This window comes from Rana temporaria, chromosome 1 (assembly GCF_905171775.1).
Source record: "Rana temporaria chromosome 1, aRanTem1.1, whole genome shotgun sequence".
Classification (NCBI taxonomy): Eukaryota; Metazoa; Chordata; class Amphibia; order Anura; family Ranidae; genus Rana; species Rana temporaria.
In genome coordinates, this window is record NC_053489.1 from 233,558,697 (window position 1) to 233,630,785 (window position 72,089).

Sequence of the window (72,089 nt, forward strand, 5' to 3'; positions counted from 1 at the left end):
TCACAGGGCTGGCAGCCGGAGCCCCACTTAAGGATCACTGGGAGGAACAGGTCTCTGCCACAGGCTTGACAATTTGAGATTTGTGAAATTAGAACGAGCGAATCCTCCCAGTCAGTTCAGGTAGTGTCATCCACTGACAGCTTGAGCATACCTGTCATGCAGTGTGGTGACTGGATCCCTGATGGTTCGTCTAGGCCTCCTGGACAACCTCTGATTCTAGGTTCTCCCGAGCCAATCCCCCATCGCACAGCTCCCGGCTTAGGATCCTCTCAGCAGAAGGTTTGGGACCCAGCCAGTCGCTCGGGCCCCTCTCTAGGTTGGGATGAGGCTCCGCATGGTGCATGACCTCAGTAAAGCAGGCCACGGCGGCGGGGCCCATTGATGCGCGCACCCTGAAGTTGGATGCCGCACCTGGAACTCGGGCCCCGCACAGAACAGCTCGGCCCAAAGGCGGTTGCCCAGATATATCCCCCTCCCAGCATGCCCGACGAGGGAAGAACTCCTCTGATTGGCTGCTGGGAGAAGGTGGGTCTGTCAGAACCCCTCTAGCGCCAGCTGCCGCCTGGGGGTGATAACGCACCCCCAGAGCGCAGACTGACCCACAGGACAAATTCTGAAATTGGCAACAGCCTAAATTTCCATAAACTGTGAATGGGAGTAAACTAATCCTCCCATTCCCCACTAACTTTAACGTAGCGCCCGTACTGAAAAGGGGCGCTACATATATATATCTATACACACACACACTCATGTGTTTGAGCTTTGGGGTGCACACTCTAATAGACTGCCGGCCTTTTGTGGTCGGTGCAAGGAGATGGGCACTCAATTTATCTCTATTGTTAGAGCCCGTGCATACTCAGTAGTGGACAGGACACTTGTCTTTAAAGCCTGCAAACATTATATGACTATCAGTAGGCTGTTTTCGAATGACACAGAACAAGATGTAAACTAAGATTTTTTGATACATTTTATCTTTTATCAATGGGGCAAGAAAGTCAAATAGCCTTTCAAATGAACACTGATCCTTTAATGCATATTTTGAGATACGTACAATGTACATACGAACATTTGGTCAGATGATGTAAAACCTGTTAAAGATCTGGGTGAATTGGCAGACTTGGAAAACATTTTTTCCTATTTCAGCCTCTGCAAACACTAGGGCCCAGATTCTCAAAGAGGCGCCTATTTTTAGGCGGGCGTAGCGTATCTCAGATACACTACACAGCCGTAACTTAGAGCGGCAGGTCCCGTATTCAGAAACAACTTGCGCTCTAAGTTACGGCGGCGTAGTGTATCTGACACGGCGTAAGCCCGCCTAATTCAAACTAGGCTGGTAGGGGGCATGTTGTATGTAAATGTTTCGTGACCCCACGTAAATGACGCTCTTATCAAATGGCGCATGCGCGCGCATGCTCATTATCACGTCGAATTTTCAAAGTAAATTATGCCCGCTTAATCCTTAGGCGACATGAACGTAACCTACGCCCAGCCCCATTCACGGACGACTTACGCAAACGACGTAAAATACGACGCTGTTCGGACGTTTCCAACATCCATACCTAACATTACTTACACCTGCTTTATGAGGGGTAACTTTACGCCGGTCCGACCCCTTACGTAAACGATGTATCTTGATACGCCGGGCGCACGTACGTTCGTGAAACGGCATATATAGCTAATTTGCATATTCTACGCGGAAATATACGGAAGCGCCCCTAGCGGCCAGCGGAAATATGCACCCTAAGATACGACGGCGTAAGAGACTTACGCCGCTCGTATCTAGGCAACTGTGAGGCATATCTGATTCTATGAATCAGGCGCGGAGATGCGACGCCTCACACTCAGAGTTACGATGGCGTATCTGGAGATACGCCGTCGTAACTCCTTTGTGAATCCGGGCCTAGATCTTTTTTTTTTACTTTTTTTTTTATGCAGAGCAAAATTATTCATGTTTTGATGCTGGAAACAGCAAATCTATCGAGGTATTTATTTATTCTGACTGGTTTCTTTGGACACCACTATCTTTTTTTTTTTTCTGTTCTCAATTTTCTTTTGTTCGTCTATGTTTTTCAGTAACGTTGCCTCTTTCTAATTTATTGTCATTTCCTGCTGAGGGAGAATATAAATGGCAAGAAATGCTCAGCATATTGCTAAGCTTGATTTCTATTGATTGTCCCAAACAATTTACGGGAAAAATAGAGTTGAAAAACTAAAAGAAAATTATTAAAAACACAAACAGAATATCTAAAAATAACAGTTAAAACTTAAATAAGAAAAATACATTATTTTACTGTTGCTTCTAGAAAGACTTGCCTGAAGGCATATTTTAATGTTTTCAATAGATATGCATAACAAGGAGCATCAAAGCATTTAATGTAACACAAATCAAACACAATTTACTAAAGAAATACATTGTAATATTCAATTATATTTGATTTTAAACAGCATCAAAATAATTATAGTTTTTGTCGAAGCTTCTTCTATTTGTGTGTAATGAACTGAGTAGATGTAATTATATAAATGTAGTAGCCATCTGTAACTTACATATTATTTTTTGACATGCATGAATATACGCTGGGACTAAAACTGGGCTTTTACATCTGTACTGAATGATTGCATTTTACTTTATTATACTGTAATATACACATTATTTTTAATGACCATGGATAACCTCCGACCCTCCCTCAATCAACATACAGATCTTTGTTGGTTTTCTACCCTACCTACATGGGGATATATAAAGGAACTTCAAACCTCAGGATATAATTAACATAAAACTCTGCTTATCAACATTTCAGCGCTTCAAAGCAATATACTTGTGTGTAGGATTAATAGAGCTTTGTAGACTCTGTTGGAAACATAAACACTTCAGGAATGCAGTGTTTCAGCAAACTCAATACTGTAGTTTTCGAAACAAAATAAAAGCAGCTAATGCACTTTTAGAAAGCCTGATCTTTTGGCTACTGGAATTAACCACCCACTGTGCATACTCATTGTTTAAAGCCTTGCATATCTATGAAAAATTATTTGTCCCTACTAAATGTACCATGTTAAAGGGAGTGTGTGGTCTTTTCTGCACTGTTTTAGATAAACATGTAATATCCGCTTCAAGGGAGGCCCGGAGTGGAGAAAAAACAAAGAGAAAGATAATGGAGGGCTGGGCATTACTAAAAAGTAAGCCATTAAAGGGTTAAGATAGAGGAGATGTGAAAGGGAGGTGACAGGATGAGAAAGTTGGTGGAAAGGGAGGAGCGATATATAATGAGGAGGAGGGGACTGCAGGGAACAGTTCAGGTGGAGTGAGACAGAAGGAGGCAGTTTTTCCTTGGTCTTTGATGGTGGCAGATGACATATGTGATCGAAGTGGTGTGGGGCTCATCTGTGGTATGGGCCCCTCTGGGGTATTCCAGTGGAACGGTGTCTGCTGGAATACGGTTATGGTTGCACTGCGGGAAAAGGGGGTTGTCTCCAAGCTGGTGATACGGCTGGAGGCCTTGTATGGTAAAAAGGTTGTCCCGCGTAGTGTAGTGGTGGAAAAGGTTACGTTCGGGGTGCCGTTAAAGACCAACAGGCTGTGTGTGTGTTTAAAACAGTTGTCGTTACAAAAGTTATTTAGAAATGAATTAATTATTTAATTAATTGGTTAATAAAAAGGCTGCTATGGCCATTTATAACTACAAACTCTTGTGTGGTCATTTTCATTTTAGTGGGGTAAGATAAACGGGATGTGGGGGAGTATTTTGGGTAAATTAAGGTGGTATGGGTAAAATGGGTGATATCTTTACTACATTGGTCATGTACTTTTTTGTAGTAAATATAGGTTATTGTTTAAAAACCCTGTTCCTGTGAGTGATTTGTAATCTTATGTGTACATGCAGACAATTATATTTACCTATAACACATGTAAGTTCTGCGTTGTAGTGCTGCACCATAGCTGTACTTCTAAAGTCCTGTACACACGATCGGATATCTGATGGAATCTAATTTGATGGATTTTTTTGTCGGATATCCGATGAAGCTGATTTTCATCAGTCTTGCCTACACACCATCAGTCAAAAATCTGACTGTGTCCAACGCGGTGTTGTAAAACACTACGACATGCTGAGAAAAATTAAGTTCAATGCTTCCAAGCATGCTTTGACTTGATTCTGAGCATGCGTGGATTTTTCTCCGATGGAGTTCCACACAGAGGATCGTTTTTTTTCTATCGTTTTTTTATCCATAGGAAAATTTTAAAACATATTCAAATTTTTTTTCACCGATGGAAAACAAACCGATGGGACCCACACATGATCGGTTTGTCCGATAAAAATGGTCCATCGGTCCACTTTCATTAGACAAATCGATCGTGTGTACAGGGCTTAACAATAAGAGTATGCAAGTCAGCCAACCCACTGATATCAATGCACGTTCTCGACAGCTTAGCTCAGCTATTCTTAAGCAGACATGTTTACCATGTTTGAGTCAAATACAGAGCACCCTCTAGTTGCCAATCTGGAAATCTCGATGTTTAATTAAATTCAAAAGAATACACAAAGTAGAGAAGAGGACTCTCTCCAGTTCCAGCACATCCCTCCTGAGGACTGGTGCCCAGAACTGAGTGGTATACTCAAGATGTGGCCGGACCAGAGTCGGGAGAATTATTGTTTTATCTCTGGAGTACGACGGCGTAGGCAAGTTACGTCGGTCGTAGGAAGCCTATTTTTAGGCGTATCTCAGATTGTGGGCACGGCGCACAGATACGACGGCGCATAGATAGACTTATGCAGCGTATCTCAAAATACGTCAGCGTAAGTGCTTTGTGAATCCGGGCCAATGTTATTAGTAGAACAGGGCCATCAAGAATTATCCCAAGTACCACATCCAAAAACTATCAAATGGAAAAATGATCTGCGAGGAACAAGGATTTTTTTGGCACCCCATAGACAATATTTAAACACATACTTTAAAAACATTCAAATTTTATTACAAATAGTAATTAAAAAAAATATATTGCATTGGTACACAGATATCCTAAAACAGTGCTCCCAGTAGGCTGAAACACAGTTCCTATCAGTAATGATCACCATATGCCTATATGTAGAACTTAAGGACCTCTAAAGTTAACAATAAGGAGGAACATACGTACAGCGACTATCTCAATACGTTTCACGGTAGATACTGCTTCTTTGGGAGGTTAGGGAGTGCAACATATCTACAATAAAATGACAAACATGCTAATAATCAACAGTAGTAAAGAATACAGAAATACACAAGAAGTATAAGGCTGTTTAAGAGGGGCCCTGGTGTTGGTCGCAGGGAACAGTAAGGCGGTGGTTTGATCACAACTCCATAGACAAAGGAGCTGTCGGTCCCCACAATCAATTTGCTGAACACCTAGTGCAAATGCACTGGGCAGAGTGACACAGCAGGTGGAGGTCCGATGCATAGTTACGAGGAGGGTCTTAGAACCAAAGTGGGCAGGGGAGTGTTATAAGAAAGCAAGAGATTGTTGGCGCAGCTTGGAGCACCCTAAGCTCGATCGATCCGTTGTTGTATGACAGTCGGGTCCAACGCCTCTGGTAAGCGCATATGTATTTCATCATTCATTTGAAGATTTCCGTTGGGATGTGTTTTTCCATCTAATGACATCTTTTTGATTATATTTATTTATGATGGACACTATATTTCACGTTTTTGTTCACTTTGCTGGGTATTTATTGCGTAGCATTTTTATAACATACTATATGGTCACACCTTAATGGGTACACATAGTGTTACCATGACTCATATTTAGCGCTACATTATCATCCTCACTCCCTTTGAATTTGTCACATTCCTGTGTAGCTGCTTCATACCCCTCACTGGGGTTCTGTTTTTACATTTTTTGGGTAGCGTAGCGCATTCATTTTCTCACTCAGTGAAGTAGGAAGGTGGCTGGAGTTAGCTTAACATGAACAGTGGAGATTGTTTTAGTGCAATCAAAGTGAGCAGGGGAGGAGGAGGTAGTAGCGCAATCAAGTTCAGTGTCAAAATGAGAATGGGATTAATTGGGGAGCATGATCAAGGCGAGTGGTAGAGAAAGAGGTATAGCCCAATAAAGTTGAGCAACAGAGATTGGGTGAAAGCATGTTCAAGATGAATTGTGGGGTTAGTTTTGTGTAATGGCTGCATAAGGAGGATATGAAGCATTTTAATATGGAGAGTTTTAGTTTATGACAGATTTTGGCTTTTGGGGTTGGTGCAGTGCCGGTCCTGAACTCCCTGGGGCCCTAAGCAAAATGACATATCACGTTAAAGTTGAGAAGAAGCGGGGGGGGGGGGGGGGGGGGGGCGGTGTTCTGCTGTTGGAAATGTCATCTTACATTAAAGTGAGAAGCGGGGGGTGCTGATTTACCTCTTCTCCCATGCAGCCAGCGAGTTGAGAAGCAAGGTGAGAGGCCAAAAATTACTTCTCACTAGGCGGGGCCTCTAGTAATTTGAGGGGCCTTCCGCAGCTTTGCGGGGCCCTAAGCGGCTTGCATAGTGAGCCTATAGGGCGGATCGGCCCTGGGTTGGCGTGTGATGTAAACTGGACGTCTGCCTGCTGTAGACAGGGGTGAGGTGTGCAAGAGTCTAGTATGCTTGTTCTTATGTGCTCCACACCTTTGCACTCTACATTGTGTTGTTTAATAAATGTAAGTTATATACTCCAGGCCACTGCACTGTATGCTACATTCTCTGATCCTCCCTAATTCATACTTGTTGTTTTACATTCTATGTTTTGGGTTCCATATAATGTGCAATATTTTTCATGCTTGGAAGTGCTGTGTCAATGTATGATACAAGCTTGCTGTGTATCAAGCTTGTATCATACAATGTCCCGGCTTTATGACAAAGTCCATCGACAATTTTGGATTTAATTTTTATTTTTTTAGTTCACTAACTTAGCATAGACACACACTCCGCAACCTTTTCTATTTAAAATGTGAAAGATAAAGATAATGTAGTTTGGACTTTTCATTTTCAGAATGGTTGTTCGGTTTTCTAATACCATGTACACACGAATTTCCGTCGAAAAAAAGTTGGATGTTTTTTCCGACGGAATTCCTCTCAATCTTGACTTGCATACACGCAGTCACACAAAAGTTCTCTGAACTTTTGAGCGTTAAGAACGCGGTGACCTACAACACTACGACGAGGCGAGAAAAAGAAGTTCAATGCTTCCGAGCATGCCTCAAATCGTTTCTGAGCATGCATGTTTTTTTTCCCATCGGAATTCCATACAGACGAACGGAGTGAGCACATATACTGCATATTTCGAAAAAATTCCAGTCCATGTGATGGTTGCATTTTTTTTCAGGCTCTTTTATTTTATTCTTACCTGGTGATTCTGCCTATAATATACTTATTGTCCTAGGGTGACAATGCTTACTTACTGTACCATATCTATGGAGGAGCAGAATTTTAACCCTAGTACAGAAGGTGTGTTAGGGTTACAGAATACTGCCTCTCTCCTCATCTCTATAGCATAGGGTGAGATGTTCTGTAGTTCAGAGAGAGAAATAAGAACAAGGGGCCAGATCCTCAAAAGAGATACTCCGACTTAACTGCTGTTCAGTCTGTGTGTAACTTTGGAAACGATCCTCAAAAGGCTTTTTCCAAAGTTAGAAAGAAGATCCGGCATGTGTAATTGAATTACACTGCCGAATCTTAGGATGCAGTACCGCATCCGCCGCTGGGGGCATTTCGAGTCGAAATGCCGTTGCTAGTATGCAAATTAGCACTTAAGGCGATCCACAAAGCTTTCTAGCTTCCTTTTTGCGCCGTAAGTGTTATTTTGCAAGTGTAAAATTAGGGCTGGTTCTACAAAGTGTAAACTAGTCACACCTTGTAAAAGCCCATTCCAGCGACGGCATTTGGTATGCTTTCCCGAGGGAGAACTCCACGGCAATTTGTAAAAACAAAACCGGCATGGGTTCCCCCCCAGGAGCATACCAGGCCCTTAGGTCTGGTATGGGTTGTAAGGGGACCCCCCCTACGCCGAAAAATCGACGTAGGGGTCCCCCTACAATCCATACCAGACCCGTATCCAAAGCACGCTACCCGGCCGGCCAGGAATGGGAGTGGGGACGAGCGAGCGCCCCCCCCCTCCTGAGCCGTGCCAGGCCGCATGCCCTCAACATGGGGGGGTTGGGTGCTCTGCGGCAGGGGGGCGCACTGCGGGCCCCCCCACCCCAGAGCATCCTGTCCCCATGTTGATGAGGACAGGACCTCTTCCCGACAACCCTTGCCATTGGTTGTCGGGGTCTGCGGGCGGAGGCTTATCGGAATCTGGGAGTCCCCTTTAATAAGGGGGCCCCCAGATACCGGCCCCCCACCCTAAGTGAATGGATATGGGGTACATCGTACCCCTATCCATTCACCTGGAGGCAAAAAGTAAAAGTTAATAAACACACAACACAAGGCTTTTTAAAATATTTTATTTTTCTGCTCCGGATGCCCCCCCTGTCTTCGTTATTAGCTCAATTAGCAGGGGGGGCTTCTTCTTCCACTCTCCGGGGGTCTTCTCCGCTCTCCGGGGGTCTTCTCCGCTCTCCGGGGGGGCTTCTCCGGACTCCGGGGGGCTTCTTCCATCTTCTCCCCTCTTCCGCTCTTGACTCGGCGAACCCCGGTTCTTCTGCAGCTCTCCGGTGCCTTCTTCTTCAGCGCTGGCTGCCTGCTATGTTTGTGTGTTAGCTCGATTTCAAACAGGCAGCCGGCGCGGTCTTCTGTGGCGTCAGGGTCTTCTGGTCTTCTCCCCTCTTCCGATGTTGCCTCGTCGCCTGTTGTCGCTGTAATGATGGAAGCGCGCCTTGCATCACATTTATATAGGCATCACCGTCCCATCATGCTCCGGTAGGTACCCACGTGGTGGGTGCCTACCCACGTGCACCCACCACGTGGGTACCTGCCGAAGCATGATGGGACGGTGATGCCTATATAAATGGGATGCAAGGCGCGCTTCCATCATTACAGCGACAACAGGCGACGAGGCAACATCGGAAGAAAGGAAGAGAAGACCCTGACGCCACAGAAGACCGCGCTGGCTGCCTGTTTGAAATCGAGCTAACACACAAACATAGCAGGCAGCCAGCGCTGAAGAAGAAGGCACCGGAGAGCTGCAGAAGAACCGGGGTTCGCCGAGTCAAGAGCGGAAGAGGGGAGAAGATGGAAGAAGCCCCCCGGAGTCCGGAGAAGCCCCCCCGGAGAGCGGAGAAGACCCCCGGAGAGCGGAGAAGACCCCCGGAGAGTGGAAGAAGAAGCCCCCCCTGCTAATTGAGCTAATAACGAAGACAGGGGGGGCATCCGGAGCAGAAAAATAAAATATTTTAAAAAGCCTTGTGTTGTGTGTTTATTAACTTTTACTTTTTGCCTCCAGGTGAATGGATAGGGGTACGATGTACCCCATATCCATTCACTTAGGGTGGGGGGCCGGTATCTGGGGGCCCCCTTATTAAAGGGGACTCCCAGATTCCGATAAGCCTCCGCCCGCAGACCCCGACAACCAATGGCAAGGGTTGTCGGGAAGAGGTCCTGTCCTCATCAACATGGGGACAGGATGCTCTGGGGTGGGGGGGCCCGCAGTGCGCCCCCCTGCCCCAGAGCACCCAACCCCCCCATGTTGAGGGCATGCGGCCTGGCACGGCTCAGGAGGGGGGGGGCGCTCGCTCGTCCCCACTCCCATTCCTGGCCGGCCGGGTAGCGTGCTTTGGATACGGGTCTGGTATGGATTGTAGGGGGACCCCTACGTCGATTTTTCGGCGTAGGGGGGTCTCCTTACAACCCATAACAGACCTAAGGGCCTGGTATGCTCCTGGGGGGTGAACCCATGCCGGTTTTTTCTTTGAAAATTGGCATGGAGTTCTCCCTCAGGAATGCATGCCGAGCGACGCTTTTTTTTTTTCCCCGACGCAACTTTTTTAAGCCGTCGCGATCCTCAAAACTCGGCGTAACGTAACCTCGCGCATGCGCAGTACGGCCGGCGCGGGAGCGCGCCTCATTTAAATGGGACTCGCCCCATTTGAATAGGAACGCCTTGCGCCGGCGGAATTTTAGTTACACAGCCTGAAATTTCTAGATAAGTGCTTTGTGGATCAGGCACTTAGGTAGAAACTTTAAGGCAGTGTAACTTAAATTGGATTTTTTAAGTTACGTCAGGTTTTTGTGGATCTGGCCCACGGCTAACTGAAAACAGTGCAGCAAAAGTAGAGTGCACAGGACAGCAATAGATTTCTTTCAGGATCACTAGGTATTTTTCACTCACCAAACAGATAAAGAAAAACACTTTTAATTACATACTATATATAACAGACCCAAAAGGCCCTCACACATTTCAGGAAGAATGAACTGTATGAAAGGGTTTTGCTCAGCCATAGTACATTAATCTGATATTAGTTAGCCAATATGTAAAGCTCTCTAATAACAATGTCATATACATATGCATGTATATAAATTAAAGCTGTACAAAGCCTTTTGCTTTCTAAAGCATATTGTCCAGCCTACACAATCCACTCTGCTTGAATTGCAGATGTCATCAGCAACAGTCTACAAAGAGACAACACAATAGTTCAAGTGGATCCATCTGCTGGCCTTTCAAATTAACTGAAAATGGAGGTTCTGGGTGCATTAAATTAGCAAAAGATGCTTATTTGGAGAAATTAAGAAAAACACTGAGGCCCGGATTCAGATACAAGATACGCCGTCGTATCTCTGAGTGCGGGCCGTCGTATCTATGCGCCTGATTCAGAGAATCAGTTACGCATAGATTTCCCTAAGATCCGACCGGCGTAAGTGTCTTACACCGCCGTATCTTAGGCTGCATATTTACGCTGGCCGCTAGGTGGTGCTTCCGTATAGTTACGCGAGAAATATGCTAATTAAGTGTTTACGCCGATTCAGAAATGTATGTCCCGCCGGCACATTTTTTTACATCGTTTACGTTAGGCTTTTTTTTGGCGTATAGTTACCCCTGCTATATGAGGCGTAACTAATGTTAAGTATGGACGTCGTTCCCGTGCCGAGTTTTGAAAATTTTACGTCATTTGCGTAAGTCGTTCGCAAATAGGGCTGGACGTCATTTACGTTCACGTCGAATCCAATACGTCCTTGCGGCGTACTTTGGAGCAATGCACACTGGGATATTTCACGGACGGCGCATGCGCCGTTCACAAAAAACGTAAAATACGCAGGGTCACCTTAAATTTAAATACAACACACCCACAACATCCCTATTTGAATTAGGCAGTCTTACGCCGCCACACATACGTTACGCCGCCGTACCTAAGGGCGCAAGTTCTTTCTGCATACGGAACTTGCGCCCAAAGTTACAGCGGCGTAACGTATCTGAGATACGTTACGCCCGCAGATACTGTAGATAGACGAATCTATCTGAATCCGGGCCTGAGATTTTGTAAGCATCAATTGCATTTGGCTATGGTGAAAACATATTTATAATTCAGTATGTAAGATTTACTTAAGTATTCAGAAAAATTAGGAATTCAACTAAAGTAAGCTAGTGACAAAAAAAAAAAAGAATATTAAAAATAACTCATGCAAAAAAGGCATTCCATACCTACTGTACTTGTCTGGGCTCCCCTTTGTAAAATCTTTGCTTCATTTTCCTTTGCAAGGATTTTTACATCCAATACACTTTTTGGTGTATTAGTTGCCCATGTCCCCTGCTGAGTTCTGGGGTTCCTCTTGACTGTCCCTAATTTACTACAAGACATAGTAGCACATGCCAGATTCACTTTTTAAATACACATTTACACGTAAGGAGTCTCTGGGTCAACTCATGTCATCAAAACAAAAACAATTAAGACCAAATGTCCCTCGACCCATCAGGTAACCAGGTGGGATAAGGGTATACAAAAGTAGGACCAATAGTACCTCATAGAGATAACACAGTTTATTACAAAAACGTAACTGTGCATTTCACACGTGTGGGGTGTGGCCATCTATACATGTTCACTGAATTCCTACATGTAGCAAAGTCCTGGGGCCCCTGAGGCCCAATGATGACCTCCAGAGTTAGGGACAGCTGACATCCTTCAGTATAGAGTGGGTTACAAGGCATGGTGGGTGTAATGCAAGATGAAATGGTGGGCGCCAGACACTATTTGAATGCAAAGAGATTTATTGTCTCTTAAACAGAACTGTGGGAGAGAGGGTTAGGGCCAGGACTCCTATGGCAACAATCTTGTAGCTGTTACTAACAGTAAAGGTATTCAACTGTCTGCAACACGAACAGTTCTCTTTACCCCACACTCACTCACTGTCCTCAGCTGATGAGAAGTATGCTCTGGTACTGGCCTCAGCTTACTCACAATGGTCTCTGGTAGCAAGGTGGTTGGTCCCTTTGTGGCAGCAGCTTCCCCTGTACCTCCCATTACTGCGGAACTGTTATCTCTGGTTGGACTACAAGCCCGCAGCCCCAACCCTGCACTACTTCTGGATAGGCTTTCAGATAGCCTAGCAGCCAGAGGTCCCCAGGATAGGCCTTAGGTTTCTGGCCTAGCAGCCCAGGGCAATACGACACACGTCCACCTACCCAGACAGCCAACCAGGTGGCACAGAACCCCCATTACCTGAGTCCACCCAAATAAATAGGTTCTCCCAGCAGGCCAAGGGACCCAGCAGAATCCCTGCCCATTGGCTGAGACACCCATTCATTCCTAATCTGTCCTTGCAATGCCCTTGTCATATATAATGTCACCAGATACCCGGCCATCTACCGACAGAAGAGAAAAGTGCTGCAATTCCAGAATTAGGGTGAAATCAATTAACCTCCTAACAATTGGCCAAGGCAACTATCGCTTGGCAAATACATTTATTAGCAACCTTGCCTAAACACCAGGGTAATACATCCATAAGTCATGTCATATATGGTGTCTTAGATCATTTTGTTTCATGATTTATTTGCTTCTTCAGGATTCATTTTAAGACATATATTCACAATGGTCCACTAAATCTAAAAATAATACATACATAATGCATAAATACACCAAAAAACACAGGTGTTAAATACAAGTACCGTATTTATCGGCGTATACCGCGCACTATTTTGCCCTGAAAATCAGGGCAAAATCGTGGGTGCGCAGTATACGCCGATACCCGCTTTCCCGCCATGAGTTTGAATACTGCGCCCGCATATAGCGAGCGCAGTACACTCGTGAATCTTCGGCCAGTCTCGGCGCCTCTCGTACTGACGTCCTGAGCGTACAGGACGTCAGTGCGAGAGGCGCCCGAGCCTGCCCGAAGATTCACGAGTGTACTGCGCTCGCTATATGCGGGCGCAGTATTCAAAGTCGTGGCGGGAAACGAGCGGGAGGACGCCGCCGAAGGCCCCTGGACCCGCCGAAGATGGACACCGGACCCGCCGAAGATGGACACCGGACCCGCCGAAGATGGACGCCCGACCCGCCGAAGATGGACGCCCGACCCGCCGAAGATGGACGCCCGACCCGCCGAAGATGGACGCCCGACCCGCCGAAGATGGACGCCCAACCCGCCGAAGACGGACGCCGGACCCGCCGAAGAGGACACCCGACGAGGCCGCAGAAGGACGCCGGACCCGACGAGGCCGCAGATGGACGCCGCGCAAGACATCAAAACTGTAAGTACAAAACAACAAAAAATCTTTTTTTCCCACAGGATTGGGGGCTATATGTAATGTGCTGGGATGTGATCTAAGTGCTGGGATGTGATCTATATGTAATGTGCTGGGATGTGATCTAAGTGCTGGGATGTGATCTATATGTAATGTGCTGGGATGTGATCTAAGTTCTGGGATGTGATCTATATGTAATGTGCTGGGATGTGATCTAAGTGCTGGGATGTGATCTATATGTAATGTGCTGGGATGTGATCTATATGTAATGTGCTGGGATGTGATCTAAGTGCTGGGATGTGATCTATATGTAATGTGCTGGGATGTGATCTAAGTTCTGGGATGTGATCTATATGTAATGTGCTGGGATGTGATCTAAGTTCTGGGATGTGATCTATATGTAATGTGCTGGGATGTGATCTAAGTGCTGGGATGTGATCTATATGTAATGTGCTGGGATGTGATCTATGTGTAATGTGCTGGGATCTGTATGTAATGTGCAGGGGGCTTTGGAATATAAAAGGGGCTGTTGAAAGTTTTTTTCCTAAAACTTCCCTCCTAAAATTAGGGTGCGCGTTATACGGTACATCAGTCCCCAACATCAAAAAACATGGTAGAAAAAAAAAAGCAGAAAAGAGAAGAGAACCTCCCCTCTTTTCTCTTCATCACTTACCACCCCCCCCCCCCCCCCAGAACTGGGTAGAGGCCTGGTCTGGAGGGGCATACAAGACACAAACAAAACACATAACTGAAATACCTGAGAAGTCATTGTCTCTCATGCAGAATTTAAGAATTACCACCAAAGATTTACAGGCAAAAGAAGGTGGGAGTACTTGTTATACTGAGGATCGGAAAGGAAACCAGCAACTGAACCTTGAAAAACATATATGTGTAACTCCAAATATATATATATATATATATATATATATATATATATATATATATATATATATATTTTTTTTTTTTTTTTTTTTTAACATAAAAATAATAATTTATTTTCCTTACCCCATATAATAGTATATCTAAGATCCTGCATAGGCAACCAACCACTCTGCACGCAACTTATTAGGCCAAGTGGGCAAATCAAATAAAATCCCTATGGAAGAAAAACAGTGAAATCCCATGAGATCGCCAAACAAAAAACTGATATATAATTAAGAAAATAGGTGTGTATACATACTAGGGCTTACAAAATTAAAAGTTCCCCCGAGAAATAGTAAACAGTACGCACTTCCTTAATATAAGTCAGTAGTGGAACAATGCTAAAATAGAAATCCCCTCTAGATATACAACTCAAAGTACAAAACTTTAAGCTTTAAACAACAATACAAAAAAACAGATGTACTGCAGTTTACAGGAATGTAGATATATATCATTTGTACAAAAAAAATGACACCTTGGTGTGTCCGGGATGCACATGCTGTGCAATATATGTGCCAGTAGAGTGTCCTCCGCCCCTGCTCAGACCTGGATCAAGGCCAGTCTCCCTTGTGTACTGACACCACCTCTGGTAGTGGCGACTGGATGTGACATCACTAGTGCACTTCTGCATTACCAAAAACATCAAACCCACTTCCTGTCAAAGGTGGAAAGAGACTGGCACACCAAATCTTAAACAAAAACACTACATTAGTGCCACAGCACCCCTACCCCAACCACACAAATAACCCATAGAACCCCATTAAACCTCTGGGGCCACAAGAGAGATGCAGACTAAGACAAAAAATGCCCACATCAAGTGGGTCTCCCATGAAGGAAAGAGAGGGAAGGAGAAAGATGACGGAAGAAAAGAAAATATGTAACAAAAACCTCTGCTTCTAATCTAAATCTTAGATACAGATTATACTTAGGTTCACTGTTCTGAGCACCTGGATTTCATTTTTCATATCAGTATTCAGAGCATACCTAGACTTACATCTTTCTGGGCATCCTGTGACATTTCGCGATCTGGTTTTCGCCTTCAACCTTTCATTTCTCACGTAACATTTCCACTATAAAATGACAAAGCAAAGTGTAGATGTCACGTAGGGTTTCTGCTACTGGTTCAGCTAGGGGGAAGCTTTCAGGTATGCCAAAGCATTTATTATTTGAGTTTACCAGGGTTCTTACTATTTTAGTTCATCATTTGACATACTGATTATATGTAATACAAGTATTGTAATGCATTTGGAAAGAGCTATAACCATTGTGATTAAATACAAACATTTCTGTGGTCCCAAAAATGTATGTAGCACCCTCTAGTGTACAGTCTAGTTGTGGGGAAAATCCACGGCTCTCTAGGGGGTAGTGCTACATGTATCATGTACAATTTTATTTAATATGGGAATAAAAATGTGGAAAGTGCAGTACCCCATAGCAACGTTTCAAAAATATGCTCCCCCTACTCTTAAATGATTTGGAGTGAAATTGATTTTCGATCATGCTACTTCCTCTGAAAAAAATGCTAATGTACCATGATTTACTGTAACAGAATAGAAAATCACATGACAATACGCAATATGTAGGCTCAGCATACACTGGTGCTTGATTACCTAGTCAGCGCTGGCCCTTTCAGCTCACTCGTGTGGTTTGTATTGAACCATTGAAGTGCAGAAATAAAGTAGGTAGAGCTGTCGTTTGCCAGCAATTTAAATGGCATTTTTTCCTTTGTAAACTTCGATTTACTGTATAGATGCATAACTTCTGCACCCTTCAGGTGGGTTAAGGGCACCCCAGACATGTTATTTAAAGGATTTTGTGCATTTTCAATGTTGCCTTTAAAACATTATTAAAATGACTGCTTCCCTTCAAAAATTACGTTTTTTTACTTTTTTGTTTGGCTTTGATACATGTTCCCCAGGGTATTGGCCACCCCATGCAATTTGTTTGACAATTCCTTGCCTATTAACCTAAAAAATGGCCACTAGTGTTTTTTAACATTCAGCTCCTGTTGACTTTAATGGTGGTCAGATTGAGCATCTGAACTTTAAGAAGGTTTTTCAAACTCACCTGAAACTATACCTTAATACATTCATCTCTTCCCAGAATGCCTTTTTTGACAGTAATTTGTCTATTAGCCCTAAATGGCCCAAATTCAGCAACACGATTTGCTGCTTATATACTTCAAAGGGATTCCCATCTAAGATTGGGATAGCAAACTCTGAACAAGATTTGTGAAACCCTTGACAATTCAAACCCATGTACATCAGTAAGCCTGTTTGATTTCCAAATATACAGTACAACCCTTTAAAATTGCAGGATAAGTACCCCAGAGCACAAAGTCTGGCAAATAAAAACTTGGAAGTGATAGCTGTCTTAAGCCTTGTACACACAATAATAATAATAATGGACGATTGATCGTTTTTTTTTTTTTTGCATGCTAGTCTCATATTGAAAATTAAATGGTTCCTAAAGTTATGAAAATTCTCATACAACAGATACAACTTCGGAAGTGATGTAATGTGTTGTATTGTATTGTAATGTAATTCTTTCATTTCCAGGCATGTGTGGTCTTATGATTTTTTGGGATGAATACTGTACTGTATTTATTAAACTAAAATTGTTCATTCTTGTATTGTACGAGAAAAAAATAGTGTTTATCCCTTCTGATAATTTTGCATAAACTGCCGTGATCGGCTCTAGAAAGTTGTGTACTAATGATCAGATTATCGTACAGTCACTTCGAAAACTGTAATTTTCATCCGATTTTCTAAACGTGTGTACATTTGCATTAGCCCGAGAGTATCACAACTGGTTGACCAATAGCTGCTCAACACCAGGTATTACTTAACAATAACACTATATAGGAAAGTATTATTTTACAGAAAGAGTAGTAGATGGTAGGTAGAGACTCAGTCAACAGCAAGCAAATTTAAATATGCTTAAAACAACCATAGATCTATATACATATAAGAATATACAGCAAAAAAAATACAACAGAAGTTCCTCATTATGACAACCAAAACCTAAACTTACTGGTGTGTATTTTTTGGTCGTCAATGTTTCCTCTCCTGAAACCTGTAGCAAATTCTGTAAAAAGGTTAAATAGGCCAATAACTGACCGACTGGCTGAACAAGCGCTGCACTTATTAACGTAGGGGTAGATTCAGTAAGAGTTAGGCCGGCATATCAGTAGATACGCCGACCTAACTCGGAATTTGCGCTGTCCTAAGTTTAAGTGTATTCTCAAACAGAGATACACTTAAACCTATCTAAGATACGACGGCTTGCGCCGTCCTATCTTAGGGTGCAATATTTAGGCTGACCGCTAGGTGGCGCTTCCATTGCAGTCGGCGTAGAATATGTAAATCACTAGATACGCCTATTCACGAACGTACATCCGCCCGTCGCAGTAAAGATACGCCGTTTCCGTAAGAGATAGGCTGCCTAAAGATAAACATGCCCCCTAGGTGGCGTAGCCAATGTTAAGTATGGCCGTCGTTCCCGCGTCAAAATTTTAAAATTTTACGTCGTTTAAGTAAGTCGTCCGTGAATAGGGATTTACGTCATTTACGTCCACGTCGAAACCAATAGGCCCGTGCGGCGTACTTTGCCGCAATGCACACTGGGATATGTAGGGGGACGGCGCATGCGTCGTTCCAAAAAAACTTCAATCACGTCAGGTCAAGCCCAATTAACATAAAACACGCCCCCTCAGTCTATTTTGAATTAGGCGCCCTTACGCCCGCTCGCTTTAGGCTACGCCGCCGTAACTTAGCAGGCAAGTACTTTTGTGAATCATGTACTTGCCTCGCTAACTTACGGCGGCGTAGTGTAAACACGATACACTACGCCGCCGCAAAGTTAGGGCGGGCTATGTGAATCTAGCCCATAGATACTAAACAGCTCTGAAAAAGTCCTTTCAATTATATCCAGCATTTTTAAAAGGTAGAGCAGAGAGTAATTTGCTGACCCAGTAGTCAGCAGATACCCACTTATCTATCAACAGCTAAGCTCAACCACCTTCTAAATGGTGGTTGAGCTCAAATATAAAACAATTTAAAAAAAGAAAGCTAATGCCCTGTACACACGATCGGTCCATCCGATGAAAACGTACTGATGGATTTTTTCATCAGTTATCCGATGAAGCTGACTGATGATCAGTCGTGCCTACACACCATCGGTTAAAAAAATTATCGTGTCAGAACGCGGTCACGTAAACCACATACCACAGCACTATAAAGGGGAAGTTCAAATCCAATGGCGCCACCTTTGGGGCTGCTTTAGCTGATTTCGTGTTAGTAAACAACGATTTGCGCTTTTCTGTCTGTTACAGCGTGATGAATGTGCTATATCCATAACGAACGCTAGTTTTACCAGAACGAGCGCTCCCGTCCCCTAATTTAGTCTGAGCATGCGTAGATTTTTAACCGATGGGCGTGCCTACAGACGATCGTTTTTTTCCTATTGGTTAGTTAACCATCAGATCATTTTAAAACAAGTTCCTAGTTTTTTAACCGATGAATAAAAAAACGATGGGGTCCACACACGATCGGTTAGTCTGATGAAAACGGTCCATCAGACAAACCGATCGTGTGTATGCGGCATAACCCTTATCTTGTTAGAGTAAATATCTATTTTTAAACACGATTGAAATATTTTTATAGGGTGCTACTAAAACGAAATGTGACAAAAGGTGAGATTTGCCTGTGAAAAGTCACATAAATTGTGAATAATTTAAAATAAAGCCCAAAGGTGTTCATTGATATAATTATAGCTATAAGACTGCAAGGTGCCTGTGAAATTAACTAATTTGCAGTCAACTTTTTAAAAAAAATTCACAGGTGGGAAAGTGGTAGATTTTGTGGAAAAAATAAACATCTGTCATTTGGATCCATCTTTCTGTGCTGTAGTTATCAGTAAGGCACAAAAGACCTCATCTATGAAATTATTTTTAAAGACGCAAGCTTGATGTCCAATGCAGTGTGCAAGCTTCCAATTGTCCCTTTCTTTATAAAATGTGATAAAAGAGGCAAGAACCAGAGTGGCAATACATTTCAATGCAATGCATTTCAGGTAAAGAAATATACTATATATAAATTGGTGGCATGCTAGAATATCTGTACCATTTTTTTTTATAGGTTACATATGGACAAGCCATTTTCTGTACGTTTACAGGGAATGAAACTGCTACTGGAAAATATACACCTGCCAAACTACAATAAGCCTAACAAAATATAGCTGAAAAAGTTAAAAGCTGTATTACAAGTATTTACACTTGTCATTATCATAGTGATATAGTAATCATACATTTATTTTATTTTTTTTTTTAAAATGTATGCCTCTTTATAACTGTCACATATTTCAATACAACACAGCAAAAATTGCTGGAGAATGTAGCAAATGGTGAACAAAGGCTCTTGGTGAAGAAAACTATTAAACATAACAAAAGGCAAAACTTTTTTTTAGTTTTGAATAGAGTGGAGAGGGATTAGAACACCTGTCAGGTTTATATTGCTGGCTGTGCCCCTGTTAGGGAGATTTATGGTAGCTGCAAACCCAAACCTCTTCACTAATGAAAAACTGGATATTTTTTAACCACCTCCCGCCCGCCGTATGCAGAATGACGGCTGGGAAGTGGTTCTGTTATCCTCACTGGGCGTCATTATGTCCAGCAGGATAACATGCCAGAGCACGCCCATGGGATCACGAGTGCGGCGTGTCAGTCTGACACCCTGCATCTCAGATCGTGATAAGAAGCCTCTATCAGAGGCTTCGTCCAAGTGATCAGCTGTGACCAATCACAGCTGATCATCGCGTCAACCAGGAAGTGCCGGTAAACGGTATTCCTTGGTTCACACTGACAGGAAGAGCCGATCGGCGGCTCTCCCTGTCAGGGGGTGGTCTGTGCTGATACTCAGCACATTGATTATCAGCACAGCCCTTATCAAATGTGCCAATCACCTGCCAACCAGTGCCCAGCAATGTCCCAACATTAAATTATGCCAGCCCCCACCACAGTGCCAATCATTCCCCACCACAGTGCCAATAACTGCCCAGCAGTAACACCTGTCAGTATTTATCAGTGCCTCATCATCAGTGCTGCCCATTAGTGCCATCTGTCAGTGCCACTCAGTACCGCCTATCAGTGCCAATCAGTGCTGCCTGTCAGTCCCCATCACAGCTGCCTGACAGTGACCATCACATCCGCCTGTCAGTGCCCTTCAGTGCTGCCTATCAGTGCCCATCTGTGCCACCTATCAGTGCCTATCAGTGCTGCATATCAGTGCCACCTATCAGTGCCCACCAATTCTACATATCAGTGCCTCCTCATCAGTGCCCATCAGTGCCAACTCATCAGTGCCCATCAGTGCCAACTCATCAGTGCCCGTCAGTGAAGGGGAAAACAAAATTTTATGAAAGAAACTAAGAAAAACAAATTTGTTTTAAAACATTTGGGTCTTTTTTAGTTTGTTTAGCAAAAAATAAAAACCCCAGAGGTGATCAAATACCACCAAAAGAAAGCTCTATTTGTGGGAAGAAAATTATAAAAAATTAGTTTGGTTACAGTGTTGTATGACCGTGCAATTGTCATTCAAAGTGTGACAGCACTGGTATTGTTTGACTGTAATTGTTTATATTTTTAAATATTTCTTTGTTTATAAATTCAAGATTTTGGTGGAAGTAATTGTTAGCTTTACCACCAGAGATGTTAAAAAAATCATAGTACAATCTTTTCTAGTGCATCACTCAGCAAGACACCCAAGGTTGCTCTTGCTGTATTAAATACAACGGCAGTAATGTTTTCATTGTGCTTCACCTATTGCTGTATTGTTATCTGGTATTGTAAAAGCTCTTAATAAAAGTCTTTAAAATGTCACTAAACCCCCATCATAAAAAATATCAATAAATGCTGTACTGCATGCTGTTCGTTTTCTGTATTCTGCAAAAAAAAAAAAAAAACAGTTGATCCTGCTGTTTTCTATTTCCCCCTTCTGTTCATATTTCCAATTCAGCTAGGGATTTTGCAGCTGTAGTGGCAACTCTGCACATGCTCAGTTTTCGGTGAGTGTCTATGCTGAACATTTCTCCCCCCCCGCCCCCCCCATCACTTCTGGGCAGCCCATGTGACTATATAGTCACACATGTGGGCGTATACACAGGGCTAAATGACAGCCTACTCCCTCCCTCCTCCTTCATGCCCACTAGCAAGCTAAACACAATGGGGATGGGATATTACACCTTTGTCTTATAGACACAGGCTGGAGGGGTGTGACTGGCAGAAATCCACCAAAACCATGTTATGCCAAATATATATTTGTATGACAATTTAACCACTTCCCGACGGCCATACGACTTTGTACGGCCGCAGGGTGGCTCTACATCTCTGACTGGCCGTGTTTTTACAGCCTGCGCGCGCAGCCAGCGGCGCGCGCACGCGTCCTCGCCGCATCGCTGAGATGCCGATGCGAGTGCCTGGCGGCCGCGATGTCCGCCAGGGACTCGCGATCGGCGGCTACAGGGACAAGACGTGGAGCTCTGTGTGTAAACACAGAGCTCCACGTCCTGTCAGGGGAGAGAGGAGACCGATCTGTGTCCCTTGTACATAGGGACACAGCATCGGTCACCTCCCCCAGTCACCCCCCTTCCCCCACAGTTAGTAACACAATTCAGGGTACACATTAACCCCTTCCTCACCCCCTAGTGTTAACCCCTTCAATGCCAGTCACATTTATACAGTAATTAGTGCATATTTTTTGCACTGATCGCTGTATAAATGTGAATAGAGCCAAAAATGTGTCAAAAGTGTCCGATGTCTCCGCTATAATGTCGCAGTCACGAAAAAAAATGCTGATCGCCGCCATTAGTAGTAAAAAAAAAAATAATAAAAAATAATAATTCTGTCCCCTATTTTGTAAGCGCAATAACTTTTGCGCAAACCAGACGCTTCTTGCGATTTTTTTTTTTTTTTAACAAAAATATGTAGAATAATACGTATCGCCTAGACTGAGAAAAAAAATGTTTTTTTTAAAAAAAATTGGGCAATTTATTATAGTAACAAGTAAAAAATATTGTTTTTTTTTCAAAATTGTCGCTCTATTTTTGTTTATAGCGCAAAAAATAAAAACCGCAGAGGTGATCAAATACCACCAAAAGAAAGCTCTATTTGTGGGGAAAAAAGGACGTCAATTTTGTTTGGGAGCCACGTCGCATGACCGCGCAATTGTCAGTTAAAGCGACGCAGTGCCGGAAGCTGAAATTTCACCTGGTCAGGAAGGGGTATATGTGCCCAGTAAGGAAGTGGTTAAAACAGTTTATTGATTTTATTTATTTATACTTTGTATTCCAAAGGCTTTTTTCGAACATGCGACCAGTAGCAGAGGTCTAGAAGCTCCTTCTGCTTTAGTTTCCCTGCAGACAGGCTGGGAAAGAGCTGGGTCATGTGACAGCTGTATATTGATTAGGAAAAGAGTACTTAGATGTTGTTTTTTTTATTATTAAAACAATTACAGTGCCATCATCGGCATACAGAAATAGAAGGGACATTGTAAATTAAATTAAACAGTGTGGGCCGGATTCAGAAAAGAGATACGACGGCGTATCTCCTGATACGCCGGCGTATCTCTGAGTCTGGCCGTCGTATCTATGCGCCTGATTCATAGAATCAGGTTACGCATAGATATCCCTAAGATCCGACAGGTGTAAGTGTCTTACACCGTCGTATCTTAGGCTGCAATTTCACGCTGGCCGCTAGGTGGCACTGGGATTCAGTCACGGCCGGCGCATGCGCAGTTCGTTCGGCGCGGGGACGCGCATCATTTAAATGATACACGCCCCCTACCTGCCGAATTTGAATTCCGCCGGGTGATTTACGCTACGCCGCCGCAACTTTACAGACAAGTGTGAATAAAGCACTTGCCTGAAAAACTTGCCTGAAAGATCCGCTGATCTTTCTGAATCTGGCCCTGTGTGTTTAGTATCACTTTAATAAAAAAAAAATGTATAAAAACAAGAACCCTTCTGTTGGTGTTAGAAAGATTTCAATATATGTTTAATTACAGCCCTGAGCAAAGTATCAATAAAGCTGGAATGTCATAAATATCTTGCCTGAGATACACATGTAACCCACTGCTGAGCAGTTTGATCCAGCTACCATGATTCAAAGCAAGCTTTCAGCCCATGGATTTCAGTATACAGAGCTGTCAGTATTCTGTAGAGAGAGAGGTGGGCGCACTGAATGTTTTCCGCAGTCTTGTTTTGTGAACTTTGCCAAGACAGTCCTCTTCTACTTTCTACTGATGAACAGTAAGAGGCAACGCTGATATTATTATGCCTGCCCACAGATTTAAATAATAGATATTAAATTACTACTAAACAAAAATGAATTGTAGGAAGATATTATTATCAAAGTAGTTGGATGTTCATGATACAACATCCCGATTCCATATAAATTAGTCAGAGAGTGTCCAATTTGAGTTTAATATAATTTCCTCCTTTTACCCTGTTACCCTTTTTTAATTCGTTCTTTTGTCAGTATCAGAACACCATTACAATGTTCCATAACCACTTCAGCTCCAGAAGATTTTACCCCCTTCATGACTAGGCCATTTTTTGCCATTGGATACTGCTCTATTTTAACTGGCGATTGCTTGGCCATGCAACGTTGTACCCAAACTAAATTGATATCATTTTTTCACCATATAGAGCTTTCTTTTGGTGATATTTGATTACCACTGGGTTTGAAAAACATTTTTGCGATATAAACAAAAAAAAACACTTTTGAGAAAAAAAAATAAGATATGTTTTACTTTCTGCTATAAAACGTATCCAATAATAAAAAAAAAATCAAATTTCTTTATACATTTTGGCCAAAATATATTCTGCTACATGTTTTAGATAAAAAAAAAAAAATCCCAATGAGTGTTTGTTGATTGGTTTACATGAAAGTTACACAAACTATGGTGTATATACTGTAATTTTTTTTATACTACTAATAGCGGCGATCAGCGACTTTTAACAGTGCTGCGATACTGCAGCGGGAAATCTGGCACTAACTGATGCTGGGGGGAACTGACATCACCAGTGACATTAATACAGTGATCAGTAAATATATACTATACACTGTCACTGTACTAATGACACTGGCTGGGAAGGGGTTAACATCTAGGGCGATCAAAGGGGTTAACTGTGTGTAATGTGTGAACAGTGTGCTGCTTTTACTAACTGAGTTTCTCATCTCCGCAAAGCAAAGCAGAAACTGACAGATTTTTCCCTTCCTCCAGAGCCCTGTGTTGTTTATCTACACAAAATCTCTGAGCTGTGATTGCACACATGAATCATTGGCTAGGACTTGCTGACAGACTCCTGCTGTGTACAATCATCATCGCATCGCATTCGCGCACCCTAAACCCGTAAGTAGGCTGCGACCTATGGGTTCGTCACTTTGCCTACATTGGCCGCTCGCCCTCAGTACATTGCAGGCAGGCGGACGGCAAGCCGTTAATCATATTCACTCTCCTTATCATCCTGCAATTTAACCACTTGCCGACCAGCCGCAATCATTATACTGCGGCAGGTCAGCACGATCGTAGCTGTACACCGGCTCCTTTAAGTGGGATAGCAGGCGTGCGAACCCCCTGCACAGCACAAGTCCCCTCCCCCCACAGTTAGAACACACACTAGGGAACCCAGTTAACCCTTTGATCGCCCCTAGTGTTAACCCCTTCCCTGCCAGTGACATTTACACAGTAATCAGTGCATATTTATAGCACTAATCACTGTATGATTGTCAATGGTCCCAAAAATGTGTCATAAGTAATATGCCAAATATAATATGTAATATGTAAAAAATTTGCTTTTTTTTTTTAAAAAAAATGGGGCAATTTATTATAGCAAATAGTACAAAGTATTGTGTTTTTTTCCAAAATTGTCACTCTATTTTTGTTTATAGCACAAAAAATAAAAACCACAGAGATGATTAAATACCACCAATAGAAAGCTCTATTTGTGGGAAAAAAAGGACTTTAATTTTGTTTGGGTCCAGCGTCGCGCGACCACGCAATTGTCAGTTAAATTTGGCGTATCGCAAAAAATGGCCTGGTCATTGAGCGACCAAATCTTCCGGGGCTGAACTGGTTGAAGAAAATCTCGAATTTTGTCCATTCAATGCAAAGTAACAGGTATTGTAATTTTTAGCAAGATGTAGAAAGCTTTTGGATATGTTTTTGTATACTCTGATATCTATGTTCTAAATGCACTGCTGTTTTTCACCATAATCCTATTTCAAAATGATGACTCAGTTAAGTAATCTGTTTTGTAGCCAAAACAATGAAATGAGTATGGCTTAAAGTGGAAGTAAACCCGCCTATCATTTTCAGCCAAGGAAGCTGCCATCTTGGCCTCCGTTTAATCTTCAACTGCCATGATGCTGCACATGTGATCAGTTATGACACCAGCCATTGGATGGTGTGACAGTTTGGTTGAGAGCAAAGTCAATGAGACAGTTAGCATTTCCGGCATGCCGGGAATGTAACTGTCTTTGGAAACTATTAAATCGTTGAGTTTACTTCCGCTTTAAATGCCCCCAAAATGGCTGTCGGATTAGCATGTGAATAGGCTTGTGTATGACAGACAGGATTGGCTTGTCAAACTTTAATGGACTTCAACAAAATGGTGTCCTTCTGAACAAGGACACTGACTCCTTGTTGCATAAATGGGAATGGGATGGAAAAAAGATGGCTTCAGCTCCTGTTCTCCACCTGTACACAACTATAGGTGAAGAACAGGCGCTGAAGCCATCTTTTACCCATCTCATTCACATTTATGTAACAGGGAGTCGGTGTCTGTGTGCAGACAGTCACCATTTTGTTGAAGTAATCAGTTTTACATTATTCTTTTTAGCAAATGTAGAGTTTACCTTTAAACTGTTTATTTATCTTCCAAGATGCTTCTGCAAAATTAGACAGGTGGCAAGTTTGCATGGCATATAATAAAAATTACATATATTCCAAAATCCCCTTTTGGAGAAGTTTATTTGCAACAATTTCCTAAGGAGCATTGTTGAGGCCTCCCTGCCTGTGCACCCATTCAGACATTTCAAAAGGGTTATACCGCCAATGTAGCCTTTTTTTGCAAAACATTCCTACCATAACAAAGTTAAAAATACTTCAGTGTGATATAGATGGGAATTTCTGACTTGCTAGATTCAGATTACCTAACCACAGAAACAATTCTTCACCCAATTTTCATCTTCCTGGATGTTGATATTTTGTATAGATACACTTAACAGTTCTGTTCTATGAAGTACAAACTTTCACAAAAATGACATTTAACAGAACGTTTGTTGAAATAGAATAATAAAGTTGTCAGAAAACAAATTTGATACTTGCCTGACAGATTGTATTCCAAATCTATATCTTTCCATTCATATATATTACACCATAGATGGATGGATTTCAGAGACTCAGGCTGCATATTTGTTTGCAGATGTATTAAACTAGACTCTTATATAACTTAAGTAATACTATGTAAATTCAATAAAACATAGGAATTCATAGCGAACAAGATAAATCAGATTTCTGCTTTCATTAGTTCAGAAAAATAAAATTAATTCAGTAAATTGAAATTATGTTGATGATAATAATAGTAATAACAAGAATGTCTTATTATTATTATCAACATAGCTACCAGTGAATAGATTTACTAGATTCCCGTATCTGTTTTGGGGCCTCTGAAACGGAGTTCCCAGTTCCTGCAACCTGGCCTGGACATTTCAAAGACATGTTTTATTTTTTAACAATGTGAAATAATGTATATTGTAGAAATGAAGATCACCCTGCTTGCTTTAAAAGAGGAGAGAGACTTCATGGCTGGACGAGGAGATTAAAGACAAACAGAAAGAAACTTCTAGCACGAAGATTTCACCACGTTGGTCTCCAAAAGATATAAGATAGGGAATTCATACCAGCAAAATCTATTACCAAAAATCAGCGCTGGGTAAAATTACCAATTAAATATTTGTATTTATTATAGGCATTTATATTGCACCAGCAATTTACTGTACATGTATATTGTACATTCACACCTGTGCCTGCCCTCAAGGAGCTTATAATCTAAGGTCCTTAACACACATTCATACCTACAAACACCAGGACCAATTTAGACAGGAGCTAATTACCAGCATGTTTTAAGAGTGTAGGAGTGTTACAATCAGGGGTCAGGCTCAAATACCAGTTGCTATAGCAGTAGCAGCCCTACCACCGATCAGCAGGATAGGTACACAGGCAGTCACCCTGGCAGATGAACGTGGGCTCGCCAGAGGTGTGGAATCTACGTACTAACTGGTGTTCATCAGAGGTCCTGGTGGTGGAGATGTATTGTGCTTGGTGTACCAGGTCGTGCTCCTCAGGATCACCCCACCAGGAGGTGAGCAAGCCAGGGTCCAGAAACAGATAAGCAGATAAGGATCAAACAGAGGTGTAGTCAGTAAAACAAGCCAAAGGTCAGTATTGAGTAGTTGTTTGGATCAGGCAGAAGGGTAGTTGAAGAACAATACAAGGGTTGTTAATGAGCAGTAGCACAATATGGATGGCAGCAGGGAAGCCGAGAGTGAGATATTGGCTGAAGAAAGCACAATAATCCAGCAAATAGGAAGTGCAGAGACAAGTCAGGAAGTTCATGGGAGGAGCATAGAGTTAAAGGTTCAGCAGAAGTCAAGGCACAAGGCAAGGTTTTCCAATGGTTCAGATAGGGCACTGTCCAGCATCTTAGGTAGGTCATCGAGAAGAGTCATCGCCAGACACAGCAATGGTCCCAAGTTAAAATCCAGGCCCTGACAGAGAGGATACTGGAGCACAGGAAAAACATGAAAAATCCAGGCAGGTAGTATCACAGTTGGGATTCAAATCAGTGACCCTAGTGCTAACCACTTCTACACCAGTCTGGGAACAAATTGCTGTTTTTCTTTGTTTTTTTACAATATCGTGACTTATCACAAGCAAATATTTGATAATTTACTGTATACTAGTTGTTCCCAACCTGGGTTATGCTCCAGGACATTTAGAGGTATGGGAAAATTAATTAATGATGCAAAGACTTCAGTGGTGAGGAACAGGAAAAGTGAGGCCCTATCCAGGGTAGGCTAGGCTGCACAGCACCATGGGTTTCCATGGTTATTGGTTCCTATGGTTCTGGCTGCTGACCCACCCACACACGTTCTGCAGCGTGGCTAACTGTGTCCTGGCACAGAGCACAGCAAAGAGAAAGGAAGAGGGGGCAGCACAACTAACATTTCTGGTAGCCTGTTTACTAAGAATGGAGACTGGAAAGGAAAATGCTTCCTCCCCACACACAAATGAATGAGTGACAGTTCTAAGGAGGAAAAAGAGGAGACACACACATACACATTATGGAGTGAGTGAACTAAGCACAGGCTGCAGGTCAAATACGCCAGGAAGGGAATAGGGCTCTACAATAGTGCTACACTATAGTGCTGGTCAGTACACGTGTAATGCCGCGTACACACTATCACTTTATGTGATGAAAAAAAAAAATTAAATTAAATTAAAATGACCGTGTGTGGGGGAAAACGTTGTTTTATGTCTTGTGAAAAACGACAAAAAAAAATTGAAGCATGCTTCAATTTTTTGTGTCGTTTTTCAAAACGTCGTTTTTTGTGTCAATTAAAATGATAGTGTGTGGGCAAAACGACGTTTAAAACGACATTTTTAAACCCGCGCATGCTCAGAAGCAAGTTATGAAGCTAGCTTCAATGGAAAAGAGTGCTGAACGTAACCACGCTTTGCTAGAGCATTTTGAAAAAAACGATGGTGTGTAGGCAACGTCGTTTTTGAAAATGAAGTTTCAAAAACGTCGTTTTATTTCATGATTTAAAACGTCGTTTTTTTTCATCACATAAAGTGATGGTGTGTATGCGGCATAAGTCTCCTTTAGCCCATTAAAAACAGTTTAACTTCTGTTAGCTACACCCTCTACTTCACCTCCTGCCCAAGGGATGACAATTTATAGGGGGCATGCAATTTGAAGAAAAAAAAAAAGGTCAGGAAGCAATGGTGTAATTTTTACACCAGATGCTTACACTAGGTTTGGCAGTGGTACCCCCTTATGATATCACAAGGTCCAGAAAGGTTGTTCGATTCCTAGATGTTCAGCTGTAGTAAATGTAGTGTACCAATAGCTGATTTGTTTGACTATGTGAATAATGATCAGTCTCTTCACAATATAGCTTTTAGGTGTAGCGGTACCCCCCGTAGGGGCTGCTGAGTGATTGGCGCCCACCTGTCGCCCTGCCCAGACTGGGATTCACTTCAAGTCACTCCAAGACAATGAAGGAGTCCATCAGCTTTGTTTTTGTATTTCATTGAGGGATTAGAACTTGGATGGGGTTAAGGAATTCATGGGATGCCCAGGAAAAAAATACTTGTATGGTTTGGGACATTTGCTGCAGACTATCTCCACTTCTCCCTCCAGCACAGTTCTTCAGGCGCAGCTAGCACATGGCTAGGCCTGACTTCTGGTTCCAGCCTAGCAAAAAATATCTTATTACAGGCAGGGACCGTGGGCCCCTATGGTGTAGCAAAATAGTCCTGGTGTTAGCTGCCCTCTTTGGTGGACAACTGATCTCAGTCAGCCCGTTGCAGACCCTGACAGCCCTCCCAGCTGCAGTGGCCCAACTTCACTGCCAGTAACATCACAGTCTCTCCCGCTGGCTCTACATCCATCTCCGACTGCACACTCCCGGTCCACTCCAGCATGCCTCTCCCAGCTCTCTCAACTGCGCCTATTTCCAACACCTGAAAAATCCCTCCTGGAGGCCGGCAGTATTCTCCATTGTCCTCTCCTGCTCCTGTTCAGGACATTCCTTGGGTTGTGTGGGGTTCCTGTGCAGTTCCAAGCCGCTGGCCCAAGGTCACCCCCCCCCCCCCCCGAGACAGGGGGGCTCCCTCCAAGGCCCCGACAGCCTAATACTCCATCTCCAGTTCTTCCACCTGAACAACTCCTCTCAGCTAGGTTGACTTAAGGTATTTAAGGAGGCCTGCCCCCTGCCAATCCAGGTTGGGGGTTGGTCAGGGCTCCTTAGAACACCCCAGGCAGCTCCACCTCTCTTCCCCATCTTCCTTCTAGAAGCCTCTAGAAGCAGAAGGTAGGTAACCGAAAGGTGAAACTAGCTGTGAGTCACCAGCTTACTCTAAGCCACTCCCAGTCCACAGATCAAAACAAACAGGCCTAGCTTCTGGATAGACATGCCTAAAATTACCTGCATTACAAAAAAAAAAAACTCACTCTAGAACCTACACTAGGTAGAGGGTGCTACATAGGGATTTTTTCCTTTTTTATTAGGGTGACTGGAGGTCCCTAATTTTCAAGCAGTCAAAAGTGTCTTTTAGGAGACTATCTCACATAAAAAGTGTCCCTGATTCTGTCCCTAGTTAAAAAAGGGGAGCTCCATGGTAATCTGTGTAGCACTACCCCCGAAGGAGCTGCTGGTTTAGATTTGGGCCTGTACTCTGCCTGTCAACCCCCCTTAATTTGGCTTGATCCCCCCTTGGCACAAATAGACAATAATGTAATTATTGACCCCGAATGGTTATAGGGATCCACAATGATACCACACAACAATGAATGCAGTCAAGTATTGTTACCTTGGTGTTGTCCACCTGCCACACAGCTGCTACAGACAGAGTCCCACACAAGATATGGCTTAACCAGTGATAAGGTGTTTACTTGGCAAAAGAATAGAACAATGGTTATGCAAGGAATATTCATTACACACAACTCTCTGCAAAAATCAATGGAATACAGCTGGTTCAGAATATCCCTGCAGTCAGTGAGTGAGAGTATGGTGGAGAAATCTCTCAATGCAATGACGTCAGCACCAGGACACCTCTCCACCAGGTCTCGCATAAAACAGCAGAAATCACAATGCAGTGTAAGCAGTTACATAAAAGAAACACATAAACTCCCAACTGTATGGCTCCCCCTAGTGGAGAGTTGAACTGGTGTGTGTCCTGTAGTAACGACTTGTGTGAATAGAGAAACGGTGGCTGTTCCTTTAAGAGTCAGTTAATCTTCTGCTAGCTTCGTTGGTCACTTATTTTTATTCATTTGTATTCCAATAACAGGGTGGAAGGAAATGCAAACACTTGATGCCCACAATGTGGCAGTAAAGCTGAACGCTAACTTTCCCAAGGCGTTGTATCGCTCTCAAGAGGCAGTGTGCAGATGCCAGCAAGCACAAGTGAAATCTATGAAAGTCACACTCCTGCGAGTCAGTTAACTGTGTTGATGGGCAAGTACCCGTTCACCAAACCAAGGCCTCGCTTCACTGGTTTTCCTCAGTCAGGAACATTCCTTCAGTGATCAGTTTTTTTTCTGTAGCGTGGGGCCTCGGGCCCTCCGCACGGCCACTCCCTTGATACTGGTGAAGAGGTGACTCCGACGTGATGTGGGTTCAGGTGGTCTCTCTTCGGTCCTGTCAGCGAAGATGTCCGCAAGGATCCCTCTCAGGCTAGGCGATCCGTCCTCTCCAGGGTAGGCCCAAGCTTCTCAGGTCTAGGCACAGTTACAGCAGGCCTCCTGTTGGCTGGAAGGTGGCATCCCGAGAGAGCGGGCCGAGTCCGCATTTGTCTTAAATAGGTCCTCCCATCAGGCTGTGCGTGGCGTATTGCACCTTGGTAGTACAGTGGCCTTGTGGGTAATGTAGTCTCAATTCTACCCACATCAATATGGTCTCTATGTCTTTGATACCACAATGCCCATAATGCTTTGTCCATGAATAACTGGCGGGTTACCATGGAAACACTGATGCCCCGTACAAACGATCGGAAATTCCGACAGCAAAAGTCCGATGTGAGCTTTTGAACGGAAATTCCATTGTGTGTATGCTCCATCGGACTTTTGCTGTCGGAAGATTGAAAGCTGGTTCTCAAATTTTCAGATGGAAAAAATTCCTATCGGAAAATCCGATCGTCTGTAGCAATTCCAACGTGCAAAATTCCGATGCATGCTCGGAAACAATTTGACGCATTCTCAGAAGCATTGAACTTAATTTTCTCGGCTCTTCGTAGTTCTTGACGGTCAAAAGTTCAGCGAACTTTTGTGTGACCGTGTGTATACAAGCCAAGCGTGAGCGGAATTCCGTTGGAAAAACCATCCAAGGTTTTTCCGACGGAAAATCCGATCGTGTGTACGCGGCACAATACAGAAGAAAAAGGCTGTACTTACTGATAAACGAATGGTATTCTAAAGTGATTATGTAAACAATATTACTTACAGCAAACAACCAGTAGAGTCATAGCTGAGTGGCAGATATATGTATATATAAAAAAGTTAAAAACTATTTAAAATATAAAAAAATCCCTATAATTACACGCATATACATATGTATCTAATAAATATAATGTAAATAGATTAATTTTATTTTAAAAGATCAGTTTTAACCTTGAGTCTGGATATAAAAAGCACTGTTGGATTCTAAGTAATTGTGTATAAAACAATATTCCAAGGCTTCCAAAATAAATTTTACCTGGCGAGAATTAAAGTGTGGGTCCTCATTTAGAAAATGCTGTACAGCCTGTAGCCCAACGTTATGACTCAAGGCACAGCTAAGGGGGCAGAACTCTGGCACACACAAGTAGCAACTTAGATCACTTACCATCAATACTCTCTACATCCATCCATGTAACCAGTATCCTATGTCAATGTTTCACCAACTCCCCATATAGTGTACAGTATATGAGTAATTTGGGACCAATATCTCTCAATATGGGATGGGAATTTTAATTTAGAGAAGGTAAGGTAAAGTTAAACTCACAGAAAGAGAAAAGGACACGACTTCCCTGATAAGATTGACAGGTATTTTCTGTACTTGCTGGAATCGTTTTTAGCTTGAATAAAAAAAAAGGGGAAAAACAGCTCCCATATTAAAGGGCTTGTAAGCTGCAATATATTACATTTTTTGTTTTTGTGTTTAATTATCTTTTAAGGAAACGGACATGCACAAGTTCCAATTACGATCGGAAATAGTTCATATGATTTGCATTATACTTCTTTAAAAATGGATGACTACATAAAAAATGTATAGCTCAGCAAAGGCAAGGCATTGGTGGTTTCTACGACCTGCTGACATCTTAACATTCATAAAGGTCCTGAGTTTGAGATATCACCACTTGTGTCCAGGGTTGCCTCCTATTTCTATTGCATTCTTACACAGCTAGCAAGTGTAGCAAGATCCCATGCCTACTTTAGTCTAATGAGAACCTCCAGAGCTAAGGACAGCTGACATTCTTCTTTACAGAGTGGGTTGCAAGGCAAAGTGGGTGTAATGTAAGGTAGATTCATAAGCGCCAGACACTTCTTGTAGACTTTCAGCCCACTGAGCTCCCAGTCTCTCTCATTAGACTTGCTGATTCACTGAGTTCCGTGAGCTCTTTTAATCTTCTTACTTTAGTATTCCTCACCCATCACCCCCGCTTCACTGCTGGGTCCCCAGGTTGACACTCCAGATAGTTCTCTTTTTTTGATCCAATACTTTTTTTTTCCATAACAATACAAGATATACATTTATACATACTTTGTCCAGATACATTATCTTACTTCTAACATTCACCCACCAGTCACCCCACTGGCTGGGTCCCTGGCTTGGCACCTGCTGAAGTTTCCCGATTCTTCGCCATCCCGGTTGGTGAGAATACTGCTCCATTACTCGCTTCAGCTACTCACTGTGGTCCCTGGTAACAAGGTAGTTGGTTCCTTAGTGGCTACAGCTTCCCCTCTCCCTCTGACCACGACAAATTCTCCGGCCGGCAGAACCATCACTTTTGGTTGGCCTGCAAGCCACAATCCCAACCCTGCGCTGCTCTCTCTTGCTTCTGGATAGGCCCTCAGACAGCCTAGCGGCCAGATAGGCCCAAATTCTGGCCTAGTAGCCCAGGCAGCACAACACACAGCCATCCAGGTGGCACAGAACACTGATCACCTGACTCCATCCAAATATATAGTCTCTCCCAGCAGGCCAAGGGATTCAAGAAAACAGCTGCCCATTGGCTGAGATACCCCATATACTCCTAATCTGTCCTTGCAATGCCCTTGTCTTATCTAATGTCACCAGTAGGGTTGAGCGAACCCGAACTGTAAAGTATGGTAAAGTAAGGTACCCGGACCCGAACTCGAACAATTTTCTGTAAGGTCGGGTTAGGTGTTCGGCAATGTAATGGCGCGCTGCAGGGCAGCCAATCACCATTTGTTTTACTTGTGTGACCTAGAAGCCATTACAGCCATGCCTACTAATGGCATGGCTGTGATTGCCCAGTGCAGCATGTGACCCAGCCTCTATATAAGCTAGAGGCACATAGCACAGCACGTCACTCTTTAGTTAGGGTAGGGAAAGGCTGCTGCTGCTGCTTGTAGGGAGAGAAATATCTAGGAGTCAGATTGTCCTGCTTCAGAAATCAAATTACACCAGCACTGCATATGTTCCTGTGAGATACTCTGCATTAGATACTTTAGGGAAAGGTTCCTGATTTTGCTTATAGGGAGAGAAATATATAGGAGTCAGTCCTGCTTCAGAAATCAAATTACACCAGCACTGCATATGTCACTGTGAGATACACCCTTTAGATACTTTTCTTCTATTGTGCTATTCAAAAAACATCCATTTAGGGCAAAAAAAAATATTTTGCAGTGTTTCCTCCAGTGTTTGCAGTGTTTTCTGCATATCTGTACGTGTGAGATACACACTTTAGATACTGTTTTTCTAGTGTGCTATTCAAAAAATTTTTATTTAGGGCAAATAATTTTTTTTTTGGTGCCTTTCCTGCATATCTGTACGTGTGAGATACACACTTTAGATACCGTTCTTCTATTGTGCTATTCAAAAAACACCCATTTAGGGCAAGATCCTACATTTGAGAAATATGAGGAGAACGTCAATCAAGGGATGTGGTCCCGGTCGTGGTGCTACTGGTGGAGCTCCTGTTGCAGGGAGAGGACGTGGTCGATCTGTGCCAGCTACACGCACAAGTGAAACACCTTTCTCAGGTGCGAGTAGCCGACAGAGCCTGCAGCGGTATTTGGTCGGGCCTAATCCGGCTCTACGAATGTTGAGGCCAGGAGCAGAACAGGCGGTAGTAGATTGGGTTGCTGACAGTGCCTCTAGTTCCTTCACATTGTCTCCCAACCAGTCTTGTGCTGAAAGGTCAGAGTTGGCACCTGCAGCCGATGTCCATCAGTCTTTCACCTCACCCCCTTGCAAATCAGCCAAGCAGTCTGAGCCCCAAATCATGCAGCAGTCTCTTCTGCTTTTTGATGACTCTGTTAGCATGGTTTCCCAGGGCCATCCACCTAGCCCTGCCCCACAAGTGGAAGAGATTGAGTGCACCGATGCCCAACCATTATGTTTCAAGATGAGTACATGGGGGGACCATCACAGCACGTCTCGGATGATGAAGAAACACAGTTGCCAACTGCTGCTGCTTTTCGCAATTGTGCAGACCGACAAGGAGGGCAGTGGTGAAGACTGGGTGGAAGATGATGTGGAGGACGATGAGGTCCTCGACCCCACATGGAATCAGCATCATGCAGGTGACCTGTGTAGTTCGGAGGAAGAGGCGGTGGTCGCACAGAGCCACCAGCACAGCAGAAGAGGGAGCAGGGTGCAAAAGCGGAGCGTCTGTCCCCTAGACAGTATGCCTGCTACTGCCCAATGCAGCAAGGGACCGAGCACACCAAAGCCAGGTCCAAGGAGTTCCCTAGCGTGGCAGTTCTTCACACTATGTGCTGATGACAAGACACGAGTGGTTTGCACGCTGTGCAATCAGAGCCTGAAGCGAGGCATAAACGTTCTCAACCTGAGCACAACCTGCATGACCAGGCATCTAAGTGCAAAGCACAAGTTGCAGTGGAGTAGACACCTCAAAAACCAAGAAAGGTCTCTAACTCCTGCTTCCTCTTCTGCTTTAGTCTCGGCCTCTTCATCCACCACTGTAGTGACAGTGCCACCTGCCACCCCTCAATTAGAGGACCGGCAAGCAACACTACCACCTGGGTCACCAAACATCTCTACAATGTCCCATGGAAGCGTTCAGCTCTCTATCTCCCAAACACTGGAGTGGAAGAGGAAGTACCCCCCTACCCACCCGCGAACCCTGGCCCTGAATGCCAGCATTTCAAAATTCCTGGCCTTTGAAATGCTGTCATTCCGTCTGGTGGAGACGCAGAGTTTTAAAAGCCTGATGGCATTGGCTGTCCCACAGTACGTCGTGCCCAGCCGTCACAACTTTTCCAGGTGAGCCATCCCTTCCCTGCACTACCAAGTGGGGGACAAAATCAGGTGTGCACTGCGCAACCCCATCTGTGGCAAGGTCCACCTAACTACGGATACGTGGACCAGTAAGCACGGTTAGGGACGTTATATCTCCCTAACAGCACACTGGGTAAATGCAGTGGCGGCTGGGCCTGAGGCGGATAGCAGTTTGGCGCATGTCCTTCCAGCACCGAGGATTGCAGGGTGCTTCAGTTTGCCTCCTGTTGCTAACTCCTCCTACTCCGCTTCCTCATCCTCTACCGCCTCCTCATCCCGTCAGCGTAACACTTTCACCACCAACTTCAGCACAGCCATGGGTAAACGACAGCAGGCAGTTTTAAAACTTTCCTGTTTGGGTGAAAAACCCCACACCGCGCAGGAGTTGTGGAGGGACATGGAACAATAGACCGATGAGTGGTTGGCGGCAGTGAACCTCAAGCCGGGCCTGGTGGTGTGCGATAATGGGCGAAATCTCGTAGCAGCTCTGGGCCTAGCCGGTTTAACGCACATCCCTTGCCTGGCGCATGTGCTGAATTTGGTGGTGCAGAGGTTCCTTAAAACTTACCCCGATATGCCACAGCTTCTGCAGAAAGTGCGGGCCGTCTGTGCGCACTTTTGGCATTCTCACCCTGCTGCTGCTCGCCTGTCAGCGCTGCAGCGTAACTTAGGCCTTCCCGCTCACCGCCTCATATGTGACATGCCCACAGGGTGGAACTCCACCTTGCACATGCTGGCCAGACTGTGCGAGCAGCAGCAGGCAATAGTGGAGTTTCAGCTGCAGCACGTACGCGTGAGTCGCTCTGCGGAACAGAACAACTTCACCACCAATAACTGGGCCTCCATGCGAGACCTGTGTGCCTTGTTGCGCTGTTTCGAGTACTCCACCAACATGGCCAGTGCTGATGACGCCGTTCTCAGCGTTACTATCCCAGTTCTATGCCTCCTTGAAAAAACGCTTCGGGCGATGATGGAAGAGGATGTGGCGGAGGAGGAGGAGGAGGAGGAGGAAGAATCGGGATCATTTCCAAGGCTTTCAGGGCAGTCATTCACAAGTAGCTCCGAGGGTGGGTTCCTGCACCAACAAACGCCAGGTGCACAATTGTCCAGCAAGGGCACAGTTCTGGAGGATGACGAGGTGGAGGATGAGGAGGAGGAGATGGAGGAGGAGGAACCATGTTCACAGCAGGGTGGCACCCAGACCAGCTCATGGCCATCACTGGTGCGTGGCTGGGGGGATACAGAGGACACAGACGATACACCTCCCACAGAGGACAGCTTTTCGTTGCCTCTGGGCAGCCTGGCACACATAAGCGATTACATGCTGCAGTGTCTCCGCAACGACCGGCGTGTTTCGCACATTTTAACAGGTGCTGATTACTGGGTGGCCACGCTGCTGGATCCCTGTTACAAGGACAATGTACCATCCTTAATTCCCTCACTGGAGAGTGATCGCAAGATGCGCGAGTACAAGCACACGCTGGTAGACGCGCTGCTGGTGGAATTCCCACCTGACAGCGGGGGCACAGTGGAAGCACAAGGCGAAGGCAGAGGAGGAGGAAGAGGTCGCCAACGCAGCCGGGGCACCACCAGCACCTCAGAAGGCAGGGTTAGCATGGCTGAAATGTGGAAAAGCTTTGTCAACACGCCACAACAACCAGCACCACCAGCTGATATGGAACGTTTTAGCAGGAGGCAGCATTTCACCAACATGGTGGAGCAGTATGTGTGCACACACCTACACGTACTGAATGACGGGTCTGCCCACTTAAACTTCTGGGACTCCAAATTGGGCACATGGCCTTAGCTTGCCCTTTACGCCTTGGAGGTGCTGGCCTGCCCTGCAGCCAGTGTATTATCTGAACGTGTATTTAGTACGGCAGGGGGCGTTATCACAGACAAGCGCAGCCGCCTTTCCAGAGCCAATGTGGACAAGCTCACGTTCATTAAAATGAACTAGGCATGGATCCCAGAGGACTTGTCCGTACCTTGTGCAGAATAGACACGTATACTGGCCTTACCCAGACATTCTTGTATTTCTTTCTAGGGTTGCCACCTCATCCCTTTAAAACCGAAAACATATTAATTACACAGGTTCTCTGGCTGATTAAGGTGCTAATTAAACTCACTGCCTTATCAACATTAAATTAGCCCCAGAACCTGTGTAATTACTATGTGTTCGGGTTTAAATGGATGAGGTGGCAACCCTAGATCTTTCTCACTCTTTTGGGGTGTACCTTAATTTAAAAAATAAATAAATTAAAAACAAAAACCTGTGTTGGCTACCTCGTCCTCCTCCACCACCGCTTCCACCTACACCGCCACATCCACCGCCATCTCAACCTCCTACTCCATATGGACCTCGTCCTCCTAGGTCAAGATTTTTTTTTTATGTTATTTTAAGTTATTTCCCTATACAAATTTATTTGCCATGCTCTTACCAACATCGTGCTGCCATTTGCAGCCCTCTAGCCCTTTCCCTTACTTTTTTAGAGACATTTTAGTACTCAAAAGTTCGGGGTCCCCATTGACTTCAATGGTGTTCGGGTTCGGGGTCAAGTTCGGGTCCCGAACCCGGACTTTTTTTCCGAAGTTCGGCAGAACCCGTCGAACCCGAACATCAAGGTGTCCGCTCAACTCTAGTCACCAGATGCCCGGCCATGTAGTGACAGAAGAGAGAAGTGCAGCAATTCCAGACTTAGGATGAAATCAATTGATCCCTAACAATTGGCCAAGGCAAATACACCTGGCAGGTAAATTTAAGAGCAACCCTGCCTAAACATCAGGGTGCTACACAAGATATATCCACAGCAAGAAAAGGGGTATAACCACAAACTCCAAAAAATATAAGACAGTATTGAAAAGAGAAGCCCATCTCACCCACACCTAACAACTTTATTTTCATTTTCTCCATCTGATCATCCCCCACAGCTTTTGCCTTTTGTTCCACTTGACCCTCCCTTCTAGATTGTAAGCTCTAATGAGCAGGGCCCTCTGATCCCTCTGTATTCAATTGTATTGTAACTGTTTGCCCCCATGTTGTAAAGCGCTGTGCAAACTGTTTGCGCTATATAAACCCTGTATAATAATAATAATAATAATAATAATAATAATAATAATAATAATTGAAAGATTAAGCCCATTGGCATTTAATTTGAATACTTTGGTAGATTTATCCTAAATCTTTGAATTATAATCTGTTTTAAGACAAACTCTGGGCACATATACAATACATAGATTTATGCAGCTTTATCATCATTAATACATCATTAAATGTATTTTTAATGCAAGCAGTGTAAGTACCTGAATTTAACCTGTTATCAGCCTCTTGCAGTCCCTGTATAGCAAAGCCAATGTGTGAGAGGAAGAAGCAGTATAATGAACCAATCAGTTCATGTGCTGACAAGAGGCATGCTGACTGAAGGGGAAAGCAGTGTGACAGAGGAATAAGCCCATCATTGGGCTGCTTTTATGTTGGCTCAGAGTAAGTGGATTAAATTATTCTGGCCATCCAGATGAGAAAAATATAATCTGGGGAAAATCTTTGGATTGAAGATGAATTTGGCAGCAAAAACAGGTTTTGCTATTTTATCTTTTATTGGACTGTTTGTTTTTTATCTTAGTTTAGCTGGAGTTCTGCTTTAAACAATTTGAATTACTTTAGGGAAATTATTATTATATGATTATTATTATAATTATTATTATTATTGTTATTATTATTATTATTATTATTATTATTATTATTATTATTATCATCACATCCTTGCTTGGCTGTGAAAACTATTTGAATCGGTTATTAGAATTATTGATAACCTCTAAAGGTATTCTACTGCAGAACGAAATGAATGAAGGACAGAGTGAATGATCATTTAGTGCCAGCCGTCAGATTCTACAGGGTGCTTTGTACACTATATTAGAATGCATTTGCTTAGTAGAATCTAAAGCATATTGCAGTTTGGCCTATAGTTGTTATACATGAGCTGTAATTGGTGTTCTGTTCCTTCCTTTTGTATAATTGCCAACAAGACATCAGGGCCAGCGGAAACTGGCATAAATTGGGAGTTATCTCATCTGTGTGTCTCTTAATAGCTTTATTATGAGTAAGCATTTTTATGGAAACAGTAAAACTGCATTTAGTAGACGAAAAGATTGGGGCGTGAGATACAGCATCTCAGCATTTTTTAATTAACCTATCATATACACAAATAAGAATAGGCAATCTATATAATTCCATTGTAGTGATATTTTACATTTCTATTTTAATTTTTTACATACATTTAGAAAATGTACTTGGATTAAATGTTTTTAATTCAAATTTTTACTTATTTTTATTCTAGTTTTACCTTCGGGTTCCTAGTTACCGCTTCATTAAAGTGACACTGTCAGCACAGGGTTACGTGAATCTAAAGCATAACTACAAAAAAGGACTGCCTATTTTAGTCTCATTTGACCACTTTAAATGTGGTCAAATGAGGCCACATAGAAAAAGGTGTTACGGTCAGAGACTAAAATTTAAATATTTGGCCTCAGCACCAAATGATATGCCTGGCCGATATACAACTCACCATCCAAATAACACCATTCCTACAGTAAAGCAAGGAGGTGGTAATATCCTGTTATGGGGGTGTTTCTCTGCAGCAGGGACTGGACCACTTGGAAAAAATCTTGAGGAAAATCTGCTGCCTTCTGCCAGAAAGTTTTCAATGGGAATAAGGTTTACCTTCCAACATGACAGTGACCCAAAACACACAGCAAAAATTACCACACCGTGGTTGAAGAAGAAACAAGTGAATGCCCTTTCATGGCTTAGTCAGAGTCCAGACTTAAACCCCATTGAAAATCTGTGAAATGACTTGAGAACTGCAGTCCACAAACTGTCACCATCACATGTAACTGAACTTGAGCATTTCTGCAAACACTATGCTGCTCTCTTGCTTCTGGATAGGCCCTCAGACAGCCTAGCAGCCAGATGTGCCTGGGATAGGCCCATACTCTGGCCTAGAAGCCCGGGCAACACAACACACAACCATCCAGGTGGAACAGAACACTGATCACCTGACCTCACCCAAATATATAGTCTCTCCCAGCAGGCCAAGGGATTCAAGAGAATCCCTGCCCATTGGCTGAGATACCCCATATTCTCCTAATCTGTCCTTGCAATGCCCTTGTCTTATCTAATGTCACCAGATACCCGGCCATCTAGTGACAGAAGAGAGAAGTGCAGCAATTCCAGACTTAGGGTGAAATCAATTGATCCCTAACAATTGGCAGGTAAATGTAAGAGAAACCCTGCCTAAACATCAGGGTGCTACACAAGGTATATCCACAGCAAGAAAAGGGGTATAACCACAAACTCTCAAAAATATAATAAAGTATTGAAAAGAGAAGCCTATCCTACCCACACCTAACAACTTTGTTTTAATTTTCTCCATCTGATCACCCCCCACAGCTGTTGCCTTTTGTTCCACTTGACCCTCCCTTCTAGATTGGAAGCTCTAACGAGCATGGCACTCTGATTACCTACAAGTAAGCCTTATTATGGGCTTACCTGTAGGTAAAAATCACAAAGTAGACTTTACTTCCGCTTTAAAGAAAAAGGAAACAGTGGGATGCGCTGAAATATGATTCACATATTAAGACAGCGTGAATGAGCCATGAGAGGTCTGTAGGTTCTTTTTAAAGCCTGTGTGATCCTTGAAAGCTTGAATGATCCTGAACCTGATGGGACGTACCACTTTTCTCATGCTCTCTTAACAGGATCCTTTCTTTTTTTTATGTCCCACTAGCCCTTCAGTGAAATAGGGATACCAATATAGGGGTGTGCTCTACATATACTGTATATTGGAAATGGCATGCAAATACATGAATACTGTAACTTCTTTTATCATAATTTTATAAGCACGTTTTACATGTTATCCCTTTTGATAAATGGTACTGGAGAATCTGTCTTTTGCACTTATGCAAAGATGCTGTTACAGTACACATGATGCTCATTTTATGCATAAAGTGATGCTATCATCACATTAACTGTGGTGATTACATTGTGCCAATGCAGCCCCTGTCTCTGTGACCCAATGACCTCATCATATTTGATATGATCACATCACGCTCAACATAATGGAAGCATCACATGCATATATATTATTTCATTGTCGGTGCTTGTTATAAATCTTGAGCGAAAATGAGTAATCCACTTGGAGATGCTAGTTGAGTGAACCACCCCACGTCACTGTTACTGGAAGGATAAACACAGGCTATACAAAAGGCAATAATATGGACAAATGATTTATAGCAGGTAGGAATAGACCAGATGACTTGCTCCAAGTGAGCCTGTTATATGCCATAAAGAATTCTCTGTGAAATGTCCGGCACCGGGAAAAAAAGAGAAATACACAACACATGGTAAAAGGGTCTGAACATATAATGGGATTTTCTCTGGTCAGGCCTTTATTCCTGGCGAATGTAGTGTATGATTTATTTTTTATACCCTACCCTGCTTCCTCCGTCTGCTCTGCAATCTGTCTCTCTTTCCTCACTTCCTACCATGAATCATATCTAACATTGTACTGATCTCCAAAAAGGCATTTAACCCTGAAACCTGTGTGATCTTCAATGTTTTATTACACTGAGATGTAACTGACATACCTAGGAAATGACAACATTCATAATATAAATTACTTTATCATTGTTTTCATACTCATAGAATTAAACTTTAACAGTATCATGCTTCTCACTTCAAAGAAAGTCTAGAAATGGAAAAGGTGATATTTTAAAAAGCTTGATCTCTATAATTTGCCTAAAGCTGTCATGTGAAAAAAACGTATAATTGTTAGGCTAGTACATGGAATTTTACCTGGTCAATAAAATACGAATTACAGGACATAGTTACATAATTAACTCATTAGTCAGGCTAAAAAAAGATACAAGTCCATCTAGTTCAACCAGCAAAAATAAATAGAATACTCCATAAACACTGTATAACACATATACACACAGTTATAGAGAAAAATATTAAAATATTAAATTCTGATAGCTGTGTACAGATAAAACATGCATTGATAGTATTCAATATATTAATAAAGTATACAGTAGAAAGCAGGGTTGGACTGGCCATCGGGACTACCGGGAGTTTCCCGGTGGGCCGATGGCTCAGTGGGCCAGTTGTCACTCAGGGGCGTCGGGAGGGGGTGGCTAAAGCCCCGAATGGGTCCCCAAAAAGCCCGGAGTTCGCCCTGACTGTAAACATCCAGACCAGTGATGATTGGTGGGCAAGCGGGGGCGTGCGGCCGCAGTGAGAGTGGAGCTGTCAAAACGATGTCGGGAATGGGCGGGGCCAATATGCGGGGGCACCCCCATCATCAGTGCTTAGATGTGACAGCTCCACTCTCACTGCAGCAGCAAGCCCGATACCAATGTGCGGGGCTCCTTTCCTCCAGTACATTTGCAAACACTGCCTGTATACACTCTGACAGTCAGAATGTATACAGGCAGTGTTTGCTATGTACTGGACGAAGGGGGCCCCGCACATCGGTATCGGGTCATGCGGCTGCAGAGTCTGACTGCTGGCTGGGGAGGAAGGTGGTGGCCGCACCCGTTGCCACTACTGCAAGTGCACGGTTCCAGTGCAGGCTGCAGAGTATTGCTGCTGGAGGGGGTGCATGGCGGGTGGAGTGCACTGTGCAGGGTGACAACAGTGAACCTGTTGAACATCCTGCCTGTGTGTCCTCTTCTCTCCCGTGTAACTCCTCCTCCTTCCCCCCCACAGCCGCTTTCATCCATACAAACAATAGAAGACAGACTGTCCTAGCAGAAGTTGCTGTTAAAAAGTTAAAAAGCCTGTGATTGGTTGCTAGGGGCAGTCCTAGCAACCAATCGTCTGTCTGTAACATTGAAAGTTGAACAGCTCCCGCCTTCTGCTTGGACGCTTCGCATCCTCTGAGTGTCTTCTCCCTGCTGTGTAAGGTAAGGGAGGGGGCACTGACATAAAGGGAGCTGTGTTTATGCAAAGGATACCAAAAAGAAGGGGACTGTGTAAGGAGGGGGGTCAGTGTTTGTGTGAGGGGGGGGGGTCAGTGTTTGTGTAAGGAGGGGGGGGGGGTCAGTGTTTGTGTGAGGGGGGGGGGGTCAGTGTTTGTGTAAGGAGGGGGGGATAGTGTTTGTGTAAGGAGGGGGGGTCAGTGTTTGTGTAAGGAGGGGGGGTCAGTGTTTGTGTGAGGGGGGGGGGATAGTGTTTGTGTAAGGAGGGGGGTCAGTGTTTGTGTAAGGAGGGGGGGTCAGTGTTTGTGTGAGGAGGGGGGGGGTCAGTGTTTGTGTAAGGAGGGGGGGTCAGTGTTTGTGTAAGGAGGGGGGGGGTCAGTGTTTGTGTGAGGGGGGGATAGTGTTTGTGTAAGGAGGGGGGGGTCAGTGTTTGTGTGAGGGGGGGTCAGTGTTTGTGTGAGGGGGGGGGGGTCAGTGTTTGTGTAAGGAGGGGGGGATAGTGTTTGTGTAAGGAGGGGGGGTCAGTGTTTGTGTGAGGAGGGGGGGGGGTCAGTGTTTGTGTAAGGAGGGGGGGTCAGTGTTTGTGTGAGGGGGGGGTCAGTGTTTGTGTAAGGAGGGGGGGATAGTGTTTGTGTAAGGAGGGGGGGTCAGTGTTTGTGTGAGGGTGGGTCAGTGTTTGTGTGAGGGGGGGGGTCAGTGTTTGTGTAAGGAGGGGGGGTCAGTGTTTGTGTAAGGAGGGGGGGGTCAGTGTTTGTGTAAGGAGGGGGGGTCAGTGTTTGTGTAAGGAGGGGGGGGGTCAGTGTTTGTGTGAAGGGGGGGGGGGGGACAGTGTTTGTTTCAGGAGGGGGGTCAGTGTATGTGTCTGATTTTTTTTTAATATGCAGCGGGGGGGGGTAAATGCACTGCCGCTGGTCATAGTAACTGATTTATTAGACCCTTTCACACTGAGCCGCCCATAGCGTCGGCGGTAAAACGCCGCTATTTTTACCGCCGACAATTGCGTATAGTTTGTGTGTGTGTGCAAAAATTAAGTGGGCCGGTCTGGATGAAGTCCAGGGCCAAATTTTTGTCCCAGTCCACCCCTGGTAGAAAGTAGAAGCTGATTGATTACCATGCACAGCTGCTCCAGATTGTGTATGCTCAAGTTTTGTTATATCCCCCCGCAGTGCGTAGTAATTTGACTTCAGTTTACAGCAACTATATGCCAGCTCCCACCTATAAAAGTCGGGGTTTCCAGCAGCCTCTTAACAGTGTGTTTTGGAGACTTGGCATAGATAGGGAGAGCTGACAGAGTGTTCAGAGTGTTTTGCTGTACACAGTGCTGTATTGTGCTACATTATAGAGAATAGTAGTGTGGAAAGACACATTTTTTTTTTGTGATATACAGTACACCGGAGCTGTCCTGTCTGTATTAAAAACTCTTATCCATGTTGGCCAACTGCTGCCATCACCTTTACCAACTTCTGTTACCGCTTATAGCCAGCCGATTCCACCATTACCAACTCCTGCTACGGTGCTAACTCTGCTGGCATACCACCATTACCAGATCCTGACACTTCTGCTGGCCTTAATAATAATAAAATGCAGTGTAAGTGCCCTACATACAATGTAAAATTGCAGCTACCACTACTGGTGATTTCACTTATCCCACCACATATAACACTTAATACATAAAAGGAGTGCAGCGCAATTTAATTCTGCAAAAATGTAATTGATACACTCATCAAGTGCTAATAACTCTCAATTAATGAAAAATAAAAATTAAAAATTTGTGTAAATAAATGTCCATCACATATCTCAGAACAACCGTCCCATCAAGTGATCCATACCACTGTGTAATAAATGAGTGACAGTTCATACTGTATATCTTCTTAATGTGTCCTGTGAACCTCCACCTATAGGTGAAAAACCTGCTCACCTTCAACATCCTAACCCCACTACAGAGTCTCATTCACCTTTGATCTATGACTTCTATGAAGGATTCAGCAACACTCCTCCTCCTGGCTTAAAATGCACCTTTAGCCTCTCTCGCCCTATTCTATCCTCATGTCCAAAAAAGTTTTATTGCAAAAAAATCACATCACAAAGGAGCAACGTTTCGGAGTCACGCAGGCCCCCTCATCAGACATGTTGGACGTAATTGTACGATCCTTTGTGTGCTGGCGAATATGTTCGATTGTTTGATGTCTCCAGGACCCAGCTGGTAATCGTTGCAGCACCCACCACTTTGTATGAGCCATTTTACCAGGAACGTGTGCGATTGGAATATTAATCAGACTATTCTATCCTCAATCACCAGCATGATCACATGAAAAAATATAAAAGGGAGAAGTAAAGTGGTCTCTGTTTCCAAACTTATTTCCCATATACAAGGGGATTAAAAACACTTAAAAAATGTATAAAAAGCAAGCATTAAGTATTCTCGGCTCACCACTAGACCTCGGATGGCAGCTGTGTGATGTCATAGGCTCGGCTCCTCCCACCCATATGCGTTACGCCCAGTAATTAGGCTTCTTTAGTAGGTGGAGAGCCGAGACAGCTGGCTTGCCATCATTACAAGTTCCTGCCTACACTCAAGGCCTGCTACCATTACCAACTACTGCCACCTTTCCTGGCCGGTCAGGAGAGGTGGCAGTAGCTGGTTTCAGTATAAGTATCAGGTTTCTGGTAAAGCTGTTTGCCTACTTTAATGCAACATATAACTCTCATTATTTTTTATTCTGCTTTCAATAGCGATGCCTGAATTAAAAATGCGTTACTCTATATTTTTTTATTTATATTGTTGAAGTACATTAATGTGTATAGTATAGGAATTACAATTTTTCATGAATTTACATATCAAACCCAAACCGTTATCTTTTCCTAAGCAATACAGAATTCAGTAATTATCCTCTATACTAGGTATAATAGGAGATCTAATTTGGCAAGGGTTTGCCAGACTTCAAAGAAGTTCTGATGCCGAACCCTGAACCCCACTGTAATCAATAGAAGACCAATCTGTCAAAATAGAAATATCAATTTTCTGGGCTAATATGCAAGGGGGGGGTCAAAAATAGCAGGAGTGGGGAACACTGCCTTGAGAAACATGTACCAATGCGATAAATAAAATAAAAAATCAATGCAGCCAGACGCAGTGATTTTTTAGTGCTGACATTTACAAAGGAAAAAAGTTTTAAATTGTTCGGAAATTACTTTGACAGATGTCACTGCTAGTTTCTTTGTTGTGAAAAAATAAAACATAGCAAACAGACCACACTACGAGTCCCATATGTATTTTGTGGGAATTTGGAAGGGGTTTGAGTGCTATTTTTTTAGTGGGTTTTTTATTTTGCGAATGAATGTAATTTTTTTTTTCTTTGTAACTGTTGTTTTTTACTGCAATAAAAACATTTCATAGGTTTCCCCCAAAATGAATTTTAGGGAGAAAGAAAACAAAAAAATGTGTGAGGTCCCCTAAGAAATTCACACAAGGCTCTTAACCTAATAAAAATAATAATGGGGACCCCTCATCCCATGTAAATGAGTATGGAGTACATAGTACCCCTACTCTTTAAAAAAAAAAAAAAGTTAAATATTCCTGTGTTGTAAATCCAATCACAATGTCAATCACAATGCCCTCCTCCAATGATGACTAGTGTTGAGCAGAATACGCCATATTCGATTTCGCGATATATCACGAATATATAGCCGAATATTCGTGAAATATTCGATAAATTCGAATATTCGTGATATTTTATCGAAATGAAATTTTTGCGAAATTTCGCTATTGCGAATGCGAAAATAATTGCGAAATTTCGACAACAGCGGAAGGAGCACTCTGAATGCCTCAGAAAATTTGTGATATTTTGCACTCTGATTGGCTCAGAATATTCGTGATATTGTATCGAAATTTCGCAAAATGCGAATGCGATATTGATGGCGAAATTTCGACAACAGCGGAAGGAGCACTCTGATTGGCTCAGAATATTCGTGATATTTTGCACTCTGATTGGCTCAGAATATTCGTGATATTGTATCGAAATTTCGCAAAATGCGAATGCGATATTGATGGCGGAATTTCGACAACAGCGCTAGGAGCACTCTGATTGGCTCAGAATATTCGTGATATTGTATCAAAATTTCGCAAAATGCGAATGCGATATTGATTGCGGAATTTCGACAACTGCTGGCTCTGATGCAAAAGAAGGGCGGAGAAAATAATCGCGCAATATTCCTATTGCCGAATAATCGCAATGCGAATTTTCGGCAATATAAAATGATGGCTTCAGCTACTCGGCCCAAGCTCTCTAATCATACCAGCAATGCTTTTAGACGTCGATGGAGATCTCTAGGATGTGATCTGTTCTAAAAATAAAATTGAATCGAATATTCGGAATAGCGAATATTGACCGCGAAATTCGAAATATTCGCGAATACTCGAATATGCCATATTCGAGCCGAATATTCGCAATACGAATATTCGTGAGCAACACTAATGATGACTGAAAAAAGTAACCGATAAAGACAAACCATCGATAAAGTCAACCCACCGACTCACCACACATGGCTGATTCCTGGCAACGACACTAGCTAAATGACAGCTCTGTGAGCTGTTATTGGCTAAATAAAGAAAGGTGTGGGGATAGTGATGACATTGTTGCCCAAATATGGCCATAATTAAGCAATTATGTAAAGATTTTTTCCCAGCTCATTTACTTATGTTGCAGTGAAGCCGCTGCTTCTTTAACAACCATAGGCAGCATTACCCAAATATGGCCATGTGGCCATATTTAGACAATGATGTAACCCACACCATTTCCTGCCTATTTGCTTACATGTTTGGGTATTCCCTGTTATGTAATACATGGACTGGGTGACATCAGTGGTTGGTAAGAGCTCAGCGGCTGCAAGTAGCTGCTGTTCCCCTAGCAACTATTGACAGCCGGAAGCTGTTACATTCGCCCACACCAAATGCCCTAACTGTTTTGTGTTCGGCTGAACATCTGAACTGTCAATGTTCTATCCAAACTTACGTTAAGAATGAACATGAAAATATTTCTTAATTAAGGCTTTAACTTGGGGAAATGCCCCTGATCCTGAGCTGAAGCCTCCCATTTGCCTTGCCTAAACATTCATATTGCTTGTCTAGTGAGGTAGTGAGCAGAGCCATCTTAATAGCATCATGGGCCCCTGGGCAAAGTAATGCTCTGGGGCCCCTACAATGATGACAGTGCAGGTAAACAGACATCAAGTAGGTAGGAGGCAGACTGCCTCCCCTGTGTATCTATCACTCTCAGTGCCATCATGGGGCCCCCAATTTCAAGGATTAACTGCTTTGGGGAAAGTGCGGCTGCCCTCCATACAGCTGGGGCCCCTGGGCAGTGCCCTCTCATTAAGACAGCCCTGTTAGTGAGGGGTCTTTTCTTGTCCATGTACAAAGTCAGGTAGGTGTGTGCCAACACTACATTCTAGAATGTGACATGGGTCACACTTATCCACAGGGCCTCATTGCTGTAAGCTACGTGGGTCAGAGAAGTGAACCAGAGGATGGAATAAAACTGTATGCTAGTGCCAGGAAATAGGTTTGTATTGTACTCCAGCATGTAGGTTAGGGAGGTTACGCCCTATCAATATTAATTTCTCTGATCATTACTACTAGTCTTTTGGTTTTCATATTTCATATTTAGAGCTGCAGCAAGAAAAATAAGCAGAATACCAGTCATTCAGGTTCTGGGATATGTGGTAAGGTATTTGTCGATTTTACATAGACCTATCATAAAACTGCATATCTGCCTGCTTTGTCAAGCTGCGTATGTCTTTTTGAGCCACGCAAACTGCAGAATTTCCCCATATGAACCTTCACAGCAAACCTGAATGAGTTGATTGAAGAGGGTGAGGTTGCTGCTGAGTTACAATTTAAAACAGAATTTCTTTCCGCCTACATGGGGCAATTTACAGTGATTTCCCTTAATAATTGCGTGTGTTGGTACTTATGAGCCTTTTGTACATATTCCATAGGTCGCTTTTGTTACAACACAGCAATGTTTTTATTGTGCTTGAAAAAACAAGGTATACTGTACATCTTGCATGATGCTTTATTTTTGCATCTTGTCATCAACCATAATGTTAAAATTCGTTTACCAGTTTAGCCAGCAGAGACTCTGTATGGGAACATTTGTAGACTGCTTTATTGATAAACAGTCAGCAATTGGCATTACATGATGCAAACATACAACGCCATCGAAGATATGCTTTGTATCCTTTCAAGTACAATAAAAATATCGCTGTGTAAGATTTCCCATTGCTGGGTGTTTTTGTCCCTGGGTGGTGTAGCTGGCTTGGCAAGCCAAGTTTAAAGGAGGATTAGATTTAGAAATTTGCCTCATACTTTATTTATGATTAATAAACAGAATATTAATTTTGCACAAACCTGTTTAATTTATGAGGTGTTATCTTCTTTATTTCCCAATTCTTCCTCTCTAATCAGCTGATTAAGGCTCATATCACACACACATACCTCATTTCATATTCCTATTTAATTAATTCTTTTGTACAGCAACACAAATATTGCAAAGGAACTGCTAATGTTCTGGTTATTGAGAGTGTAACCCCTTCACTGTCTGCTTGTTGATTAGCTGATAAAAGAACACACATCAAAAGGGCCATTATGAAAACATTTTCTAAAGCAGCATTTGGTTTATTTCTGATAAATTGGCCATATGCCGGAGATGCCGAGATGCTGGTTATGTGGAGATAACTGTACAGAAGTGGTGGCACCTGGTTTGTGCCTACTGTGCTCTTATATACTAACAGGACACAGTGCTTTGTTTTTCCACATGAACCAATTAGATTAAAGCTTAAAGTGGTATTGGTTTGGCTTTTTAAAAAAATTATACCAAACATGCCATATTTACTTGCCCTGTGCAGTGTTTTTTCATAGAGCAGCCCCGATCTTCTACTTCTCGAGTCCCGTGCCAGCGCTCCTGGCTTCTCCCCCTTAACCAGTGCCCCCCATAGCAAGATACTTACTATGGGGGGCACTGGTGTGTGCTCGATCCCAAACCCTGCTCTGTGTGTCTGTAAGACACAAAGAGCCGGGGCTTGGCCCCGCCCCCTGTCTCTCCATATTGGCTCACTGGCTGTTGTTGACAGCAGTGGGAGCAACTGTCTCAGCCAATGAGGAGAGCCCCAGGATAACCAAGGCTCTTGGGCACATCACCGGATCAAGAGGAAACTCAGGTGAGTATTGGGAGGCTGTGGGGGGGGGGGCAGTTCACGGAAGGCTTTTTACAATTATGCATTTAAGTGCCCCATTAAGTTTCCATACTCTTTTGTATCCTTTTTGTATCTGTAATGTACATTTTGTTTAACCAATTAAGCTTGGCCGATTTATCAGTAAAAGGTAGCAGTGGCAGGTGGTAAATACATTTTCATATGCCAGAACTCACAGTCAGACAGAGTGATCTCCTGCCTGAAAGTCATAGCATAGTTCACATAAGCAAAGGCAGATTAAAAGCACAGAAGTGTGTGTAAATGTAGGTAGCCACTGAGCACCCTCTTCTAAAAATGCTTCATGCATTGACACACCTCCTTAGACCCAGTCTACCATTCACAGACAGCTTAACTCTTCAATAAGACACAGAAGCTGAATCCAATGCAAATTTACTTCCGATAATTGCAGTACAGAGGATGTAGTTCCAGTGTTTTGAAGTGTAAAAAGACACTGATTTTCCAAGCCTTGTCTCTGAAGTACTAATACTGACTGAGGGAACATGAAAAATAAACAGTGTAGCCTATGTAGCGCTACCCCCGGAGGAGCCGCTGATTAGATTTGGTATCGGCGTATTTAAGTTACCTCTATGATGTGTTTAGGGGTGATGATGGTAGTGAGAGCAGTAATAGAATGTCCAGACCGTTGGTTGGCGTTTTCAATGCTTTATTTTCTGGTCAAACACGACCAACATGTCAACTTGAGGTAGACAGGATAGGCTGGTGAAAGAAGAATAAGTTCGCAGAATCAGGCTATGGATAGAGAAAGCAGTCCTGCCTTCAACAACTGTGTTCGTCTCGTCGCCACTCCTGCCGGAGTGGGTAAAGTGCCCCTGGACAGACCTCTCTTATAGGTCTGGCAGACAGAGCGCCACTTAGAACTTCTGGGAAGGAACAAGTCTCTGCCACCGACTTGGCTCTAACTAAATTAGGATGTTCAGATGAGACCTCTGCCACAGGCCTAGTGCTTGAAAGTTTGGATGATAGAGCGAATCCTCCCAGTATGTCTTTTGGGGTCACCGACTTATAGTCTGTATGCAACCTGTCAGTGTCCGGTCACCCAGATCCCTGATGGTTTGTTCAAGCCCTATTGGATCACCTGCCTCATTGTTCTCCTCAGACCGATCCCCCACCGAACAGCACCCAGCTTGGGATCTTCTCAAAAGAAATGGGGACCCAGTAAGTCACTGGGGTCCCCTGGCAGCATCAGTCGCTCCGGGCTATGAGAGCCCAGAGTCAGGAACTCCGCGTAGCACATGACCCCGGCCTGGTAGGCCATAGTGGTGGGGCCCGTGATATTCGCACACCCTAAAGGTGGGTGCCGCACCTGGAACCAGGAACCCGCGAATAACCCCGAACAACGGCTTCCGCCACAGAAATACCCCTCCCCAGCATGCCCCGCGAGGGAAAACTCCTCCAATTGGCTGCTGGGAAAAAGCGGCTCCGCCTGGACCCTCTGGCGCCACCTGCCGCCCAGAGATGAAACTGCATCTCTGGAGTACAGACTGACCCACAGGACAATCCAGAATTGGCGACAGCCAAATTTGTCAAATCAAAGAATGAGAGCAATATAACTCTCTCATTCTCCCACTAAATTTAACCATAGCACCTGTACTGAAAAGTACACAGGCGCTACATCTATCTAAGAATGAACTAACTTGCACTAAACAGGAGAGAAGGGAGATAACAAATCATATGAATAAACACGTTGGAGTGGTCCACTTGATATCAGCAAACTACAGAACAATAATAACTTGATGCGGTTCAATACAATATAGAAAAAAATACATGTAAGTGGGACAGCTTCATAACAATGCTTATTCTTGCTCCCACTGACATCAACATATTGTTTTTTTTTTCTTCCAATAGTACTAAAGTCGTTCTAAAGGCTACATTTTTTTCTTAAAATAACAAACATGTCATACTTACCTGCTCTGTGCAATGGATTTGCGCGGGTCCCCCACCAGAACTTCTGGCTCCTCCTCCCCCCCACCGAATGCCCTCATAACAAGTCGCCTGCTATGGTGGCACTCATGATTGCTCGCTCCTGAGCTGCCTCTGTGTGTCCATAAGACATAGAGAGCGGAGCTCAGCCCTGCCCCACGCTCTCTCATCACTGGCTGTGATTGACAGCAGCAGGAGCCAATGGCTCCCACAGTTGTGTCCAAGCCCATGCTCTTGTGCGCACCTCTGGATTGACATCGGGCTCAGATAAATATAAGGGGGCTGGGGCGAGCTGCATGCAAAGATTTTTTTTTTACCTTAAGAGAATGTATTAACATAAAAACGTTCTGCCTTTAGAAACCACGATTTGGAGTTTTTGTGGCTTCCCAATAAAATTGCTCTTAGTTTAATCCCACTGACACCAAGAAAGGGGCTTTGTTTACCCCTGCTGATACCAAAAAAAGGAACTTTTGTTGCTGCAACAGATGCAGGGAAAAACTTGTAACTTTTGGCATGGGGGAAAACACAACTGACTAACCCTTTCATTGTAGGGACAGATTTCCGTGGGCTACATAAGTACCATGTAAAAGGGTGCCATGGTGCTACGTTGATAGGAGGTCACAGTGATAGTTATGTATGATAAAAGAACATGGTTTATTGTGACTCACCTTTTCACATCTTCCAGCACTAGCATCCTTTGTGGCTCTTGGCATTCAATCCCATGACATCTCATAGCCACAAAGGCAGTGGTAAAAGACTTCCCTAATTGAAGTAGCGATTCAATGCCAGTAAGTTCTAGCCTAGGGGGTGAAGGCCCAGTCCACATCCTAGCTCTCCCTGCAATGAGTGGAGCTAAGTTTACTCTCATTGACACCGATATGGTGTTTATTTTAGTCCACTGACATGAATGATGAGGTTTATTTCATCACACTGACACCAATGATGGGGTTTATTTTACTCCTACTGACATCTACAATACCAAGTTTTTTTTATCCCACTAACAACTAAAATACAGCTTATTGTATTCCCACTGAAATCACAATGAAATTTATTTTTACTTCCACTTACACCAATGATGGGACTTATTTTATTCCCATGTTTTCTAAAAAGGGGTTGTAAAGGAATTTTTTTTTTTCATAATAAGCATCCTTTACCTGCAGACATTCCTCTTTTCACTTCCTCATTGTTCGTTTTTGCTCAGAAGTTGCTCTATTTCTTCTCTGTTCTGTTCACTTCCTGCTTGTCTGATTTTACTTACCACCGTGATGGGAGGCTTTACTGCGGTGGTCAGTGATGTGCTCACCCCCTCCTGGGAACTACATCTGTGTGGCAGGACGCTCTCTACGTGTTAGGCCCTGTACACACGACCGAGTTTCTCGTGAGAATTCAGCCAGAAACTCGATCGGAGCTGGATTCTGCAGAGAAACTCAGTCGTGTGTACACTTTTCAGCGAGGAAGCCGACGAGGAACTCGTCGGGCCAAATAGAGAACATGTTCTTTATTTCCTCGTTGTTCAATGAGGAAAGTCGGCCCGCCTCGGCGGCTTCAACACTGAACTCGACGAGGAACTCGATGTGTTTGGCACGTCGAGTTCCTCGGACGTGTGTACGGGGCCTGAGAGACTTCAAGGAGGTGTGAATTACTGGGCGTGCCGCAATTCATACTGGGAAATGTAGTTCTTACATGAACAAGCGATGCAAACCAGGAAGTGAATGAGAGAACAGAAACTAGAATGCCGGAGGTGATATAGATGAAGGAATTTAATAGGTATTTACTCGTTTTTTTAACAGAATCATTACACTATTCTGTCTGTCTACCTTGCAGACATTAATTTTAGGCAAATTTTTTTTCCTTTAGTGACCCTTTACGTGTACCCACAGACTAAAACATAGCAAAACATATAGTGAAACATGCAAGACTACTATAGTTACAACTTTAAATCTATACAGACTATTGAAAGCGTATCAATCCACCATCTCTTTGGAGAATTTAATGATAAACACCAATTAGAGCCGGTTCACACTGGGGCATTTGACACTGACCTTTCTGCTGAGTACTTTGACGCTTGTTGTAGCTGTTGATGAGTTGAAGGTTTTTGTAGGTGGCAAAAATCCTGCGTAATAAAACTAGTTAGGAGACATTAAAATGTGCAAATTTTGAATCATGTAGAGCAAGGTTTTTACAACCCTGGAGAGGCAGAGATCTGGACAACATGGAAGAAGCCTGAACAACATGGAAGAGATTAAAGATCACCAGGGTGCAGTACTCTTTTTACTTAAAGTGTTTGTTACCCCAACACTTCATATTCCTGATATGTGCCTGCTGTACTAAGCACTTGCATGAGAAAATATCCTGTTCTCGTTGTATTGCTTCCTTTGTGTCAAATGCCTAGTGTTCCTGCCAGTCCCTCTGCTTTCCTATTAAAAATGACTAAACTCTACGGGCCAGATTCTCATACATTAACGTTGCTCCTGGGCAGCGTAATGTATGTGCTGTACGCTACACCGCCGCAGGTTTACAGGTTTACTTCCTAATCCTCAGAACACTTACCTGTAAACTTGCGGCGGTGTATCGTTAATTCGCTTGGCGCTAGCCCGCCCAATTCAAATGGGGCGGGCACCATTTAAATTAGGCGCGCTCCCGCGCCGAGCGTACTGCGCATGCTCCGTCGGGTAAATTACCCGACGTGCATTGCGCTAAATGACGTCGCCCCGACGTCATTTGCTTAGACGTTTACGTAAATGGCGTCCAGCGCCATTCACGGACGTCTTACGCAAACGACGTATTTTTTTGAAACTTCAACGCGGGAACGACAGCCATAGTTAACATTGGTTGCCCCTGCTAATAGCAGGGGCAACCTTACGCGTCGCGTACGCTACGGAAACGACGTAAATTCTCAGCGTCTGACGCGCGTAGGTTCGGGAATCTCGCGTACTTACCTCATTTGCATAGACGACGGGGAAAACGACGATGCGACACCTAGCGGCGGGAAAAAAATATGCTTTTAAGATCTGACAGCGTAACAGCCTTACGCATGTCAGATCTAATGGGTATCTATGCGCAACTGATTCTAAGAATCAGTCGCATAGATACCCGGGGCCAGATGAGGAGTTACGACGGCCCTAATGGTGTTGCGCCGTCGTAACGCCTTTGAGAATCTGGCCCTACTTGTTTAAAAAAAAACTGACCGCATTAAGCAGGAGAACACACTGTGGTCAGTTCTCTAGCTATGCTGGGAACTCAGAGTGCTCTCCTCCAATGATCAGACTTCTCCTGACACACGCCCACTTCACATCCATTCACTGGGAAGCTCAGTGTGCTGCTGCTTCTCCTTCCCCTAAGCTCCTATGCAGCTGAGAACAGAGGGAATGTGATCACTTATAAAAGGGGAAACAGGTATTTATAATGTTTTTTTTTTTAATATATATCTATACAAAAATGTTTTGCATTTCATTTATATTTTAAACTAAATAGGTTGTTTTACAAGGTGATCTTTAAGAATCACTTTAAGGCTCAGGAGCAGACAGATCATTTCTGCAATCTGGCATTCTTTCTTGAATGCATATAGCCCTAAACTAAGTACCACTAGGTACAGCAAATTTCAGCCTGTCATAATCTATGACAGGATCCAAGCAGTTGGGCTAGGGACTGCACCTATACATTCTGAGCTCCCAAAAACACTGGGGTTTACGGCTAAATGTTATTGCCGTGAAGAGTCCATGTCCGTGCAGTTTTCACAATCAGTTTTGTATTATTCTGCAGTGTATGTACTGTATACTCTTTGTCATCCTTAAACCTGTTTTGCATTATAACTTTTGCTATAACTGCTTAAAACATTCTAGCTGGATTTTGTTTTTAACCACTTCATCCCCGGACCATTTGGGTGGTCAAAGACCAGGCCACTTTTTGCGATTCGGCACTGCGTCGCTTTAACTGACAATTGCGCAGTCGTGTGACGTGGCTCCCGAACAAAATTGATGTCCTTTTTTTCCCACAAATAGAGCTTTCTTTTGGTGGTATTTGATCACCTCTGCGGTTTTAATTTTTTGCGCTATAAACAAAAATAGAGTGACAATTTTGAAAAAAAATCAATATTTTTTCACTTTTTGCTATAATAAATATCCCCCAAAAACATATAAAAAAAACATTTTTTTCCCTCAGTTTAGGCCAATACGTATATTTCTACATATTTTTGATAAAAAAATTGCAATAAGCGTTTATTGATTGGTTTGCGCAAAAGTTATAGCGTTTACAAAATAGGCGATAGTTTTATGGCATTTTTATAAAAAAATATATTTTTTTACTAGTAATGGCAGCGATCAGTGATTTTTTTCGTGACTGCAACATTATAGCGGACCCATCAGACACTTTGACACATTTTTGTCATTTTTACAGCGAGCATTTACTGTGAAAATGACACTGTCAATGAAGGGCTTAACCACCAAGTGGCGCTGTAGGGGTTAAGTGTTCCCTGCATTGTCTTTCTAACTGTAGGGGGGATGGGCTCTGTGTCACATGATGCTGATCTCTGTTCCGAGTACACGAAGCCGAGATCAGTGTCATTGTCACTAGGCAGAGCAGGGAGATGCTTGTTTACACAAGCATTTCCCCGCTCTATACCTCTGTGAGACAATCACGGGGATCCCCAATCGAGTCCGTGGGACCCACTTCTGGGATCCTTCAGCAGTTCTCCTGGCTCCTGTGTCCTGCTGCTGCTTCCATTGACACAAACAGCAGGACTCCGCTCCATCGCCCCAACAGCTCCCATGTCATTGCATTTGATTGACAGCAGTAGAAGCCAATGGCTGGGCTACTATCAAGCTATCTATAAAAAATCAGGACCTGAGACACCAGCTGGTGAGGGTCTGCTCATCCCTGGAGCAGGAATGATCGGGCTCAGGTAAGTAAAAGGGGGGCTCTGGGGGGCTGGTGCACTACAATAGAGTTTTCACCTCAATGCATAGAATGCATTGAGGTGAAAAAACGCAATGGTTTACAGCCCCTTTAAGTTTGTCTTTTACATAGATTCCATATAACAATACTTGTCCATCTAAAGGCCCATACACACGGTCTGACTTTTTGCAAACGAACTTCAAAATTAGCAAGTTTTCAAAAAAGTCAGACCGTGTGTACCCTCCATCAGACAAACTTTTTCGGGCTTCATCGGACAAAAAGTTTGGTCTGCAAACGGACAAACTTTACGTCAACAAGAGTCCGATGGTGCCTAGTCCGACCGTGTGTACAGCAAGCAATCGGACTTTTGGACAAAGTACAAATGCGCATGCTCAGAAGCAAAGACCAGCCGGAAGCGTTCTGTCTGGTAGAACTGGCATTCGTATTTGAAAGAGCACATTCGTGACGTGGCAAGTTCTGAAATCAAGAAAATCAGCGCACATTCTCTTCTTCTTTATAATGTGATAATACTAAAAGCTGCTTTGCTGGTGATTCTGACGGAGTAAAAACAAATGTCTTTACTTTGGATTAGTGTATTTTGGTTATATGAATCAAACGTATTTCTATATTTTTTGGTGGGTCAAGTTAGCACAACCCCATTGCGCAACATGTCTGCTTGACGAATGGACGTTCAGAAACAAACAAAATTGCACAAAACTTAAAATCGCGAATGCACACAGACGAAACCTCTACTAACTTTCGATTAGCAGAAGGAGCCCAAAGGGTGACGCCGGAGAATTGAACTTCCTCTTTAAAAACTCTTGTCAGTACGTTGAAACGTCACTACGTTCGTGCTTGTTGCCGAAAAAGTCAGAGCGTGTGTATACTATGGGTGTGACCGGACAACTCCCTTCGGACAAAAATCCAAGGGAAAGTTTGTTTGATGTCCGATCGTGTGTATGAGGCCTAAGACTACCCAGGATAACAATGCTGTTATTCAGTATCACTACATAATGAATAGCTTTGTCACCCTTTTTGAAGAAGTGGAAATCGAACAGATGTACAGACAGGATCAGCATGGGAGGACTCAGAAAAACAAACTGTTTTGTTAATTCTAATAATGGACTGCATCAAACTTTTTTTATGTTGTCCATAGTTCCACTTTATTTTGTAACAGTACAGCCTTAGACCTCGTACACACGACCGAGAAACTCGACGGGCGAAACACATCGTTAGACTGTCGAGGATCTCGGCGAGCCAATTTCCCCATTCCCGTCAAGGAAAAAGAAGACATGCTCTCTTTTTGGCTTGACGAGATCCTCGACAGTTTCCTTGTCGAAAAGTGTACACACGACCGGTTTCCTCGGCAAAAAACTTGGTCGTGTGTACGAGGCCTTAGCTGTGTTTCCTGTTGTTCAATTTTCCAGAACAGAAATGTCAGCTTAGTGTAAGGTCCCAAAGGTAGCTGACCTGTCTTCTGCCTGAGTTCAACATAAACATAAGAATTATTGCCCAGGTATACAGTCTAAATATAAAAGTGCAAGTTGTTGGCAACAATTCAACAGAACCAATCGTGATAAACGTGAAACAAAAAATTTTTGCCGCGCTAAACATAGATAATGAATAAACAAGTGTCCATAAAGTGTCAACAACTGGTGCTGTTCTGAACAATGCAGGTGAATTCCTTGATGAACATCAAGTTACAGTGAGTATAATTGATGTGCGTTTTGATCACCCAAGTGTACCTTCACCGATATTGATATAAAATGCCTCCTTACCAGAGGTCTAGACTCCAAATGATAAAAGTCTAGACCGGCGTGATATAGAAGTATAGAAGATTCAATCATCTTCCTCTATTATATTGCAGGTGGTGGCACTGTCATGGTTGATGGTAACGTTTACTCCATAGTAGGGCCCATGAAGGAAAGATAAAACAGCTACATTGTGTAAAACTGCTTGACAGTTTATTAAAAAAATCAGTGCTAAACACTTACAGAAATCTAGTATAAAACATTAATGAATCCAAGACATCCTAGAAGTCGATCGACCAGTATACAAGGTTGATGTGTGTGGTACTTCAGGGATATGGACTCCAACTGCCTGAGTTCAGCTGGTACAGGCTTCTATCAGGGCTTATAGCTAACACGCTGTTGGTGATGCTGGATAAGAACAAAACTGGCAATTACGTTAAGTAACTGACGCATGACATTTTTAGGAGTGTCTGTGCTGAACCATGAGCTCAGGCAAAAGATAACCTGTAATATAGCCTGACACTTCTAATATGACAAGAAGAAAACACAAGAATATATTTTAAAAAAATGTGTTTTGTGGGTGATTACGGATTGCCACCTTACATTTCATGCTTACACTCACTCAAGCAGTAACAGTGCTCAGCAGGGCAGCAGCAACATCCAAGAAAACCTTTATGCCATGGAAGTACCAGTCAGTACCTCTACCCAGCGAAGCAAGGGCAGGCTAGCAACAGTAAAATGGGGCAGTGATTGCAAGCATTTACCTTTCACGTTTACTAGCAGTAGTCAGAAGGCATCTACAGACTTCCAGGTGCAAGTACTTTTCTTTTAACTGTGTGCACACTAGAAGATGAAGGCTGAAGGAAGTGAGCAGTGGATTGGTATGCTAATTTCTGCAAAGAAACTGTATGTAAGTTTGACACGTAAAATATACAGTACCTTATTTTTTCTTAGTTGGGCATACTCTTTTCTACAACACCTCATTCTGTACCCTGAGCTGTATCTTTCCTATATGTCACCTCCTTATCCTCTAGTCTGCAGTATGTGCTCCCTATTCCTCGCCACCTTATTCTGTGCATTCTGCACTGTGATTTTCCTATTCCATATTGCCTAGTTCTGTAATCTGCGCTTTGCATTTCCTATTCCACACCTTCTGTTGGAATACAATGTTAATGTATTTTGTGCAACAACTACAGATATATTCTTCAGCCAGTAGATGGCACTATTTATAAGTTTGTAGCTGCATCTATGGTACTGTATACTATTGTCTTTAATCTGATAATAAAGTACTTGTTTCCTGTATGCAGTTAAGCAGACTATGGACTGTGCACTGTCTTCTAGAAATTCTGTAGGGTCATCTATAGAATTTCTAAAAGGTTATGGGCCCAGAAAAGTTGAGAACAAAGTCATAGTCCAGTAATAGCCAGCTACCCCAGATAAGTCCAAGATACATCAACAAAAAGAAGACTAAAAAAATTATTTTGAGCAAATCTGACAAACCAGAACTAACAGTCTTGGAAATTTAAGATGAAAATGCTGCAAATAAGAAATGTTTTATGGAAATGTATAAATGAAGTCAGGCCAGAACACTCTTCAATTGAGTGGATAGAGAAAGACAAAAAAGCTCAGAGCATAATCTCTTTTAGCATAGATGATGATCATATCATACATACAAGTGTGAAACTTCTAAAGAAATGTGGGAAGTGTTACAAAAGGTGAATGAAATAGTTAATCTCAGCAATACACTCTATTGACTAGAAAGCTATATCAAACTATGCAGGATTACATAAGACAGACCTTGGAAATCGTTGAACGCCTGAGGCCCCGTACACACGACCGAGTTTCTCGGCAGAATTCAGCCAGAAATTCGATGGGAGACGTATTCTGCCGAGAAAACCGGTCGTGTGTACACTTTTCGCAGAGGAAACCGACGAGGATCTCGTCGGGCCAAAAAGAGAACATGTTCTCTATTTCCTCGTTAGTCAATGGGAAAAGTTGGCTCGCCGAGATCCTCGGCGGCTTCACAAGGAACTCGACGAGCAAAACGATGTGTTTTGCCCGTCAAGTTTCTCGGACGTGTGTACGGGGCCTGAGAGGTATAGGAGAAAAAAAAAGATTTTTATGTCGCAACACTATTACTCAGGGGTTTGCGAGAAAGTTATGAAATGCTTGTCACAGCACTTGATGTAAATCCGGAAGATGATCTGACATTGGAATATGTTATGGGTAAGCTTGTGGATGAATATAGGTTTAAAACAGAAAGTATTAAAGTGGTTGTATACCCTGTACAACCACTTTTACCTAAAGGTAAGCCTAGATTTAGTTGAGTATGGGGAAGATTTTAACAGAAGCAGCAAGATGGTAGATAACAATACAAGCAGACATTCGTTTTGTGGATTATATTATATCTCCCTACAGCTTTATTTAGTTAGCATATATTGTATAACAGCATGGTAAAACATAGTAGAAACCAGCATTCCTCTTTAAATCTGAAGGACTAAAATGTTAAAAGTCTGATATGACGAGCATTATGAATTAATTTGCCTTCTGTGTGACATTGCTGAAGAATTATGTAATCATGATTGTTGGTCATGGTTTTTTGCTATACTGCTGCACAAAGTAAAACGCTCTTGCATATTAATTGAGCAAACAACATGCACAACCATTGACATGATTTGTCTTGACAGTAATTATGCTGATTTCTTTGCTTTGCTTTTAGAAAATAACCCTGATAGTCCCATGGGAATCTAACATTCAAAACATGTGCCCCAAATGTCTCTGTTCTTTTGAACCTAAATCCTCATGTTACCTCATTTAAAGTATTCAAGTTTTGATTGGTTTATTGAGAACACTAAAGGTATTATAAATGTATTTACCTTTATATAGCCGGATGGTAAAATTATCACAGCCAAGGAAATGGTTGTTCCATTCAAAGTAATGAATAGGTCAAAAAGGGTGTCATTGCTCCCAAGTGTTAGTGGTATTTCTTTCCTATCCTAATCTGCACTGCTAAGTGCTGTCTTCATATCAGGAACATAGAGCAATGTGTCTGGTATTGACACTTGGGGGCCTCAGTGCTGATACCCACCATGTCTCCAAGGGTGCCGCCTGAGGCAGCTGCCTCAATCGGCAACATGAGTGGCGTGGTCTTGACTGTATTACTTCACATGACAGCTTGCATTTTATGGGCCATTCATAATGTGGTATGTTATGAAATTCTCTCTTCTAAATGCAGCAGAGAGAACAGGACATTGTTCATTTTATTTGTGCTTCATTTGGTTCGGGACCAATGTTCCTTATGAATATTCAGAACTCTTTTTTTTTTTAGGCAACAATATGGCTGAAGGTGTTTTATTTTCTTATTGATTATTTTATTTGTTAGACTAGACATATGCAAAACTATATGCAGTCTTACAAATAAATTGTGCACATTTCACTTGCCAGCAAGGTGGATAAAAATCAATGATTTAATTTATTTTGTATTTTTTATAAAGTCTGATTTTTTTTTATTTAAATCTGATTTTTTTATTTAACCAATTCCCGACCATGTCACGCAGATATACTGCGGCACAATGGCTCTCCTGGGCGAAAATCCCGTATGGGTACGTCCTACCCTTTTTCAGCCACCAGAGGGTGCGCGCGTCCGCTGCACGGCGGGGGACCGGATGCATGTGGCCGGCGAGCACCTATTAGCTGTATAAATGCCAATGGTCCCAAAAAACTGTCAAAAATCTCCAATCTGTTCATCGCAATGTCGCAGTACTAAAAATCGGAGATCACAGCCATTACTAGTAAAAAAAATAAGAAGAATGCCATAAATCTTTCTCAGTTTGTAGACGCTATAACTTTTGCACAAACCAATCAATATACGCTTATTGTGATTTTTTTTTATCAGAAATATGTAGAAGAATATATATTGGCCTAAACTGATGAAGAAATTCTTTTTTTTTTTTTTAATTTAGGGATATTTATTATAGAAAAAGTTAAAAATATTGTTTTTTTTTTCAAAATTGTTGCAAAAAATTTCAACCGCAAAGGGGATCAAATACCACCAAAAGAAAGCTCTATTTGTGGGGGAAAAATTTGTTTTGGTACAGTGTCGAATGTCAATTGTCAGTTAAAGCGACGCAGTGCCAAATTGTAAAAAGTGCTCTGGCCAGGAGGGGGTAAAATATTCCGGGGCTGAAGTGGTTAAATTAGATTTTTTTTATTTTTATCAACTTTATTTGAATAAAATGCTTTGGAGTAAAAAGCTATCTAAAGATAGGTATCTATTTAAAGCGGAGGTTCACCCTAAATATAAAGTCTAGCTTATCCAGGACAGATAAACATTTCACTATCCAAATTTTTTTTAAGCATTTAAATACCTTTAGGCCCCATACACACCATAGAATCTATCCGCAGATAAATCCCATCAAATGGGTTTCTGCGGATAGATCCTATGGTGTGTACACGCCAACGGATATTTATCCGCAGAGAAATCTCCCCTGGGATGGATTTCCAGCAGATGGATATTTGCTGACATGCACAACAAATCCATCTGCTGGAATCCATTCCAACGGATGGATCCGCTCGTCTGTACAGACTTACCGGATCCATCCGTCTAAAGGGATTCCCCGCACGCGTCGTAATGATTTGACGCATGCGTGGAATTCCTTATATGACAGCGTCGCGCCCGTCGCCACGTCATAATAGCGGCGACGGCGCGACACGTCATCGGCAGAGGATTTCAATGCGATGGTGTGTACACGCCATCGCATAGAAATCCTCTGAAATCCTCGAGAGGATTTATCCGCGGATACGGTCCGCTGGACCGTATCTGCGGATAAATCCTCTCGTGTGTATGGGGCCTGAGTCTCGTTTTATATGCAGACACTTCCGGGTCTGTCTTCCGCGGGAGTGGGAGTGTCGCTTCCCTTTCTGAGTGCCCGAGTGTTTCCTGGGAGTCTTTCGCTATGTCTCCTGGGAGCACAGCGTCATGCTTTCCAGGAGGATAGTAATCACGCCGAAAGACGAAATCTCGCAGGATTTTAATCATCACGTGACTAAAGAAGCAGGTCACGTGACGAGGGTGGATCTAATTCCGCCATTTTAATTAATGGAAAACAGGTAAATAATGCCATTAGAGCGGTGAATGCTGGGATATCAGCATTCACAGATTCCTGGAAGTATTTGCTTGTGGGCTTCACAATGCCCACAAGCAAGATGGAACTTTCCTTGATGAAATTTTATAAATCATCATTTACGGCCGAATGACATTGCGGATGCATAGAAATTACAGACAAGTGAGTACACGCTTAACAATCTTAAAACCAGTAGATGCACATCTTAAAAAAAAAATTATTTCCCGCAGAACCCCCGCTTTAAGATACACTAATAATTTAGTTTATTCAGCATGAAATGGAGCTTAGTTATGTAGCATGAGCCTGTATATTCTGCAATATTTAAATTTTTGTTAAACTCATTTAATGAATCCAAGAACTGCACGCTGATATAACATGCCCTGCATTTATGCATTCACACAATTCCACAGTAACCATGAAATAAAACAAAGTTCCCGAAATGTTCTTTTGTTTTGATTTGTTTTACAAATCTATGTACACTACAAACTGTATGATTGAATTGGTTCTGCTATCAATGTTTTACTAACCTGACTGTATGATTGAATTGGTTCTGATATCACTGTTTTACAAACCTGACAGATTATTATTTTAAATAGGAAACCTTCATTTTATTTGCAAATATTAAAGATTCTAACTACCAACAAGAATAAGTCCTTACATTTAAAGCGGTATTTCCTCCTCAAAAAAAAATTTAAGATTAGATTCATGCTCATTTTGGTCCAGGGGAATCGGCTAGTTTTTTTAAAAACGAAGCAGTTATTACCGTTTTAGTGATACATCTTCTCCGCCGCTTCCAGGTATGGTCTTCGGCACTGGGCGTTCCTTCTTGATTGACAGGCTTCCGACGGTTTCATCTATCGGGTCACGATTTTCCGAAAGTAGCCGAACGTCGGTGCGCAGGCGCCGTATAGAGCCGCGCCGACGTTCGGCTTCTTTCGGCTACTCGTGATGCGATGGATGCGACCGTCGGAAGCCTGTCGGAAGACTGTCAATCAAAATAGGAAGTCCCGAAGACCATACCCGGAAGCGGCAAAGAATGATCGCTCTCTACAACGGTAGGTACTGTACAGCTTCGATTTTAAAACAACTAGCCGATTCCCCTAGACAAAATGAGCATCAATCTAAGGGTAAAACATTTTTTATGGGTGAACTCCCGCTTTAAAAAGCACCTGTAATTTCCGATCCATCATGGCAGCGCTTGTTAGCGGGCATCCACTCACCTGCTGCCGCTACGTCCCTCACCTTATTGTGTCACTGCCGCATCACCAGTTGTCCCATTAAAGTGAATGGAACTGTCGGTGAGTCAACAGCGGGTCAGAGGAGGAGCCGCTGCGAGACAGAGATGATAGTTGCTCTTTAAAAATCACAATTTAAATCGAGTTGATTTACATCAAGCCTTTTTACTAGTGAAATAAAATCCATCTTGCTTGCCAGTCAGACATTAAAAAAAAAGTAACCACACACCCCATGTGTCCAAACCATACACAGATTTGTATTACTATTTTCAATTTAAAAAAATTCCTCTCATTTTATTTACTGAAATCTTTAACAGTTCTATTAGATTTAAAACCACTGACAGCTGTCATCAAGTGAATGTCATATATCATTAGGACAAAAAATACATAGAAAATTAAGGGTAACTCTCAGAAACTTGCAATATGAACTAAAAGTGCAGATAGAGCTGCCGTGGTTAATAAAAGCAGCTTCATCATTCTGTGTACTGTGGCCAATCAATAAAATGAAGATGCATACTGTGACCCAAAGATTTATTTCTGATTTATCAGATTTCAGCCTACATCTTGGAGCATGAGGGATGGCCTGAAAGAACATTATATGATGGATTTTATTATATACTATATGACATCAGCAGAAGCATTTTTCTGACAGTTACCAGATTACACATGCAGAAAGACTCAAAAATAATCAGGCCAAGAATTTCCTCTACAGTGTGTTGCTACAAGAACAGCAGGCAGTTCTTGTATTGATTATTCATAATCGTAGAGCTGTCAAATGTCAGTTTTACAGCACATTCATATTTCATCATAAAATATATTTTATAAGTAGCACAGCAGTAGTTAATGGTTTAACCGATACATAATAAAATTAAGAAAAAAAGCCCAAAAATATATCATTTTTTTTTTAGATAACAGGCCATATCCAAAACATGAAACATATTACAGTGTATCAGAAATAAGGAGTATTAAAAATGTGCCTCATATGGAGTACGGTTTTAATATATGCAAATTAGAGCAGAGTTCCACCCAAAAATAGAACTTCCGCTTTTCGGAACCCTCCCCCCTTTGGTGTCACATTTGGCACCTTTCAGGGGGGAGCAGATACATGTTTAATACAGGTATTTGCTCCCACTTCCGGGCATAGATAGCCGCACATAATGCGGGTATCTATGCCACGTTCGGCGCCTCCTACGCCCCCACCGTCGTCTTCTGGGAGACACACAGGTCCCAGAAGACAGCAGGGACCATCCGTATCGTGCAGCACGACTCGCGCATGAGCAGTAGGGAACCAGGAACTGAAGCCGCTAGGCTTCACGTCCTGATTCTCTTACCGAAGATGGCGGCGGCAGCATCCGAGAGCTGAGGGAGAGATCAGCTTAAAGCGGGGGTTCACCCTATCAACGCAAAAATTTTTTTTTTTTCTTTTACCATAAAATCAGGCATTGTAGCGCGAGCTACAGTATGCCTGTCCCGATTTTTTTACCCCCGTACTCACCTTGTACTCGTAGATCGAAGATACCGGGGAATGGGCGTGCCTATGGAGACGGAGGATGATTGACGGCCGGCTCTGGCGCGTCACGCTTCTCCGGAAATAGCCGAAATAGGCTTGGCTCTTCACGGCGCCTGCGCATAGCCTGTGCGCAGGCGGCGTGAAGAGCCGAGACCTACTCCGGCTGTCTTCGGGGAGAGTGACGTGCCAGGGCCGGCCGTCAATCATCCTCCCTCTCCATAGGCACGCCCATTCCCCGCGGGAGCCGAAATCTACAATGTACGATTACAAGGTGAGTCCGGGGTTAAAAAAATCGGGACAGGCATACTGTAGCTCGCGCTACAATGCCTGTCTCGATGGTAAAATCAAGTCAGTGAGGGTGAACTACCGCTTTAAGGTGCCGACATCGCGGGAGCCCTGAACAGGTAAGTGTCCTTATTTTAGAAGTCGGCAGCTGCAGTATTTGTAGCTGCTGACTTAAAAAAAAAATTTAGGCGGACCTCCGCTTTAAATACTGTTTATCTAAAAGTTTCTGCTATAGCTATTACATCAATTTTTTTTCAAATTCTGCTCAGCATATATTGCAGAAAAACACACAAGGGGGTATGAGAGGGAATTGGGACTACACAATACCAAGGAAATAATAAAGATATAGAAGTAAAAAATTACAAAATGTATTAAAGCGATATAAAAAACCTCAGAGGAGGAAAGGCGTTTTAACAACAAAATCAAAATAGAAAGTTACATAGTAATTCCAGTTTACCGAATACAAAAGGGGTAAACCCAATACATGTGAAGTAAAGCAGTCATAAAGACCCCAAAGTGCTTCAACTAATTGTCTTCTTCAGGGGTTAAAGATATCCACTTGAAAAGGATATAATATATCAGCTAAAGTAAAATATATATTTGTATGTGGAAGAGGAAAAAACTGTGTGTCTGTGGCTCGTAGTGGTGCCATACAAGGTCCCATGGATCCCAGAGCCAGCACAAGGGATAAAACGGCACAAGGAGGAAATTAGGACATTGTAGGAGGGATCCTAACTTCTATGCTGAGGTTTTCCCAGTTGAGGATAAAATAATTCTGAAAATGCTAGACATTGGCAACAAGGCCTGTAATTGACCAGTGCCTAAACATGCAGATGTGAGACCTCCTTTAAACAAAAGAGGAATTCCTTTTTTACTAAATTGAAAGGAAAAGGATGGACTGGGCACTAGGGCTCTGGTACAGTGGCGTCGATGGGGGGGGGTGGGGGGTGAGGGCCGCACTGGTTGACACCTGCGGGCAGTGGCACTGCTAACACCGCACGGTCCTCACCCCTACACTGATCTCTTGCCAGCTGTCTCACACAGCGGGGAGGACCAAAGCCACCTCCCCCTCCTCTCTGTTTACATCTACAGGAGGGGGAGGCAGCTTTGGTCTGCTCTGCTGTGTGAGAGGGAGGAGGGATTCCAAGAGACACGTCACTGTATCCCATGCTGTTTTGAGGTCAGTAAAGTTTAATTTCATTTAATGCAAATGAACATGTGCTGAGGGAGCGCTATGGGAGGGGAGAGGGGGTTCTGCACTGAGGGGGGTCTGCACTGATGGAGGGGGGCTGCACTGATGAAGGGGGGTCTGCACTGATGGAGGGGGGTCTGCACTGATAGAGGGGGGTCTGCACTGAGGAGGGTGAGCACTGATGGAGGGGGGTCTGCATTGAGGAGGGTCAGCACTGATGGAGGGGGTCAGCACGGATGGAGGGTGTCTGCACTGAGGGGGGACAGCACTAATGGAGGGGGGTCTGCACTGAGGAGGGGGTCTATATTGATGGAGGGGGTCTGTACTTGGTGAGGGGGATCTGTACTGAGGGAGGGGCTCTATACTGCAGGAGGGGGTCTGTACTTGGTGAGGGGGGTCTGTACTGAGGGATGGGGATCTATACTGCGTGAGGGGGGTCTGTTCTTAGTGGGGAGGTCTGAACTGAGGGAGGGGGATCTATACTGCGGGAAGGGGGTCTGTACTTAGTGGGGGATCTATACTGAGAGAGGGGGGTCTGTACTTAATGAAGGGGGTCTGTAGTTAGTGGAGAGGGGTCTGTACTGAGGGGGGACTATACTTGAAAAAGAGCCATGGTTTATTGCCTGACCTAACCTTTTTCTGTACACATCAATTTTATTCGACTTTTCTACGTGTGCATTAATATAGGTGTATATTTAAGACACAGATTGTTTTCATAATATGCATGTCTATGAACCTTTTATACATTTTGTCAAACATTTAATATGCACTTATAATGAACTGCTGGGTAAATTTAATAAAAGACTTCACATCTTTCTGTATAACACAGCAACGCTGTTTCAACAGCACAGTAAATTTGTTTTTAACACAAGACAAGAGGTGTGAATGTGAAAATCCACTTAAACTATCTGTGTAGGAGATTCATTTAAGGCGGGTGTTAATGAAAGCCTGGAAACCTTTTTTTTTTTTGACAGCATTAAATGTGTCATGTGGAAAAAAAGGAGTTTAGCACTTAAGACTGCTAGTCTCCAAAACGCATCAGTGTGTGTGCTAATGGATGAAACCTTTAAGATTCTATTAAAAAGACGTTTTCTATCTATAACATATTAAATTACTTATCTCCATTCAAATCATGTTCTCAAGGAATTTAGTAATGTTTACCTTAAATTCAGATTAAACTAGGGAGGGCGCTATAATGTGTAGCGTTCACCTGTAAATTTGATGCAGCATGAAATAAGAGGTAATGTATTAGAGTTCACAGTGAAGCTAATCACCACTGTAGGGCCTTTTAAGCTCACAGCACTTACTGATCCATTAACAGCTGGTCTTGTGTTGGCAGCAGTGGCTTCTTGACACTGTCAGCTAATCTGGGAAATGCCCAGCAGAACACTACAGGGTTTTCAGCTGTCTCAAGGGTAAAACATGCATATCCAATATCTAAACCCATCCCCAAAAATTGTTTCAACATTTTCTTCTGTAGCAAGTTGTTACCAAGTTAAGGGAAGCAACTGTTTTTTAAACTTCATTAGTCAATCAGCAATGAACCATTTTGGTCCAGTATATTTTTATTAGACGTTGTGTGCCATGTGTGATTGATTGTTGCTTTATTTTTTTCAAATTGCAGATCTTGCTACTTTCATTTTAGTATTTTAGTAAAATGGATGAAATACACTATACACCTATCCTTCATGGAGCTGAGCTACACAAATAGTTGTAATCATGCAATCGAAATGTCATAAAACTGATGTTTTGTGTGACATACATTCTTTTGTTACACTACACAAACAATATTATTTGAAATGTGTCTTAGGCTCCATTCACATCTTGGCGTGTCGGGCGACATTTGCGCAAACAGCTCTTGTACTTCTGTAGCACTACCCCCGGAGGAGCTGCTGGTTGTTTTGGGTGGCACGATTACCTCGTGGCACCCTGAATTCCTAGGGGTGAATTGTGCATATAGCAATAGTAAAAGAATGTAAATAATGGTAACAAAGATAAATCCGCCCTTTCTGTGTTCCCACCACTGCGCTTATGAACAAATAGTGATAATCAAATTAGAAAAAGAGTGAAGCAGCTACTTTTAAAA